Source organism: Diadema antillarum, unplaced genomic scaffold (genome assembly GCF_040938485.1).
Source record: "Diadema antillarum isolate AM-2024a unplaced genomic scaffold, OU_Dant_1.0 seq00001041_RagTag, whole genome shotgun sequence".
Lineage (NCBI taxonomy): Eukaryota > Metazoa > Echinodermata > Echinoidea > Diadematoida > Diadematidae > Diadema > Diadema antillarum.
The window spans coordinates 954447-1020000 of NW_027271872.1; the positions used below are offsets into that span (position 1 = coordinate 954447).

At 38.0% G+C, this 65554-nt stretch overlaps 2 protein-coding genes and 1 non-coding gene across 3 annotated transcripts; 2 read left to right on the top strand and 1 right to left on the bottom strand.

Annotated features, from left to right (window-relative positions):
* The first annotated feature begins 30274 nt into the window (after positions 1–30274).
* Positions 30275–34228, top strand: LOC139743007 (parkin coregulated gene protein-like). The gene is made up of 3 exons (XM_071653514.1): positions 30275–30692; positions 31429–31626; positions 32101–34228. The coding sequence occupies exons 1-3, from the start codon at positions 30477–30479 to the stop codon at positions 32383–32385; spliced, it is 699 nt and encodes a 232-aa protein (XP_071509615.1). The 5' UTR covers positions 30275–30476; the 3' UTR covers positions 32386–34228.
* On the top strand, positions 32858–32981 carry LOC139743014 (U4 spliceosomal RNA). The gene has a single exon (XR_011711735.1). It is a non-coding gene; the product is annotated as a U4 spliceosomal RNA (small nuclear RNA).
* A 12937-nt stretch (positions 34229–47165) lies between the features above and the next one.
* Positions 47166–52878, bottom strand: LOC139743008 (rhodanese domain-containing protein CG4456-like). The gene is made up of 4 exons (XM_071653515.1): positions 52476–52878; positions 51021–51197; positions 49922–50084; positions 47166–48808 (listed from the first exon to the last, which is right to left on the bottom strand). Exons 1-4 carry the CDS (start codon positions 52723–52725, stop codon positions 48754–48756), a joined length of 645 nt encoding a protein of 214 aa, XP_071509616.1. The 5' UTR covers positions 52726–52878; the 3' UTR covers positions 47166–48753.
* Between the last annotated feature and the right edge of the window lie 12676 nt (positions 52879–65554).

Genomic DNA, 65554 nt, shown 5'->3' on the forward strand with positions numbered 1-65554 from the left:
TTAATGCAAACCGCAGTTTTAAAATCATCAGAGACGGGACACCGTGGCTAATATGAAGGTTTCGTCAAAGCATAGCATAACAGATTTGTCAACGATTTATAAACTAATAATACCTAGCTCTTTCAGGTCATATTGTTCAGTTATTACATTACAAGGTATTATATTACAAAAAGAACTTTTTTTCAGAATGTTCAGAATGTATCATAAGAAAGGATAATTGTGATGTACGTATATGTAGGCATATATGTATATATATATATATATATATATATATATATATATATATATATAATAGGCCTATATGTCATGCATCTTTGTTTTTCATCTACAATATTGTGATAATATATATTTAGATATAATTTTGAATATGTAGGGCCTATATTGTTGTTTTTGTTAGCATATCATGTTTGTACATTTATATTTTTGTTGTTGAAAATATTGTTTAAATGTATGATACTTCGTGAAAATGTATTCCACTGTAGGTGATGAGAAATCATACGGTAGCAACAGACCTACATTCCTTGTTCAAGACCAATCGTATTTTTATCTAACCAATTTGGGCGACTGTGTCTTTCTGCAAAAGATGTTTGAATTCTACCCATTTTTAATTACGTCAATCTTCTTACTCTAACTTTGTCTTGAAAAGTCGACACAAATATTGGAAATAAAAATGTTAAGGTAAATTTTAGCAATAAAGTAAGTATAACACACATAAAAGTAGCAAAAAGTCAATCATAAAAAAGTTATGGCGTAATCTATAGACTATAGATTGTGCTGTCATATTTCTTTTCATAATATAGACGTTTATAAACGTGAATTTCTGGATGATTGAGAAGTTGGTAGTACAGAGGGAAACAAAATGTGTCACCATGACGTCAGACCTTTATATTTTGAAACATTCGATGTCAGACTAAACCTCCAAAGCTTGGAACGATTCCTATTTCACTGCATACTCTTAAATCTCCCCCGTCTCTATGTTCTTTCTTTTATATTTTTATATCATATATATGCTTAGTGAAACTTGCATATGGATATATGTATTATAAAAAGCGATGCGTTCATGGAAAGCTCACTAAGTAAAGATCGCAGCTGGATTTTATCGTCATTTTGTCCCCCAGATCTTTCATTGCGATGTACTCTTGTAGTCCTTTTCTTTGTTGTTCCCCTTTTGAGAACTAACATCTTCTATATACGCCATGATTTTATTTAGGGAACTTTTGGTGACATTGAGAAAAAAAAAAGACAAACGGCAATGGTAAAGGATGTTGGATAGTGCAGACACGGGCATGTACATTAACGAGGTCGTATAGAAGATGAATTTAGGGATTTAGTGTAGTTTTATCTGTGGCGTATTCTGGGCGAGGCTGCAGATTGTACCACGAGCGCCCCTGCACCATTTTCCCTGAGAGCCAGCCATCGATCCATCGAGCCACATTGGTACATTTACGGGTTTACGCAGTGCAGGGATTTCCACGTTCACATCGTTTTATCGTGGTTAGTCCCGTCCATTTGTTTCAATTTGACAGGGAGCGTGTGCGCGAGACATCATTTTGCGGATCAGCAAATGCTCAAAATGGGCGGAGTACGGGTAATATCACTCTAATACAGCCTTTTATTGATTTGGAGGTTTTATTGACACAAGTGAGGGGCTGCTCTTATTGTCGATTTTAAATTTGTTGTCGTTACGCCTGTCGAATCGTTGCATTATTGCGAGCAATATCATACACGAGAGAGAGACATGGTTGGTATGATGTTAACTGTCGTCTCAAAAACCCAGCACGCAAGACAACTCCCTGAGATTAATTTTCCCCCAAGTGCCTCGGTTTAGCTTCCGGAGACGCCAGTAAATCGCGGTGGAGGGGAGGGTGACGTGAACTATTTTTCCTGAACCGTTGTCAAGTCTAGCACAAAGAGGGAATGGGGGAGAGGTGGATCGTATGTGGTTGGCTATGAACTTGTGGAATAATATGGTGCAGTCAGCAAATACAACTTTTATTAAATCAGAAGAACTCATTTTTTTGCCATTTGCAGTGTTGTTTTTAGATTTACTTTTTCCATCTTTTATAGGTTTGCTTACAATATTTTTCCTTTTTACAGTGATGCCATTTTATGGAACTGCAAATCTATGGGACTGTTTAAATACTAAACTTGAGATGTCCTTTCTTATCTTCCAGAGTAACTCACAACATTTTCAAGCTTCACTTCTCTTGTGGATATCTCTTTTCCATATATACAGCTAAACAATATAACTTTATTTGCTTACCTAGTTCATTTATCGAATTATAAAGACAAAATTACTATGATTGTATTATGCATTATTGAAATTTATGTGAAATTCTTTATTCATGTAAGCGTTGTGTATATTACCTTGTTGTATTACTTTATATGAAAATAAAAGCATTTGAATTAAATTGAAATATCAAACGGGATGATATAATCGCAGTATCTATATTTTTCATTTATTGTGTTTTTCACTTAGTGTGGAAAATGAGCTTTTCTTAACATCACAAAACGACTCCCGCATCTCTTTAGTCACAATCTGTCCTGCTGCTCTCATGCGCAATCCTTCCAAGTTATCTTGAGTGAAAATCACGCTTTGTATCAGTGTAATGCATGTGTATTTCTAGCTCTTTAAGCGGGCTGAGTAGCGACGTATGCAATTTTGTGAATGTGATGTAGCATCACTCTTGTTATATAGGGCCTAAGGCAAAAAGATCCCATTTATCAAGCCAATGTTTTGGTTGTAACACTGCGAAGCTAAAATCTGTTGAGCGTTTGCTTCATCAACTGCTAACATGGCTTAAGTCAATACCAGGGACATTGTATAAGAAACACACACAAACAACATGAACAAACAAATACTAATACTTCTTTCAAGAATCCAGTTCGTTTTAAAGAGACTTCGATTCCCTTTTTGGCTGAATTATCACCTTTGAAAAACTCTGTGGTGACACTGCTGAAAGCGAACACATTTACAGGGCTTGTTTGTTCGTATGTGTGTGTGTGTGTGTGTGTGTGTGTGTGTGTGTGTGTGTGTGTGTGTATGTGAATGTATTATACACGATTGTATGTGTGCGATGGTAATTGCAATAATTGTGCAAAGCCACACTTCTTTAACATCTGCCGTGGAGCTCTGATTTCAACAACCCAGTTCACAGTTCGGCTTTGCACATGTAATGACCAGATGAAGAAAGGGGTCGTTTGTACGATCAGGCATGTTTTTATGCCTCCTCCACGAAGTGGTGCCGGAGGCATTATGTTTTCGGGTTGTCCGTCCGTCCGTTCGACTGTCCTTCCGTCCGTCCGTCCTTCCGTCCGTCCGTCCTTCCGTCCGTCCTTCCGTCCGTAATGAATTTTGTGGACAAGGTAACTATCAAAACCTTTTGAGGTATCCTAATGAAACTTGGCATGTATGTGTATTAGGGGGTGAAGTTGTGCCTATCAACTTTTTGGCGCACATGCTCAAAGTCAAAAGTCAAAAGGTCAAGGTCAAATACATAAAATTTCACTATTTCCATCATATCTCTATGCAATGCCTGAAGATATTTTCTTGAAACTTAGTGTATACATGTATTACCCAATTAAGAATCTCTGGTGAAAGTTTTGGTCGTGAGGTCAAAGGTCAAAGGTCAAATGGTCAAGTAAAAATATTAAAACTTCACTTTTTTCTCTGTACCTTGGAAATTGTTCAAGGTCTCTTCATGGAACATAGTATACATACATGTACTGACTGGCAGTGATTATCTAGAGAATTTAGGGTTCATGGGGTCAAAGGTCAGGGGTCAAAGGTCAAGGGAAACACTTCAAAATTTTACTAAATATTTCCCTCATGTTTATGCAATGCCAGCAGGATTATTATTATATTTTTTTACACTAGGTGTATGCATGTTTAACCTAATAGAGATTCTCTAGAAAGGTTTTTTGTTATTTTGTTTATGCCTCAAAGGTCAAAAGGTCAAAGATCAAGTGAAAGTGCTGAACTAAATTTTTCCTCCATATCTCGAAAGTGGCTCAAGTTATCTTGAAACGTACTACATATTCATGCATCTTCTGCCTGACAGTGATTATCTTATGAATTTTAGGGTCAAAGGCCAGATGAAAATGGTAACAATTTACTATTCAATACAGAAATTGCACTTTTTCTCCATACCTTGAAAATTACTCAATGCATAAATGTATGAATGCATGGGTCAAAGTCAAGTTAAAGTCCGTAAATCCCAAATGCATGCTCTCCTATTCATCCAATTAAACCTAGGTCAAGGAAGGTGAGCATTCAACACATTTGTGACAAACTTGTCATTTAACATTTAGCCAATTTTGTGAAACTGTAATCACACATTGTCCACATGTACTATTTAGACCTATTAGGAGAATCATGCATTATGGCGGAGGCATACCAGTCGCCATAGCGACATTTCTAGTTTCTTTTTGTTTTGTTTTGTTTTTTGTTTGTTTTTTTAATTCACTCTAAGCCCCGGTTTAACAGAGCCTTTCAAACCAGAGTTACCGTGACAACGTCCGGACCATCTTGTGTGTGTGTGACTGTGTGTGTGTGTGTGTGTGTGTGTGTGTGTGTGTGTGTGTGTGTGTGTGTTAAAACGATCCCCGCAAAATGTTGCTCTGACGCTGTCGCGGTATGACCTATAGCTTTGCCAAATTCGAGGTGCTCTTACCAGATATAGGGTAACTACCCCGACATTACCTCGACATTGCCCCGTTAAATCTGGCCAATAAAGTTGAATAATTTTACTCATCTTACATGTCATTTGCATGTGAATGTTCTTTGCGACCACATCACTGCCAGTGTCATTTAAGAAAGTGTTTTGAAAGTTGACTTTAACCTGTAGGGAGGTATCAAGAAATGAGTCAAATCGGATGACTGACGGAAGTTTCACCAAAATTGGACAAGTGATTAGAACGCCATGGGATTTCACTGAAGTTGCACTTGTTTACATCGAATACGTAGACACGCAAATTGGAAGAGTCAGTGTGTGATGGTGTCATCAGCACCGCGCCATTCCTTGCTGATTAGTACCCAAAACATGATTATAATCATTTTTTTTTTTGATCGATGATTTGGCAACTGCAATTTCCTTTCCCCAGACAGTCATCATCCCTTGATTATTACAAGATTGCGATGATTTGATGCGCACGATACATCTTGTTCGTTTTGATTTCATGACAAAAAGAGGAGATTTAGTGCAGCTTTGTGTACGGTTCAGTGGGAATCTTTATAAGTAATGACTATACTTAGCTCATTCTCTAGTAGAAAATTACTGGTTTAGAAGTGATGATTTTCTTTGACCTTTAGAAGGGATATATAGTCGCGAGTCGCCCTGCTTTTCTGACCTCCGAAATGACTTTTTAGGAAGTCTTCATGTGCATTCCGGTTGAAAAGTTGTGATTCAGCTGTGAGATTATATCATCATCATCTCATCTCGAGTGACTCTCTTCGCGATATCATTTTATAGCAAGCTTTAGATCTGCGACGCGAACGCTAAGACGACGCTATTAGGGAAAAAAAAAATGTGTTCTGCACATGCGCTATCCATGACAGCTGTTTCGCATTGTCCAACCCGCCGGAGGAGGCGTCGTCTTAGCGTTCGCGTCGCATGTCTAAAGCGCGTTATCGTTCCCGGGAAAGGTGGGGGGGGGGGGGGGGGGGGGGAATCAATACTAATATTTTATTACTTGTCTGAATTAAGCTCTTGAATGACTCCTATACCATTCAAGTCAAATTCACATGACGCCAAGTTTCCCTTGTTTGAAGAAGGTAGAAGTGGGGTATGACAAGAAAATAGCCTAGTCCTATAAAGTGGGTTTAGCGAACGCAGAAAGATCAGTGAAACCGTAAATAACGAGTTAATTTTTTTTTAACGTATAAACGTGGAATCGTTTAATCTATACGTATTATCTTTCAAGAAACTTAACCTAATCCCAGGATACACAAGGGTGGGGCATTCTTACCCCCCCCCCCCCCCCCCCCCCTCCCCCGGGGCAGGTGAACAGCCTGGAGTCAGAAGTCACTCGAACGTACGGAAAAGATATATTTCGATAAACAACAGCATCTACAGTCTCTCTTGACAAATAACCATATTTGTGTCTTCCCGTGATACATCATCTGCTATAGTTGTCCACTGCCAGAAATATCGGCGATTTATGCTTTTGCACTTTCCGGGGTTACATAGATAACTCAGCTCGTAAACCGGCACTCGGTGAGCGAGCAAGCCGTTAGTCTTGTTGCAGGTGTTTCGCAGTTTAGCACATGCAGTAAGACCTTAATTATCTATAGTAATACATACATACATACAATTTCTATAGCGCCGTTCTCCACTTTGATTAAATGCTAAAAGCAAACAGACTGAAGATACAAGTACATCACCGTAATAGAAGAAGATCCCTATCCCGATTATGAGGAGATAAATTACTTCAGCAGAAAATCTGTCCTTTCATCAGTAGACAAACAACAGTTTCATACTTAACAAAAACGAACGTACAATGGTTGACAATAATCAATATTTTTTTTAAAGTCTGCATAATAAATAAATCAAGTCTCAATTAAGTCTTGACATAAGCTTCTGGGAATCCTTCAAACAAATACTTCTAGGTATAGATTCCTTACATTATTTCTCATCTATTGATTTTGAAATTATTTGTTGTATTCAACAATTTGCCCATTCAATTCTTGATATTCATCAAATCACTTCAGATCACCTTGGTTGTATAGGGTTGAGAGGTCATCGTGTGCTCGCCAAACCTTAATGAACCCAAGATTTTATAGAAAATCAGTAATCATGCAGCAACAATAGTAGGCCTATAAATTGGCCATTATAATGCAGTACAGACATCTGAGATTGATATAGGAACGGTGTTATTCAATTCAATTCATTTCAGTTCAATAGTTTATTAATTTCCATCAAAGAAGAAAAATAAAACATGATTCAAAGTGGTACAAGTTGTCTATTTGACTTTCATTCATCTGATAAGGACAGTTCGTCGAATACAATATAAGGTATATGCACGAATGGTATTATAAAAAAAAAACCAAAACAATGCACACTTTGTCATGGTAACAAAAAAGTAAATAATCGTAACGACGGAAAAGAGCTTTTCACTAAAAAGCCAAGCTTGCTTTACGTTGAACACAGGAATGAAAACAACGACAGCACCAATATACCAAATAAGATATATTCATAGTAAATTCATCTATATACCATTGTACATTTGCTAAATGATGATGCTGATAATACAAGCATGCTATAAACAGTACTTACGATAAATGCATACATGTAAATGTATCATAACGTTTATATCGTATAGGTTTCATGAGAAACAGTCAGATTATAATCTATCAACGAGCACACGATCTCACCGTTCGAAATCAACGGAATCACAGCATGGCGTTGCTCGCCACACGGAAGCTATACAAGTGTGATGTCATAGCCATTGATCGCCATGGAAACTGTTGACTTTCCAACCCAATCTATTGTGACATCATCACTTTGGTACTTAAAAGTTCAAATGAAAAAAAAAAAGAAAAACCCACAAACAAAATCATTGTTGAAATTGCCACATTCTCGTTAAATTTTAATCAAGCATTATGATTATGTTGGCATGTTTGTAATCAAATGAAAAAAAGAGACAAATCCTTCTTTGTTCATAAAATTATGATTGTGTGTGCTTAAAGGGAAACTTTATCCGTAACTATCTTTGTGAATTTAGTGAGTACAGAAAATGTGGGAGAACGTGTAGATCAGTGAAGTTGGAGGTAAATCGGACAATCCAATACAATTAAGTTCCACCTATTCTAAGACGTAGTCCTATGTCATCATAGAATTTGCTAGTCTCTCACCATATGCTTTGTCGAATTTTAAAAGATCTCCTGTTACAAAAAGATGCTTTTCTTAAACTCATAAGCGTATAGCTCCAGATAATTAATACTGTATGATGAATAAAAAAATAGCAGTATTTCTTTTGTTCAGAGAAAACGCAGCATTCTGTACTATGATGGATTGGTATTATCTTTGTTTCTCTACACTGTAAAAACATCGGTGTTAGATTTAACACCATGGGTGTTAAATCTAACACCGATCAAACTTCAATAGAGGACCACACCCACAGGTGTAGAAAATGCACTGTGATGGTGTTGAAAAGTGCTCACCTGACACTTCGTGGTGTTAATTTGACACTGTACCTGGTGTTATTTTGACACTGTACTGGTGTTAATTCAAAAATGACACCACATGGTGTTGATTTGATATTTGTTGGTGTTAATATCAATGGTTTAACACCCGTCCAGCTTCAATAAGAGACCACACCAGCTGGTGTTACTGTGGTGTAAATTTATTTTCACATTTTTTCAAAAATCTAGTATTTTAATGTAAAATTCTTGATCGTCTTGTTTAAATAAAAAATCAACAAGAAGTGCAGTTACTAAGAAACTCTTCAAAAACAGTTTTATATTTGGAAATGACACCCGGAGGTGTTAATTTAATACCATAAATGAGCACCGAAAATTTAACACCAGCTCGGTGTTCACTATTTAACACCGGACTTTTTGCAGTGTATAATAACGGATACAGACACTGAAAGGTCAAGAAAATTTTTGCGAGCTTCAAGCGAGACTAGGCACAGCACTCATTTCTGGAGAAGAATGAGCCTTGTTATAACTTGTAATTTTGAATCTTGTTTGTACTATCCATCACCGAGATTGATGTAACATGCTTGCCTAACTGAAATGTTGGTTTATCCCTGATCCGTGATCACTTGGTGATGTCAAACCGAAACAAAACGTTACCCGGGTTCACTCCATCAATAAAGTCTGAGAGACATTATCGGTGCGTCATAAATCAATACTCTGCAAGGACTTGAGATGACGCGGATTAGAATATATGGGACTGAGGACAAATGCGTCCTTCTCTTCTTTTTTGTTTCCCTAATCTTAGACCTTCGCGCTCAATCAGGATCCATCTGCACTTTCCAACATATCGTAAACTCACGTCAACATTTACGTCCATACCGAGGCAAAGTCATATTCATAATGTCTTTATACGTGTTCTTGGCTTCGAGATGTTTTTATAAATTAGGAGGAAATGTACTTAACTAGGCCTATATAGTAGAGTAATGCCTCAAATTCTGTCACTTGAACTTTTTAACAGTCAGCGCAAGTGTACCTGACAAATGCGGATCCCAACTGCCAAAATGCGTTATCCTACTTCACATGAATAATATTGCTCGTTTGTTCGTGCGTTTCATTTCTATTTCTCGTACACTGCATGTGTACTTCTATCTGGAGTCATGGCTAACTTTACCTCTCTTAACCCTTTGTGCTTTTTTTTTTTTGCCCATCAATTTAGTTACGACTTCTTAAAGAGTGAAGTGTACATGATGATCGTATGTTCATCCTCACATTTCTTATAATATCTTCGTGGAGTTTTGTTCTGCGTCAAACTAACTTTCGAAAGGCAAACAAGACCTGCAAGGACACACTCGTCATTGTATTCCTTAGTTAGTAGTAGTGACGAATATAGGGGGATAATAGTGAAGAATTCCTGCGGAAGCCACATTATACATTCTTCTTCTTCTTACAGCTGTTACGGTTCGTTCATCCCCCCCCCCCCCCCTTGTCTATCCGTCTGTCTCCTTACTCCCGCTGTTGGTCTCACTCATATTTTTCAGTCTTTAAGGAACTATAAAAGAAAAAGAATATGTGCCTTTTCATATTTCCCTTGACTTTATACTCCCCACTATTATGAGACTTCCCACTCCCCACTATTATGAGACTTCCCGGTCTCTTACCCTGGCCCGATATCCAGCCGGGCTAATGGTTACACGCCACGACAGGTGGACCGGACAAAACACGCATGATGGGAAGTGAGGTGGAGGGAATTGTGTGCATGGTGGTGGTGGTGATGTTGTTGAGGTGTGTGTGTGTGTGTGGGGGGGGGGGGGGAGGGGGTGATAGGGGTATGCGGGACTCTGCATGTTTTTGACAAGCCCATACCCCACTCCTCTTATATCAGAAGCGTAGGAAATCTTTTTCATCATCTTATATCATGGTAATTTAAGATTTCAGTGTATCCATAGTATACCTGAGAAAAGAGGCAGAGCATAGACCAGAAACAGGATATCGTTCACCTTTTGAAATCCATTCAATATGATGACACGATTATACAAAAGGTATAAACTCAACTATAGTTTAGTATCATACCAAAGAAAATTGGTCATATAGGTGCAAGATCAAACAGTAAGTTATTACGAAGTTCAACGTTCTCCTTATCCCGGACTCTCATTGTATACAGGTTAACCTCCCTCCCGGGGGGGGGGGGGGGAGGGGGGAGGGGGGAGGGGGGAGGGGGGAGGGGGAGGGGGGAGGGGGGAAGGGGGAGGGGGCGGATCATTTTCGTTCAGTTCCCTTCTGTTCCCAGTTCACGTTGTTCTTTCAAATTGTTTAACAGTTGAATTTCGTATTGATAAAAGTATCACCTTGTATTATGTTATATACTGCTGACTTATCCGCACACCAGAGATACAATACTCACAACGGTTTTCACAAAACAGTAATAACTAATATCGGTTGTAATTACACGATTTATGCAAATTAAATAATTAACCCTGCAGATGATTCTCTCATCGCCTCAGAGGTTTCTCGTTGACCTACAAACAGATCTTTACTGAATTGAGTCTGCAATTAACTGTAAATGATGCGGAATTGTATTATATTCTTCACATTAGAATATTTTTAAATCATATCTACTTGCCAGGGATAATTTTGTTTCTGAAAGGGAGGGATCGTAAGTTATTAAGTTATCGAAAAAATGATTGTCATTTTATCACAAGAAGAGTTTGGTCGCAAAACGGACTAAGCGCCCTTTTTGAACATTTCAAAATGATTCCGTCATCAGATAGAGTAATATAAAACCTCTCCAATGATACCTCACTTGTTACATAACACGGAATACTCTTCAAGTTATGGTCCAGAATAGCCCATATATTAATTATTTTCTTATCATTTGCTTTGTTGCTGTTCTTTAACATTGTGCAGATTTAATCGCAAATATTATTTCAAGTTAACACGAATGGAGTTAAGTCGTTTTGCAATCCACTCTTTATGGAGAGTTCCGTCGGCACTGACAGCATCATATGCACGATATGTAATTTGCATATTGCGACATAATGTCACCGTTCAGTGAACCCACGTACAGATGTAAAGACGTTAAAATCCCATGACTTATTTCATGTCACACTTTTTAATCAAATGAAAGTGTATTATTCTCTATCTATAGGCGTCATTAGCTTCTCTTGTATGTAGTGAAGTCGAAATTGCCATTGAGGAATCGATTGAGTTTTTTTTTTATTTATTTGGCTTACTTATTTTGGCTTGTTTATCTTATTCACAGAAGATAACACACTTGCTCTCAGCCTACAGCTGTTTTTCAGCAAGTCTGGATTTCAGTGTAAACGAAATGCATGCGTGTATGTTTGGATAGTCACAGCAAGTCGCAGGTCAGCACAAGAATGGCGCGTTCATTTATTTAGTATGAATTCAATTCAGTTCAGTTGTTTAAGTTCCCTCCAACAAAAGGCATATGCAAACACAAAATATTATACATCCAATATATCGTAATCACACATCGATGACCGCTTTCACACAGAGATTCGAGAGATGAAGATGATGATGATGGTGATGATGATGGCGACAGCCATACGATGGAGACGACGATGATGATGATGTATTGATAATGGTAAGTCAGTCATCCTCGCGTAAGTCGAATCCAAAGGAAACGGGAAATTGAATGTTTATATCTATATCGTGTAAATTTTGTCTTCGACTTGTTAGCCAGACTTTCGTCTAGTGATAGGTCGACTTAAGGGCTTTTTACACTTGTAAATTTTTGCTTAGTCCCGTACCAACGTTGGCTAAGGGGGGTCTTAGCCCACTTTCTGTTTACACTCGTTTTTGCCAAAGTGGGCTAGCCCCACCGATAGTTCGGTACTATCTGGCCCTGCAAAATAGCAGGGTTAGCACCGCAATTGCGGTGCCAAGCAAGTGAGTGTAAACAGAACGAAAAAATAATCCTGGGCTAAGCGACGGAGACGAAGTCCGACCCTCACTGACCAATCAGAAACGAGTTAATCAAGTGCTGCCGGTGCGTGCGTGTACGTGTACAGTACACAGCGTAATCATGAATATTCATGTGGTTTGGAAAGTCCGGGGCTAAGAAATACGAGTGTAAAAAGGTCAGTTTTCTCCTTAGCCCCGGACAAGAGATAGTACGGGACTAATTGGCGAGAGTAAAAAGCTGAAAAAATTGGTACGGGACTAACGATAGTCCTGGGTCAGAGAAAGTCCGGGGTTAAGAAACACAAGTGTAAAAAGGGCTTTAGGTGAGGATGACCGTATTTCGAAAGGGATGTATAAACTTTATTCCAAAGAAAACAGAGTCAAAATAGGTATTTAGGCATGCAGAACGGACAACGTGAAAAGCTTTTAAGTTACATGCTTACAATAAGGGAAAGCGGGCAGCGTGCAATGCAAAAATATTGCGTCATGAACTCGTTAACCCCGTGGATGAAACTTCGTGAATTTACCCCCGAGGTTGAGTTCGCGTAGGAAATAACAACTAAAAACTGCGTGGAAACAAAACCAGTCGTGGCTTCCTGCGGACAGAGTTAAGTGACAATGTTGACAACAGGGAATTACTTTATTCTCTTTTTCCACCTCCCAGATCGACAATGGCAATTCTATGATTTATCACGAAAAATTATTGTCTTTCTTTTCCGTTCAAAGGCCGTACAGACAATAGTCTCGCCGCAAAACTATCCCGCTGCCCGAACTTGCGCTAGCACCCGCTGCGATCACGCTTTACGAATTCGCGTCTACATTCCGATGATGGTAACCACTTTCTATTAGCCTCTGTCAACCAGTGGTTTCAATCATATCCTGACAATAATGTACTAACGATGCTAGTGATGACAAGTTTATGGCACGCACATAATTTACAACAAGTCTCGAAGCCTCCATGAGACTGCGAGCCACTGATACGATCTTCTTCACTGTTTTGGCAGGCTGGAATTAGCGACAGAATTTCTCTCCTGTACATGCTTTATGTAGCCGTAACGAAATAGTAATCGACACACAACTTTTCTAGTCATTGTAATGACGGCCTTCCTGATTACCATAGTTTACTAGTGTGTGTATATAGATGTGTGGAGGTATGTGTAAGTGTGTGTATGATGTGTGTAGGTGTGTGTAAGTGTGTGTACCGGTTCCATTGTCTCTTTCTGTCAGTCTGTCTGTCTGTGTTGGTGTGTTTACCTAACATGAATAAAATTGTTGCGTGAAATGAGGGACATACAACACACAAAAAGTGACAAGTTTGATGTGTGACAGTCATCGTGACACTCTATCATGTTGTTTACACTGCATAGACGTCTTGTAAAAGTGAATTTGTAATTGGAGACGCTTCAAGGGGAGATGGGGAAGAATAAGCAAATTTGATTATAAACATTCAATGTGAGGAAAAAAAAAGAACGCCTATTTGTCAAAATGTCAGTTCGCTAAATTGAAGATGAATGATGGGAGGACGTGTTGTCTGGTGTCTTTGAATGTCATCAACAGGTGGCGCTCTGCCTTAAATTTGTTTCTTCAGATGGGTAAGCGTTGTTAGTCACCGCTTCTTTACAACGGTCGAAAGGAGAAAAAAGGGGATTTAGTCGAACTGTGATCGTTGTCAATTTAAAGAGTAAATCTTTGGAACGACATTACCGTGGTTGCGGTTTGATATAGTTCAAGCACACAAAGGTACTTAACTTGTTTGCTGTTGTTTGTGTTCCAGTCTTAGTATCTCCCTCTCCCTCTCTCACTCTCTCCCGACAAAATAATAACTGAGTGAACTTTGCGACCGGGCAGGATAGCTGCAATGCGTCAGTGTCGCCCGTCACTTTGAATCACGCCCCCTACTGTTTGATATCCTCCAGGCATTGTTGAGCCTTGGCGTTGCGAGTTGTTGAATATGTCGCTCCAATGGCTTTGACTGTGCTAATGATTTCATATTTTTCTCGTTCTCTTTCTGTTTTTCATTTCCCTCACGACGAGGGTAACCGAGCCTTAGTTTGATGAATCAGTGTTTGATTTGCAACCTTGTGTTTATCATCGTTTCCCTTCCGGATTAATTCCCAAAGACTAATCTACTGCCGAATTGCAATTTATTTTCGCATTCCATCACGAAAGTTTAACAACAAAGTGGCAAGCTAAGAGAAAGGGGAACTCGGAGCAGTTAGGAAAAAAAATATAAAGCAAATCAAATATCATAGATGCTGGCTGAAAACACAATCGGAAATTACTTGGGTTTATGCCAAGGGGGAAACAGCGTTGGAGTTGTATCGCCACCCCTGAGTAAACTGTTTTCAAACACTTTCAGTTCAGAGACGAAACGCCTGGACCAATGGTACGGATATCGATCGCCACCATAGTAGACAGTCCCGCGGGAATCAATATGCTAATGGCCAGAATAAAATTTAAAAAAAAACCTTCACTTTCATTTCTTGTCATTCATACTATAACCCTTGTTTGTCGGTACACATTAAAGCTAAAGAGGAATTAAATGGATCATATTCCGAGAAGAGGCTTATAAGAAGGGTTCTGTTGATAGAGAAATAAAGTGATTAAAAAATAAACTGTAAACACCCCCCCCCACACACACACACACATATAACAAGAATAATTATGTTTAAGGCAATCAATGTAATGAAAGAGAAATATTATACATTAAACCGATCTTTACCGGAGAACATGATTGTTTTCAGAAGAATATAGTCAAACTAAAGAGACATTTTGTTTCGTGGCTGAACTGAATCACAGTTACATTTGTTACACTGATTGCAGTTTGTAGATGAAGAGAAAGTGTATGCAAAAGAGGGCTGAGCTGTACCTTTAAATCATTTTAGTGCACGCATCACAAAATGGCGGAACACATGGGGCGTCTGTGTGCCCAAGGTAATGAGGTGACCGCCAGAAATCAATTTACAAGGAATGCCACCAATCATGCCAATGTTCCGCCTTTTTTGCCCTTTTTCCTCATTTTGTGTGTTTGCATTTTATTTATTTTCTTCTCTCTCTTTTTTTTTTTTTGCCATTGTTTCATTTCTTTTTATTTTCGTTCTTGGTGTATAGACGGAAGACATAAGAGGCGGATGAACCCCCAGCGCTTGAGATGTGTATGCACTTTCGACTCCAAACATTTTGTCCATCTCCGATGACGGAGAAAGCACGTACCCTCATTATGTGCTTATGTAGATGGTGCGAAACTGTATACTCCCGCTCCCAAATTTGATCAAGTCATCAACTAAGCCGATGTATCCTCACACTGGGGTTCAATTAGCTGTGTAGAATCTAATCTCGCCCTGGACGACTGCAAGAAATCCAGACTATTCTAATATATATTGTCATGAAAAGAAGATGAATACAGTGGTCTAGACAGTTTGAAGGAGGGTGGGGGGGGGGGTGACTGAACGAAACAGACCAAGTAGGCCTACAGGTCGTCGCCTATTGGAATAATTTGTTGTTGGATTTTGAGTCGAGTTTGACAGTGATGATTTACTAAGACGCAAACCACTGACTTCGTTTCATGGTGATCCAGTACTCGGATGGAAAACACGCGGTGTATTTTTTTTTCGCTGCTTCTTGTTAACTTCCACATTTTAACTGCGCCTGGGATTCGCGCCAAGTCAAACCCACTTGTTGGCCATTGTTCTTGACGAGCAACAGACGCATCGACGTCTGGACTGTTGTTAAAATGTCTGAGGTGACGCTTTGCAGCCAATATTATTTTATTGCATAATTATGTCCACATATATCTTTGGGATGGCTTTGGATATGTGTATCTGTTTATCCCGGTGAAAGTAATTTTGATTGACTTTTCAATGCGTGTATGCAGACGTCACCAGTTAATTTTCCTTCATTTATTTGAAATGTTTGGGGCTTTTTTCGCTTACTCGGCAAAAATTCCTTAGAATCTAATTCTCCTTCTACTGCCGAGTTCTGTGTTCAACCATGCACCTCCCTGGTTCAACTTGGTAGTATCTCTCGAATATCTCTTGAATATTTCCATTCTGAATCTTATGTGTCACGTTTCCACCAGCTAACTCCATTCCGTCCTCTCTAAGGCCATTTTGCATGTTTCTGTTTTTGCGTTCGTTTTCGTCAAGTTTTTCATAAGTTCTTCACGAGGAGCTAGGGAAAATTGAATGGGCACATGTTTCTAGATATGAAGATGTAAACACAGCTTATAAAGTTTTTCTTGATATGTTTGAGAAAATATGTGATAAGCATGCACCTATCCAATAGAATATAATGTATCCTAGAAAAAGAACAGCCTTAAGAAACCTTGGATCTCATCAGCGATTCTTAAATCCATCAAGAAGAAGCACAACTTATACAAAAACTACAGGTCATCAAATGTTAATGACAAATACGGAAACAAGTATAAATGGTATATCGAAACACTTTGGTAACAGTTATAAGAAATGCAAAGAGATTGTATTATTGCAATTCTTTTCATCGTAACAAAAGTGATATGACAAAGACCTGGGAAACCATTAATGAGTTATTTTGGTAGAAAGGGTAAGAATAAGCATTTGGATAAAGAGGAGTTAACTATCAATCAAGGTGGAATTGATAAAGTTGTATCTTCTGAAAATGAAATAGCCGAAGAACTCAATAACTACTTTGTCACTGTTGGGTCAAATTTGGCAGAACGAATACCAAATGGGCCTCCTAATAGTTGTTTTCAAGATTATTTGGGTGCCAGAAATACAAAGTCTTTGGTTTGGAAACCTATAGAGAGGAAGAAATTATGGATATTGTATGTGCTCTTGATGCTACAAAGTCTCATGGTTATGATAATTTGTCAATAAGATTGATCAAGGACGCAGCACCATATTGTTTGGCCATTGACTTATATCTTTAATTTGTCATTAGAAATGGGCCAATTCCCAGATGCACTTAAGATAGCAAAAGTGACGCCTTTGTACAAGAAAGGGTCGAAAGATGACCCAGGTAATTACAGACCTATTTCAGTTCTGCCAGTAATTGCAAAAGTTTTTGAGAAATTAGTCAATGGTCGTCTAATGGACTTTTTAGAGTCTAGTAAAATTTTGTACAGACACCAGTATGGATTTCGCAAGAAATACAGTACAAAATTATCATTAATTGATTTGGTTAATACATTATTACACTCAAATGATAAAGGTGAAATAACACTTGGTATATTCATAGATTTCAAAAAGGCGTTTGACACAATCAATCATCGCATCCCTTTCAGAGAAATTAGAGTATTATGGCATATGAGGCATTGTGTTGCAGTGGTTCCAAAATTACCTCTCATTACCGATCGCAGGTATTGTGCTACAAGGATGAAATATCCAGAAGTAGAACGATTACATGTGGAGTACCACAAGGATTAGTGTTGGGACCCACACTGTTTCTATTATACATCAATGATTTACCTAGCTCATCTAACTATTTTCAGTTCAGACTATTCGCTGACGATTCAAACATTTTTCATACGTTTCCCAAAGGTACAAAAGAAATTGATATGAATGACGTGAATGGAAAATTGAAGGAGGTACAAAAATGGTGTATTGTGAATAAATTAACTATTAACTTAAAGAAAACAAATTATATGATTATTAAAGGACCAAGACGACCAATTGCAATTAAAGGTGTGTTAACACAACAGTCTCTGAAACGGTTATAGAAAGAGTACATGTAGCATCTTTTGGAAGAATTCACATTGATTGAGATCTTGATGTGGAAGGGTCAGATTCAATGTATCAATAAATGCATTAGGCGCAAAATTGGCTTACTTTTTAAGTTAAGATATTATGTTCCAAGGCATGTTCTCATGCTTTTATATAAATTCTTTATACAATCACATATACTTTATGGAATTGAAGTCTGGGGAAGTACCTACAGAAGCCACTAAAATTGTATATTTTTAGCACAAAAAAAAAATGGCCATGAGAGCAATTACATTTACCCCCTTAAGAACAAGTTCTAGGCCATTATTCACCAGTCTAGGAGTGATAGATGTTTTTGACCTGCATAAGCTTGCAGTGTCAACCTTTGTATATGATCTACACAAGGGACATTTACCACATTCTTTAACGCAATACTATGAGCCAATGAATCATGCATACAGGACTAGAGGCAAAGATCATTCCATGCTTAGACTCCCGAAATGTAAAACGACACATGGTACATTTTCTATATCTTTTGTCGGGTCAAAGTTCTGGAATAGTTTGCCCCAAAATATTCAAGAGGAAAGAACAGGATCTTCATTTCGAAGAAATCTAAAAAATCACTTGTTAGATAAAGTTTAGGGATGAAAAGAATATTTAAATGTTTAGTTTAATGTACTTTTGTAACTTTACTTTTGTAACTTTACTTACTTTTTTGTAACTTTAAAGTTACTTTAGAAGGGTAGACCTTGCAATAAGCATCTTAAATGTAGCTATAACGGGAGAACCATTCTCGACTAGCACTTGTGCTAACTTTTGGTTCCCCCTTTAACAACATTATCTTCTGTTTTCTGTTCTGTTTTTGTTCAGAACCTTTGTCTATGCATATATGTCTATATTACTTACTTATTCATTCTTTTTCCCTTTTCAGTGATAAATATGTCACAATGAAACTAAATCTATCATACCACATGTATTCTTATGTAAGATAAATATAAGTATGTAAAATATATGCATGCATAGCTGAAAGTACCTTGTATATCATTGTATTCTCATAAAAGATTTTCATGTTATTGTACCTTATCCTATATAATTTCATGTTATCATGTTATCATATTCACATGTATATATGTACAAACATATTGTTGATAAACTCAACTCAATAATCACTAGCAATGCCATTGATATCAAATAATTGTCATGCTGAGGAAAGTAGTACTGCTTAGTAAAGAGAATAACGAGGATACAAATTAGCTAATTGTAATGATGTCGATTATAAAGATGATATTAAAGATGATGATGATGATGATGCATGGTGATAATTAGAAAATTTCATTTCAAGTTACCTCAACTATCATTACCAATGCGTCTGTTTGCATCAATGTTATGGTTATCATTCTTATCATGACATAATTTATGAATAATGACTGAACTTAAGTTTTCTTTACATCACCTCTTCATATATTTCTTCCTTTCCCTTCCTTCCATGATACCCTCCCATCATCTCCCTCCCATCATCTCCCTCCCATCACCCCCTCCCCCTCTCTCTCTGCCCCCCCCCCCCCCCCCATTTTAGATCGTACTGATGTCTCGCTGTTCCGGTCAGTGCGAGGCCTCTTCGTCGACCGACCCCGTGGTCAGCTTCAAGAGCCACCTCCGGAACCCCTTCAGGTACCGCTGCCAGAGCTGCCAGGACCACGTCTCCATCATGAAGGCCGTTCTCCTCCGTTGCCAGGGCAACGAGAGGCTGTACGCGACCTACCGCTACATCCTGTCGTGTGAATGCTCAAAGTGCAAAGGAAGGAGCAGATAAGGTTAACTATAATTATGTGCGCCTCAAGTCGAAATTTCTGTTTGTTTTTCTTTGCACTCGAAGGAACTAATAATATTACGATTTTGTTGCGTTAACGATGATTTTTGTTTGTTTGTTTGTCAGTACGGATCAGTTAAAGTACAGTCATTGGCTGAAGCTGGTTCGCGTTGAAATGACATAAAGTGAAACTGATGATTCTAAGATCGTATATTATAGAGATCACAGTCTCTCTATAAAATAATACTCTGTTTCGTTAATGCGAGCTACATTATCAAAAGAAATGTGTCGAAATACCGCTGTTGATCTTGTCTCTTGTATAATCATGATCGATATCTTGTTCTTATCTTTGAATATCTCACGAAGTCGTTTGTCATGATAATTATGATGAACGAAAAAGCTCGACTCTGTAGGTAAATTATTATTCTAAAATGTGACAGTATACATTTAACATCCGCCACCCTTCTTGTCCGTGTTCTTACAGGAACTTGAAATCTGCTTACAAGGACAATATTTGAAAGAAACATCCGCTAGCTTTTATTTTTCCGGCAAACCATGGCTGTGGGAAATACAGGGGAAACTCGGTATAACGAACACTGCTATAACGAGATATCGGTTATAACGAGGAAATTCTCTCGGTCCCAAATTTCCTTCCACACAAGTCTATGTAAAATGCTACTCTTATAGCGAGATCGGCTATAACGAAATAACTGCTATAACGAGATAAATTTTGTGACTTCCAAACAAAGAAAAATATAGTAAATCAAACCTGCTATAGCGAGGTAAAGCAAAATGCCTTCGGTAAAGCTTACTTCGCCTGTGCTATCATCTTCCGAGATTGTAAAGCTTGATGCGCCAAAAACTGTCTTGTACACACATAATCATTTTCTTCAGTGCACTCCAGCTAGCACTGCATGTTGTACGTGTGAAGTGTGTGTGTGCACGCACACTGATACATTCAGAAAATGTGGTGGGACGGCCATACATGACATCATCATGACGTTTAGCAGGTGTGAGGCAATCTGATGCTGTGATTGGCCTTCTACTTAGGGAATTCCCCGTCTTCACACACACGCAGTCATAATGTACATACAGAATGTGTCACATACACACACAGCATTGTGCAGACCATATTCAAGCTTTCCACACAACACACACCCATACGATAACCACATACCAATCCACAGACGATCTTGATACAATCGCAAGCTATATAAATTTACAAATTCAAACATCTACAGTGTACAATTAATAAGAAACACATTCTTGATATTGGATTTCCTTGGCGAAAAACATCTTCTTACCCATAAAGGTGAGTAATTCCCTCACACACAATATCAAGTTATCAGTATTGATTGAAATATGATGGGTAGTCCCACATGTGCAAATTAATGTCTTTATTTTATGCCTTCTTTTATGCCTACTGATATAACGAGATATCGGCTATAACGAGGAAAATGACTCGGTCCCGACCATCTCGTTATATCGAGTTTCCACTGTACATCAATACGTCCAGTTGCCAATGGTAGTAAGCTGTGGTGTGGAGGACAAGGCTCTGGCCTCTTAAACAGGGAATTCACAGTTCAAATCCTTCTGCTCGACGCGCGCATGTACAATAGCAATAGACAAGTGAAAGCGACAGCACATGCGGGGTCTCTTGAAGAGCGGTGATAACACGGAGGAACGATGACTGGATCTGTTATACAGCTATGATGATTTATATCATAATTCTGATTATGTCAAGTGAAGCACGGCTCATTGATAGCCGCAACCTACGACGAAAACAAGGTTTGGAGCTGAAAGGAGAAAGCAGGATCAGGGAATTAAGAGCACTTTCTAGATGTGTGTGGATGGAGAGCATCTTCTTGAGCTGACAGATTATCGTTTGATCACCATGGCGACCACGTGACATCTGGACATTGGAGCCTTGGACTCAAACATAGTGCAACGATTGAAAGTCGCTCAAAATGGACCGATCCAATGATATACGGATAGCAGTGAGCGCTTCGCTGGAACTGACATACGTGCTGTCTGCTTTGTGTGTGTTTATTTAATTATTAATGTTTTAACTGCGATGATGTACTGTGATTTGAACTATGTTTTAAAATGTCTATCAATCGCTGTACATGTTAATGGTATGATCTATCTAACTTGCAATGGTGCGATCTCTGCTGTACAAGTGTGCGAGTAAGTTGAATTTCATAATCCTACATTAAATATCTTGCTGAGGAGGAATCATTTGTTCTCTCCCTTCTTCTTCTATCTTGCCTGTAAAGAGAAGAGTTTAAACTAAATCGATGTTGCATACTATGTTAGCTCATCTATACGTGTATACCAATGGAAATGTTTGCGTCATCCTTCAGTCATAATGCACTTGTCATCCGTCTTGCATGTACTCTTTTGAGCAGCAATGATGCAAGTTCATTGGTCCGCTTGTGGAATTTCCACCAAAGAATTCCTGCACTGGTTGTTGTTAGCCCTAATTTGCATGCTCACACGCAAAGGAATGCCGAGACAATGTATTTGCGTCAGTGCTGCAGTTAGGCCAGACGTGATGACTTTCCTTCCGCATCAAAAATCTAATGTCTAGTCGTTGCGTACATGGTAGTATTTCTGTTGTTATAGTTTGCCGTTTCTTTGTTTGTTTGTTTGTTTTTTAAATGAGTGACTGACACTTATTTTGTTGATGCGACGGTCAGCCACTTTTAAGGAAGCAACTACTGATTTCTAAAGAGATTACTGTAATGTATTTGAGACGATTTGAGAGTGTCGGAAAACATCTTTGCTCGACCAACGTAGATGGGGCTCGTCCATCAATGTCGCTGGATACAGAATGGCGGTTTTCGAGTCCGAGATGGATGTCGTTTGAGTCATCATTTTCGCGCACCAACCCTGATTGAAAATGACCCTTTAAAAGGCTCTCACGCTTTAATGTTGGCATGGACTTACATTACATAACACTGTGTTACAATACAATATATGCTTCTACGGCATGGACAGACAGCGTCGTGAGAGAAGAGAGTTTGTGGATTGCCGCTTGGTCTAATATCAGATGGTCTACTTCCCAGTTCGTCTAACACCACTACGGCTACACCTACATTTGGTCTCCTATTAATTTTGTCTAATGCCCGTTTGGTCCAATCCTCACTTGGTATAATGCTCGGTTTGGCTAATTATCGTTTCGTGTAATGACCAGATAGTATAGCTGCAATTCGTCTACTTGTTTTTAATTCAATTCAATTCAATAGTTTATTTCTTTCCATCATCAAAAAAAAAAAGAAAAAAAGAAAAAGAAAACGAAAAAGGGAACATGATCCAAAGTGGTACAATTTTTCAGTTTGTCTTTCATTCGTCTGATAAAGGCATTTTTTCCAAATACAATCTAAAGTATATGCACGATATAAAGTATATGTTTCTCCCCCCCCCCCCATTTCGTCTACTATTTAGGCCTACGTACATAGGTATTAGACGGAATGGGCGTAGCCCATGTGAAAGTTGACCAACTGATGATGAGGCCAAGTGGCAAATGGACTAAGTGGTCATTAGACGAACTGGTCGTAGACAAAACAGGATTAGACCTTGTGGGTTAAAAACTGAGACTGAACGGCTATTAGAAGAATTGGGAGTAGACCAAGACAAGTAATAGATCACACATTTTTATTCATACATAATTGCCATTTTACGCTTATCCGCAGTGGGAATACAGCTGAAAAGAGAACTCCAGGGCCCTGTTGCATAAAACCCTTACCGCTGGACTTACCGCTCCTTTCTAGCGGTAAGTCTTCAAATTAGCGGTAAATTTTATAATCCTTGATGCTGATTGGCTGTGATGCCTAATTTTGACGGTAGTTACCATTGAAATTCAATGGTAAGTTTTATGCAACGGGCCCCAGTAGTGGTTTCATTGTTATCTGTATAGGGTATTCTGGCCTACCCAATCACGTGGAATAGGCAAGGAGAGAGTGTAGGAAATGGGCTGGTTAACTAATCTATTCAAACCTATGACTACTTTTCTCCGAGGACTTACAACAAGCTATTTCATCCCCTGCATATAATCGATGCATTTTAAGTACTGCGCTCTTATTGGACTCCTACTGCACTTTTATCATTTTATATTTCATGTGCATTGATAGTCGGGCAAACCTCCAGCAAGGATTCTCATGGTTGTCTGGAAAAGACTTTGTCACAGGTATGCCTACAATATTAAATAGATGGTAGGTCTATTTACTCGCACCTTGTACTATAAGCACCGTCTGCCTGCACTGCACGGGACACTCACTGGTCCCCTCGACGCTATACATTCACTGAGTGATGGATCCTGTCTAGTACCGAAGTAGAAGAAGTAGACTGATACGATTTCGCAAGTTCTTTGTAATTCTGTCCCACTGTACACCTTCCGCCTCTTAGCGTATCTACAGTGACCAGGATGTATAGTGTATGTAATAAAGGATCAGCCTTTTAATCCCTATAATGCAACAGAGAACCAAGTTGATCAATGATCCATTATAAAGGAGCAATCAACGTCACTTATTACAGGGAAATCGCTGGAAAGTGCTAATTACGTCACTCTCGGTTAAAATGGGATGGTGAGAGTAGAGCGCCCTGTCAGTCAATCACGTCCATGCTACCAACCGTTCTTGTCATGTCAAGCAATGTATAATAGAGGTTGATGCCTCAATTTCAAGGGACTGTACAGTACTGGTTGAGGTGGGGATTCATGTTTTGAACATTCCTAAGTGAGATAATGAAAAGCCTCTTATAAAATATGAAAGAGCATGTAATTTAAAGAAGGATTCAACGCTTATTTGATGAAAATTGGTTTTCAAATGGCTGAGATATCAAAAAAAGCGCTAATAATAAAAGGCGACATGCCACAACTTTATTAGGATATCTTTGTTTCACCTTGTTTTTGGATATCTCAGCCATTTCAAAACCGAATTTCTCTTTGACATCTCATAGAGTGGTTTCTGAATATCTCGCAAAACGTTAGAAGCTAAATCCTCACCTCGACCAGAACTGTACACACCCTTTAAGATCGGAAGCTTAAAAATTGAATGATCCCACTGTATCCTTTGTGTTAGCCTTACAGTTTGATCAGTATAAAATCAATGGCAAGGTTGCACGAGATTCTTATCTCACAATCTCTTGTGATACATGTACCAAGAGATAAGAGGTCTCCCGTAAAGAGGTGCAATGTTTGAGGACACCACCATTAACAACATCATCACGTCGCAGACGTAAAGTTCAAGTGAATGTTAAGTAGCAGTATATCATTGCTATCCTGGCTAACTATATTTAGTTTTTGTTTTATTTCCATATTTTATTGAAATAGTATTTATTTAGGGTTGCTTGATCAGCATGAGCTGTTCTTCCTCAAGGTCCTTATGACATACAAGTGATCAGTCTTAACAAAATCCATCATCGGCAAAAAAAAAAGGCAGCTGCAGGACAACAACAACGAAACAAAAATCAAGCAGACAGAATTTATTATCTGCAAAATAGTTATCAGAATCTTTAAATTTTGCACTTCTTTCAATACCGTGAATGGTATCCTATACTAATGCGCTGAATGACGAGCATAATAGCTGCACAGGTTCACAACAGAGATGGTACGACGAAGTTACAAAGTTGCATATAAATTTCTCCAATGATAATATCTCTGAAAAGTAGGTAGAATATACCCGTCTGACTCAAATAGATCTCCTCGGCAAGAACGAAAATCAAATCAAAGCAAACAAAAGGCGGTCAAAACGTGGTCTTATCATTAGATGTTGTATAATTGGGCACGAATGATATCATTTAAAACTGTAAAAGATGTCAATATGAAAATGTTTCAGTACTCATCCAGTTTGTGTGGCGGCATATCAAAATGTTTACATCAGCTCCAGACATTCTTCTGTCTGTTAACCGAATTCCGAAGCTGTTTTGATATGGTTTTGTTTATAGAATGTGACCATGAGAAGGTGTGATATTTTGGTAACTTTTTAAGGCCCGCGAATCACCCTAGTATATTGTGAATGATTATGTATGAATCTCTGCGCTCATTTGCCTATAAAGAAGATTGTGGCGGTATGTATGTACATGGTAATTGATGTGAAAGGTATAGGGCCTACTTCCATTTCACTGTCGTATGTTCATACCTTGGACTATTCACGAGGCGATGAAACATGTCTTTTAGCAAAACTTAGTGTTTACAGTGTACTGAGTGTAGTTAACTTTTACTGTAGTGTAAAGCAACACTTCTAATGTTATTGATAGACAACACTTAGCAGCCGGCTTCTCGTGATGTTAACGATATTCATCACACGTAATTGTTCGCATGGATTTTCTGTAAAGGCGGAAATGTAATACATGCCATTCTAACTCTTCTGTTCTAACCCAACAAGTCCTTTTGATAATCTACAATTGGACATTACCAACAAATCATCATCACTTTTTTTTTTAACTGGTAACTCTCAATTGACTGCATATACACTTGAATGAGATTTGGAACTGGTTTTATCTATAAAATCTGCATAAGGTCGAAGGAATGAAAAACATTAAAATTAGCCAATCGTCGGACGAGAAAGAAGCACGGACAGCGATCTTCTTCATTTTGTGTTGCCAATTTGATCTTTTATAAACTTAAACGGCAATGGAGCATTTGAAAACTGTGCAATCAGAACAGGTAAAACAACAACAATAAAGGAACAGCATTTTTATTGCTCCGTACCTTATGAAACTGTAAAGATCTGAATAAAAGAAACACTGATAATGATGAACGAGTTATAAAGTATATTTGTCTGCTACCTATTTTGATATACTGTATAAGGTTATGCGACGTATCTGTTTTGATAAACAGTGGGTGTAAACGTATAGTATTAGACCTATTGTCGAGGCATTCCCTCTGAAACTCGTTCTGGTAACTGCCTCTGAAACCCCCCCCCCCCCCCGCTTTCGGTATAACCCTGTTCACTAATATTGAAGTATAAAGTTTGAGTTGGAGTTCAGACTGCATTAAATGTATACTGTACATAAGCATAAGTACATGTATGTGAGATAGAGCTGTCATGGACAATAACAATAAGAAGTACAACTGATGATGTTTAATGTTCCGTTCTGATCAGTATCAACATTGTGAAGTTCAAATGCTGAATAAATCATGATTGTGACTGTCTATACTGATCGTGTGTGTGTGTGTGTGTGTGTGTATGTGTGTGTGTGTGTGTGTGTGTGTGTGTGTGTGTGTGTGTGTGTGTGTGTCTGTGTGTGTGATGGGGTAGAGTGGGTGTGTCTGTGTTTTGATGTGAAAGTTCAGGTGAGATATTTAAATCTTGGAAACACTTAGGCAACAATCAATAAAAGATCAACCCCCCAAAACAACAACAATAACGACAACGACAACAACAACAACAACAACAACAACAACAACAACAACAACAACAACAACCTCGGAATGACGAACTTTCGTAATACTGGTGGGGGCGCACCGGGCGCCTGTCGCCCCTTATTTAAAATAAAAGAAATAAAAACAAACAAAATCAAAGGGGCGCAGATAGGCTCCTCCTTCATTTTTTTTTTTTATATTGAGCCCCCTCCCCCCTCCCCCCTTTCCGGAATTCCTGGATCCGCACCTGATATTTCAATTTTGGATTAACGAACATCTGTAAAATTATCGGCATGAGGAATTTTTATGTTTCGGAATAACGATCATTCGGAATAACGAATCTCATTGACGAACTTCGGAACGAACATCATCCGAGTAAGATTACCCATGAGATGTCAGTAACAAGACGAAGCAGAGAGAAAGAAAGAAAGATAGACAAAGAGAGAGGAAGAGAGAAAGAGAGAGAGAGGGGGAGGGAGATTATGCAGGAAGAAGAGGTGATAACATCTTTTAGGTAAAGCGGACGAAGCTATAAATTAGTGCATGTATAGGACTAAATAACTTTGAACGGATTATCCCATTTCCCTCAAGCTTCGCTGATGTGTTCTGTATGTATTCTGCATCCCCTCGATTCACATACAGTGTTGTATTATGTTTTGGGGTTTCATTCTCCTTTAAAGGGGAAATTCAGTCCAAATACAAGTTAGTCTGGATGATAAAAGGAGTAAAATCTTACAAGTTCAGAAATTTGACTGAAATCGGATGAAAAATAAGGAAGTTATGGCATTTTGAAGTTTTGCTAATTTCTGCAAAACAGTTCTTGTACAGTGGATATAAATGTGCAAGTGAGTGAGCTAACCATGTCATATCCTCACAATTTTCCATTGATCGTGTCCAAAACACTGACGAAAATTCATTGTTTCTGTCACTGAAGTCTGAAACATGATGTTATTCCTGGTTGAATAACTTCAGAATAGTGCCTCAAGGATTTTAGCATCGGGCAAAATTGCGTTTGAATGAAAAACTTCCAATTCAAAATTTTATGTACATTGAAACTATATGGCATGTTGTGAGGGGATGACATGTTCACTTTGCCATTTGCATATTCATATTGACTGTTCAAGAACTGTATCCTGAAAAATCAGCGAAACTTCAAAATGTCATAACTTCCTTATTTTTCACCCGATTTCAATCAAAATTTTACTGTTGAACTCGTATTGTACTCTTTCTTATCACACTACAATTTATATTTGGACTGGATTTCCCCTTTAAGTAATATTGCCAGTATAAATACGCCTACTATTACGGTATTTCTTGAGAAGTCATTTACGTGAGGGCCACTATAAACAGTATAGACCCAGTCCAGTGTCATGGAGCACCTCTGATCCCGCGTAAACCCTGTTGCTGGACCACGTCTACCCCCCCCCCCCCCCCCCCAAAAAAAAACAACAACAAAAAAAAACACCGTGTCCTATACACGCACGCATACGGTCAGCATTTTGTCGTACAAAATACCGTGAAACAACAACAAAAACAACATTTCAGTGTCCTTTAAGAAGCCATAACATGGTGTACACTACTGAAGTATACTCTGTATCGTATCAGTTTACATTGTGATTATACGCACTCAACCAAAGAGAGAGAGAGAAAAAAAAAATCGATACTCGGTGCGAAGACTTACCAAGGAACTGCTCAGTCAAGGCTCGAAGCCAAATAGAAAGAAACGGATGAAGAAAGTTTTAATGACAACGTATATAAGTGTCATCTATTTTTTTTTTTTGTTATGAAGAGCAATCTCATGTAAACTTTTACTTTCCAATACAAAATCTGCATACAATAATAATGATAATAACAATGATAATAATGATGATAATAATCACAATAATAATAGGTCTAATAATAATAGTAATGATAATAATAATAATAATAATAATAATAATAATTATTATTATTATTATTATTATAATGATAAAATGACAATAACAATAATAATGATAATTATAATAATGATAATAAAATAACAATAATAATTATAATTACATATATGTACACACATGTATATATTAGTTCAAATGCATCTCCCTTGTCATCAGAGATGTTATGAAGATAGGCCTACATGTCTGCATGCTTTTACACAAGGTTTTATCCTTGCGGTATTATGGAGGGTAATTAAAAATCTTTGTCCTAGATTTTATGGTTTCGTTGTGCTTGGTAAAAAATGGTTTGATACAAGGCATAATCATAAATTGAGCCAATATCTCGACCTATCCGTATCTATCTATCTACCTAGTACCTATCTATCTATATATCTATCAATCTGTCTATCTCTATCTATCTATCTATCTATCTATCTATCTATCTATCATATATCCAGATCTATCTACATATCTATCTACGCTGTATATGTACCAGATTGATACTGTAATTAGCTTTCGCTGTGGATTTTGATATGTGAACTCTAGCTGATGCCACTTTACCTAAATGTTTACATTATTTTGTCTTTCTCTCTTCTCTTCTTTGTTTTCCTTAGATGTTGTTTTACAATGAAGACAAAATATTACGGCCATCAAGACAAAATAGAAGCTCTATCTTTCGCCATGTGAAGAATTTATTTATTTATTTATTTATTTATTTATTTCTAATCTTTTCTATTGTTTTTATTCCCTTGGCAAACTGAAGTTGAAATATTGCTCTACTTATAGCAAGGGCGTTTAGTGACAGGTTACCCCGCGGATATGGCAAAGACTAGTGACGTCTGGCTTCAAGGAATCCCCTCCTCCGGAGAACCGTAAAAATCAAAATAAAGACTGTATGTTATAAAATCATGCGGACAGACTGAATTTCTGTCTGTTGATAACATAGAGATGAATGCATTTTCAAAGTCCATATTTATGAATTAAAAATGGTAGGCCTTAAGGAGCTACCCAGCACGTTAATATGGCACATGGACACTCCCTGCTATACTAGTACTCATCTCCCTGCTCCGACTCCACGGACTAGTAACTCCGCACCACTGCTCCGCACAGTGATGAGCCACATACCGCCTTTCTGCTGTTGTTTATATGTTCGTAATTGTTGTTCTCATTCACAAGTTTTAATCAAAATACATATCATTTTTAATCATAATTTACATAAAATATATTGTTCAATATCAAAACATATTTTATTATTATAATATAATATAATTTACCAAATATTATGCATAAAAGCTTTTTCAAAAAATACCATGCAACGAACGAGGCGTTGTTACTAGGCAACATCCTCACTGTTTGCCTTCAACAATAACGATACAGTCGGTGCGAAACCATGATACCAGCTCGGTCTCTGCTTTGGTTACATTACACGCACAACGCCAATCCACGTAGTACAGGAGGCAAAGCATCGTAAAGCCACGTTCATTTGCACAGTGTGTACGTACGTAACATACACACAGGATCCGAAGTGAATAGACACTGAATCTAATCGAGTCACGCCAGATTGCAATCGTGTATCGTGTCAAATAGAAACAAAGAATAAACCTAAGTTTGGTCTTTTGCCTTGAAGAGGAACTCCACAATCATGCCCAAGCATCAAACTCAACAGAAAAAGCTGGAATCCGAAGGATTTTCGACAAAATCGAGGATGAAAAACTCGGTGGTTGTTGGTCCTCCCGCAGCCGGCGCATTCGTTGAACGACCACTCGCAAAGGCTACTGATTTCAGGAAATTTTACGAAAGAGGAGACTTCCCAATTGCTTTAGAACACGACACGAAAGGAAATAAGATTGCGTGGAAGGTAAGTGGATATTTAGTGTCATTTTAACTTAGGAAAAAAAAAGAGATAAAGAGTCTAGGTAGGATGTAGGAACATTTAGGGTCTATGGATGGCTGGCCGATGGATGACGGCAATTTGTTATTTGTAAATGTCAATACAACAGTTACACCAAATGTCACCAGTTTCAGACTCGAGCTCGTGCAGTCTACTAGTACTGTCTGGTGGTAGTGTCTAGTCTGGCTTGCAAGACAGGTGAAGAGTAAAGCAGGCTAGTTTAGAAATATATAACAATTCATCCCTGTACCAAAGCAAAGGTGCGTGGACCATGGGCTCATGTGTACATCCGTGTACACTACCACAACGAGTGTAAACAAACACAGCCTCACAGGTGCTATTTTTTCATCACAATTTTCACGTCACATCCCACATATAACAATGAAGCTGTGTTGATAGATCTAGAATGCTTTAAATTTCTGATGTTGATTTGATAATTAGCAATCGGTCTCGTGATCATAATGACAGTGTGTGTAGATCAATTCAGAAATATATTGTAATCTAACGTTAGTCTCTCAATTTATCATTCTATGTATTTCTATCATCAAGCTTTGCTATCATGGATGCTATTACTGTTTGGTCCAGAAAATAGTGTTCTGTACACTGTACATCTTGAATCCAGCAGTAGAATACTGGAGCTGGACGATGCCAACCCTAATAGTAATAATGGTATTTCATGTTTTTTGCTTCTTTGCATTTGCAGGTTGAAATTGAAAAGCTAGACTACCACCACTATCTGCCAATGTTTTTTGATGGTCTCTGTGAGACGACACATCCATACGAGTTCTTTGCGAGGCAGGGTGTACACGACATGCTTGAACACGGAGGCGGCAAGATCCTCCACGTCATCCCACAGCTCATCATCCCGATCAAGAAGGCTCTGGCAATGAGGAATGCTAAGGTGAGTGCCCTCGCTGTGAGCATGTACAGTATTGGTCTGTTCATGGATTTGATGTTCTGTATTTCAACTTTGATTCCTTGTTATGCCAGTCACTGACAAGACATGACTTCATGAGGTGTAAATGGACTTCAAGTACATTTTCTACGTGTGCGATGTATACACTGTACAACTGAAGAGACTGTACATACTGTACATAATGTGGCTGCCAGTTTCTAAAGATGATTTTTTCTACTTGTATGTTGTAACTCTTGATATGCATGGTGCTATTCAGTTTTCAGCCCCACATGTTTGTACTGCAAGACATTCTTGCTAAATTTTTTGTCTTCAATACATGATGGTGTGATAGGTACGTCTTTGAAATGTGCACCAGAATATCTGTATCAGTTGTGAGAAGGAATAAGTCCTGACATGTTTTATAAATATATGAGCATGCCTAAATTTAATCCTTTTGGTTCTGCTGTTTGCGCAATGCAGGTCCTGTGCACAACGCTGAAGGTCATGCAGCATCTGGTAGTGTCTGGGGACCGGGTAGGGGAGGCGCTGGTGCCGTACTACCGACAGATTCTCCCCATCCTCAACATTTTCAAGTCCAAGAACCTGAACTCCGGAGACTGCATCGATTACGGGCAGCAGAGGCGAGAGAACATCGGCGACCTGATCCAGGAGACGTTGGAAGCCTTTGAGAGGAGGGGCGGGGATGATGCTTTCATCAACATCAAGTACATGGTGCCCACATATGAATCAGTGGTTCTCAATTGATAGTCTTCATGGACAGCTGTTATAACTGAATCAAAGAACTGTTGGAAAATGAGCAGCAACTTACAAACTCTCATGTAAAATTGTGAATATATATATATTTATATAATTTCATCTTCCCCATTCCCTCTTTTCCCGTGTCCCCACATGTAAAATGTAATTTGACATCATTTACAGTACTTGGTACTTGTCACAATTATTTACGGCATGTATGGAAAATGGCACTTAATGGCTTTTGCGTTAGCATTCACAAAATAGAATGAAATGCTGGTGTATTGCTGCTTATTATAGTTGGTAGCTTTGTATATAAATGAAGAAGGAGTTATAATGCTAGAGTGCCACAAATTATCAAATTTCAATGACAAATAAAGGTTTGTGATTGAATAATTTGTATTTTCTCATTGAGTATGTCTGGTGATACGTACATCAAATGCTTTGTTGAAAAAAACATTCTCTACTTGTATTTCTGTCCCCTCTCTCAGCGAAGAGACAGTATCGTAGCCACTTAGGTTTATCCGAGGTGCGATTATTGCTAGTTGCCCCGCTCTAATGTGCATCCTGTACTTCTGTGGCAAATTCTCAGATGGTTGGTGTAAACTGCACTCGGTATAAACGCTTAGTAAGGGTCAGTTTGTGCTAGTAGTGAGCAGCTTACAGTGTACATGTACATCGCACCAGTTACTAACCAGAGTTCTGCCGCTATAGGCTTTCAGCACAAATGTGTTGTTCAACTGGGCAGCGCCATGGAGTGGATGTCATCATTACAGAACAAAGCACAAAAAATATCTGAAGCACAAACATCTGTCTAGCAGAGCACAGAAAACATCCCCCTTGCCATTGCAAGTAAGTAAATTGGCTGAGTTCCTACTTTTATTATGAGGCAATCTTGTTCCAAGTATGTAGCTTACCGGTACGTCCTCATTTATTTCCAACCATTGAAAATGAAGAAAAACTTATGTGGGTCTCTTGTATTTTCCCCTAAGCAGGGGTCTGTGACAACAACAAACATATAAAAACTGCTGTCTATTTTGTATTCACCAGCATTGACAGAAATTGTATTCTCTTTGCTGTCTTTAAGCATGCACAAAGTTTGAATGCTTCAATAGTGCGCTATCATCTTGGGTGCTTTCTTATAAAACTATATTTTGACCATGCTTTTTAAGTTTATTCCCATGGCTGAATCGGGTCAATGCATTGGTATGTAATGTGTGCAAAGCAGCCTTATACCGTAGTCTGGAGACATTCATTTCGAGACTGTCTGCCATTTATGTGGTCTATAGCTTTTGTCGCAAGGCTACCAGTTCTTGAAAGGGAAATCTAGCATTCTTGGCCAAATGGAAATTTGGGTATAAAATTGCTTTTTGCTTCTTTTTTTTCCCTTTTTTTTTTGGGGGGGGGGGGGAGATGACTGCTGTATGTTGTTACTGCAATCTCCTCTCTCTACTGCTATTCTAATTTGGTTTCAAACTTGAATGTTTAGTATACTTCTCTCTTCTTTTTTTTTTTTCTTTTTTTGAGGGGGGAGGGATGGAAGGAGAGGTCATGTAGTGCTAGTTGATCATCCTTGAACTGAGACATGCTACTAATGTCTACCTAAGATGTTAATCAGTAAATAATCTGATGAAACAAGATTTTAGACTTGGAAATATGTTGTGTACATAGTTCATACTGGTAGCCATTGACATTTACTTAGTTACTTTTGTGCCTCTACGCGGTCATTTTCCCCCAAGCTTAGATGGAGGGCTCCAAACAGGTTATCATTTTAAAGCTACTAGCCAACTCATTTCAGTTATGATGAAAGTGAGAAAGTTATTACGTGGAGGTCACTTCCATGGATTCTGTGTTGGATGGGCAATATTTTATTTTATTTTTTTTTCTGCTGTGGACGCAAGCAAGTAATGGTATCACCTTATACTGTATGTTCGTCTGTATCACATCAGATATTTTGAGCAATTTCATAGAATTTCACATAGAGATATGTATTCACAGAGTTATTGAACTGCACATTATCATCTCACACTTATGTACCCCACCACTTTCTGTGGTATGTGGTATGATCTTGTGTGATAACAGCATTCTTTCCATTCTGAACTGTGAATGATGTTGCTATGAGCCATGTACTTTGTGGGGTATGAGTGTGAAGAGCTGAGCACTTTTGATATGGTAATTGAGATAATGATTTTCATATGTCTCAGGATACATGTATATTCTTGTTTTGCCCTTATGTGCTGTTAAGTTGTTACAGTAGTGATGTAATATTAATCAGGAACATTCATTTCGTTTTAGATATATGTCAATAAGTGTATTGTTAACACATGAAAACTTGTAGTGTCTGTGAAATCTGTTGTGAGTACAGTTTAATCTTTGTTGATAGCAGAACAGCTGTGTTTTTCCATTCACAAAGTGCTAAGGACAAAGAACAATCTATCTTATGCATATCGTCGCCTATGCAATGTTAACTGCTCAAACCAAATTACAGTCCGTCCACCATATTTTTGAAAGAGACAAAGCGATTGATTACAGAACAAAATGTGTGATACAAATGTATTTTGAATAAACTATGTTATTTTTTCTTTGTCAATATGAAGAGATTGTAAAATATGGAATAGTGTAACATTTTCATGACACTATACAGTATCAAAACATTTGCTTCCTATGTGCCTAAGATGAAATTGCATACTCATTTTGGATGATCATTAGCTGGTATAGGTTGTCAGGAATTAAAAAAAAAAAGGTGTTAATGCTATACAGACTGGATGGCGTTAATTCTTTTATTTTTGTTCTAACTGACAAAATATGAAACTGAGCTTGTGAGTTGTTGAGGAACAAAAATTCTGATTGATGAACTAGCAAAAAAAAAAAATACTTCGTACATAATTGGATTTAATGATTTGTGTTCTGTGTCAAAAAAGTATGCATATCTATGCAAGCCACTGTACAATCTACATGTATTTAGGACTACAGTATTGCATCTTACATTGAACTTCATGCTACATAGGTGTGAGTGGAATGCTGTCTTTGGGTTAGGGAAGTAGTGTAAATGGCTCATACTTGAGATACAAACTGTATTTGGAAGAAAATGCTTATTTCTCATGTCCTGGCAATTTATGTGGTGGTACTACAATTGTATATGGATTGGCTTATGTACATAAAATTGAATCAAAGTCATGTATTTGTGTAACATGGTTTTGTTTTGTTTATGAATACAATAAAGAAGTTAAAAAGTTAGCAGGTGACGATTTCTTTTGTGTCGATGTATTGTGTATGTTGCATGTTTGTTGAATGAATATGTTGGGAATATGTATATATTTCCTGTGCTAGTATATAATGTGTGTGTATGTGTGCGTGTGTGTGTGTATGTGTGTGTGTGTGTTTGTGTGTGTGTGTGTGTTATTTATTTTGGGATTGTGTGTATGTTAAGAATTTGTGGCAGGAAGTGATAGGTTTGAGATGGCATATCTTCGAAATATAGAGTGGAGAGACGTTCATTTTGGTGTTACGGGAAGGGATCCAAAAGTAAAATTTTATAATACAATAATTTTTATTTTGAAATATATCATTTTTAGATCAAGGTCGGAGGGAAAAATTCCTACTTTGGAGGAAATTTGTAGAAGAATAATAAGTTTTCGGGATGAAGAAAAAGAAATTGCTATAAAAAGAAATAAGTTTGGATTACATTTGCTGAAATGGGAAAATGTTTCTGAAACGAGAGCTTAAGTATTGTTTTGTTTTCTTTTTCTTTTAATTAGTACAGTGTAGTTATTAGTGGTGAAGGCAATATAATGTGTCATTGGCCGCGCGCGGGGAGGGATAAGTTTTTGGTGGTGTAAAAGTTATAGGATTTTGTCTGCAGCTAGGAGTTTGATGAGTTTTGTTTGGTGAATTTGAATGGGTATTTGGAGCGGTATTTGGGTGCGGGGCGGACGATGCTTTTCTGCATACGGCCATTACACGGTTGTATGTTGTATGTATCAATCAACATTTGGAAGTCGTTTTCATTAGGAAGGAAGGTGGTATCGCTTCGGGTGTGTTTTGTGTGTGGGGTGTATGTGTGTATGTGCGTTTTTGGTGTTGGTGTGTATGTGTGTTGGTGTTTGGGGTGTATGTGTGTGGTAGTTGTGGATGTATGTGTTTGGGGTTGTGGTGGGGGTGTGGGATAGGTTTGAGTGCATCGGGGTTGGTGGGGATGGGGATTTGATTTTCAATGAAATGATTTCATTCTAGTTTTATATAACGTAGTTTTGTTGCTTTTTTATGTATATACCCTTGTATATAAATTATATACCCTTACATACTCGATTTATAATCGAGTTGTTATGTTGAAGAGAGATGATTGGCAGTATAAGTATACCATAGTCAAAGATACATAATGATATATATACATTTTTTTTTTGGTACATGTCAATACTTTCTCGTGAAGAAATGGTCAGTAGGATTGATTTATAATCGAGTTGTTATGTTTGAAGGGAGATGATGGGCAGTATAAGTTGGTAATGGATTTGTCTTTTGAATGGCATTTGTACCGTTCTTATGTTCATGTTGCACCCAGAATGGGTTGATTTATGATTGATTTGAATGAAATCAATAAAATATCATTGAAAAACAAAAAAAGTGTGTGTGTGTGTGTGTGTGTGTGTGTGTGTGTGTGTGTTTGTGTGTGTATATAAAATAGGCCTACATGTAACTGTATGTAGGGGAGGGTACATTGTAGATGGCTGGAGGTCTCGAAGAAAAGTTTGTGTACACGTGACAACCATAACAGGAAGTAGAACAAATAGAACAAGTAGTTAATATGAAGCATTGGCCTACAGCACATGGCATACGACAGGAAGGCAATACATATTGTGAAACGTAAGGAAGAAATCACTCTCTCCACGGGTCTATATTCGTTCTGCCCATGCATGAAACATTTCTGGACCATCCTAAAATCTTATCGATATTTTATGTAAACATACCATAGGGCCTATCTGATAACAGTATGCTCCTTCTATAGAAGCCTTCGTTCTTCGAACAGCAAATTAAATGTTCCACAAGCAGGGCCTACAACTTGGATGGGTGAGTGGGTGGGGTGACATCTTGCGTTATACAACAATATTACAGTGCTGGACTTTAATTTGCTGGACCATAATATCTCTACATGAGATGTACTGCACAATACAAAAAAACAACAACAACGACAACAACAACAAAGCCAATCTTTTCAGACAAAAACAGAGCTACAGTCTGTAAATTCACATTTCTTCAAAATTGTTTTCCGGTTCATTAGATTGTTATATACGTCACCAACCCTCCAACAAAGTATTACACTCTTCACATTTTTGTTACACCTTACCGCAGGCATACATAAAACAAGCAAGAATTACGAAAATCTATGCTGGTAAACTGGTTTTATTATTGTGTACTCCAATGTATTATTCATGAATTTAAAGCAATGGCGATCAAACAGACGAAATATCATTTTATAAATTATATATTGCGTCATTACCATAGTTACCACTGTTATCATTATCATTTTCATTTAGGGCCTATATTTACAAAAAATTACATTCAGAATTATAACATAGGACCTATAAAGGTATAAATAAGCTTCTCAAATAACTCGAGTGCATCTATTACGGTTTGAAATGTAAATTAAGATTTGTTATAAAACGAGCAAATGCTGGAAAACACATAAGATGTAGCTTTTCTTTCTTCATGCTGCTCCTTCTATACAGGCTTTTCAGTATGCTTTTTGGTACGAGATTTATGTTCTCGAGGTGTACTGTAGATGTATAAAAAGATACTCAAATTCGAAATGTTGAAATGACAAATATCTTGGAATTTATATCGACGCCGAGTTGAAATGGAATATTCATGTAGATAAAAATATGCCAGAGATCAGTAGATTATAATTGGTTTTCTTGGAAGATTAAGACATGATGTAAATTAATCAAACTTGTATTTGATTATAGAAATCTGTTATTCTTGGGAACCACATTTTGGTTACAGAAACGTTTTCTGGTATTCCGCTACACAAGGTTCCCTGACAGCCCTGCCAAAGCTACAGAATAGAGCAGGTCGTATATTATGATTGCAAGAGTAAATCCACCTAGTAAATCCAGTTTCTATACTCAACATAATCACATGATATTTTGGACTGGGAATCTATTGAATACCGCTATATAAAATATATGAGTATGATGATTTATAAGATATTGCATATTTTTCCCAAAACTATATGTCCGATAACATTTCTAGAAGATTTCTGATTTTAATACATTGTATACACTTCGTTCAAATCAGAATTTGAATCTCACTATAAAGCCGAATTCTATATAACTGTAAAAGGATTTTTTTTTTCTCTACACGGGAATATCAATGCATATAATGATTATCCAATGAACTTCGTTAAGCTTTAACTTTAAGATCTTTTCAAATGGTATTATCTGATTATTTAGATAGAGTATTGTATTATTCAGTCTTCTTTAAAAACAGGGTAGTCTTTTCAGAGCCAAAAGGCCTGCTTTTAAAAAGAGCCCTGTTAACATAGATATACAATTACATATCGGAACCTATATTTCCACAGTGTAAAAAAAGTCATTACGACAAAAACCAAAATATACCAAGTCAAAACACAATAACAACTAAACAGGAAAAACAAACAAACAAACAAACAAACAAACAAACAAACAAACAAACAAAAACAATTAAACTAAGCTCATAACAGAACAAGATACTACATAACAAGACAGGGTAACCAACGTACCACATAACAGTCGTGCCTTCAGTTGGTGCGCGAAAATATAGAAGTATAAGCCAGAATTTGCGTTAAATCTACACTGAGAAGTTAATTGATTGTATTTGAGCGTAACAAACAAGCAAACAGATATGAATCATATTTCTTTCTTTTTTTTTTAAGGTTTGTTTTCTTCCCCTTCTTTTCTTTTTCTCGCTCTGCTTTTTAAAAAAAATTTCTCTGCTCATTATTGTTGAGTCTCACTGTACCAGCTCTGTAAATTATTTTCATTAAGGATTTTTTCTTTTCAGGTTTTGTGTATTGTATTATTCATGTATTGTAAATACGGGACCCTGTATGTGGAAGCAGTCATATTTAGCATTACAGATATTGGCTGAACGGGCAATCCCCCGTTTCTTCATACTACTGTACGTACTGATATGCAATACATACAAATTGTGTATACCTTTATCTGAAGACGGAAATAACAAAACAACAACAACAACAACAACAACAACAACAACAACAACAACAACAACAACAACAACAGGAGGAGGAAAGTCTACATTCGCCTACTTCCTGAGCATAAATAAGACCATACTGATATACAATCTTGTTTTATATTTCTTCCGTGCCCCAAGCACCGATAGGTTTCGGGACCCATTGCCGTCGCCTTTAGAAAAGACAGAATTAGCAACCATCTTATTCTCTTTGATCTAAGATATTGATAAATGTTCTTTTCTTCTTGTGCACAGAAAGCAAAATGCAATGTGCGCGTGACATGCGTATTATCTGATTCTATAGACACTAGTATATTTATGGGATCGAGTCCGTAGCTTCTTTTATAGATTTTACTCCGTTACACGAGGAAAAAAAAGATAAGAGTAATGAAATAAGGGTAAACATATGATTCATATTTTATCATGCTCAAAGTGCATCACTGTTTATACACTCAGCAAAAAAGAAAAGAAAAGAAAAGAAAACACTTTTTTTTTAGTTCATAATTTTCATAGAAGATATTGATGAAAATCAATGTATATATACCATATTAAAGGCAATTTAATCAACCTAGTAGGTCAATATAAAGGGAAATTTTACGCAAGAGTGAACACATTTGCTTTTGTCCTCCAAGGCACAAAAGTAAAAATGGCAAAAATTGACATATTGTCTTTCATTTCTAAATGCCCTTGAAGACAACAATGATAACAAAAGACCAGTTTAACACAATGAGAGAAATGAATGAAATAGTAAGAAATAAGTTTTTGTTCTCTTTATCTCGTTTTAACCTCAAACGAAATCAAAGTGGGAAACTTAAGGGGGGGGGGGAATAAGAATTTCTGTCAACTCAAACTTCAAATGACATAGGAAGTGAGGACACAAAGATGATTAAATGAGCAGAATATCTTGATGGCATTGATTCACTTAATTGATTGATTAATTTAAGAATTCATGAGACAATATTGCTTGTTCTCTCATTTCATTTGAATTTGGATTTTACAGAAAAGTCTTCATTTTCCTCCATAATTTTAGGCTTTATTGATCTTTTGAGCTTCAAAGATATTATAGAGATCATAGGTATATTTTTGCCACTGAATTCATGTTTTTTATTGTGTTAGATTTGTCTTTCGTTTTTATTGTTACATGGAAGAGCATTTACGTATGAATGACAACTTGTTCATATTTGAAATTTTTACTTTTGTGCCTTAGAAAATCAAATGTTCACTCATGCGTAAAAGTTTCCCTTTTCATTGACTTACCAAGTTGATAGCCAATTAGATCACCTATCATATAGTATATAATACACTAATATTTTACCAAAATTTCCATGAGAAATATAAACTTGAAAGTGTTTACTTTCTTTTTTTTTGCTGAGTGTATAATGTCAGGGTTAATGACCAAGCATGGAGCTATTATTATTTATCATACACCTGTATGTAATAATCATTAAAAAATTGTCTGGAGTGGTGGCCATTTACCTATAAATACAAACAGTTATCATCCAACCCCAAGGTCTACATAAATCTATTTCTCACGAGGCTCACATGAACTTTATCCGCTACACTGGACCAGCAAACACGACAGAGGTGTTATGACAGATGTTTTATTACTCTCTAAAAAAAAATCGAGTGAAAATATTCACTCTTAAAAGAGTGAATACAAAAAAGAGTGAATTTTTAGTGAAATTGGAGTGAATTTTGAGTGAAAATGTTCATTTTCACTCATTTTGGAGTGACGTCAGGGATCACTCAAAAATCTTCGAGTGATCCCTGACGTCACTCCAAAATGAGTGAAAATGAGCATTTTCACTCAAAATTCACTCCAATTTCACTCGAAATTCACTCTTTTTTGTATTCACTCTTTTTAGAGTGAAAGTTTTCACTCGATTTTTTTTTAGAGAGTACTAGCAGGAGAGTACATCAGTATCAGTGCAGAACATTCGTACAAGGCACTTCCATGTTATGTGCAAGTGTGTGTGTGTGTGTGTGTGTGTGTGTGTGTGTGTGTGCAGGGGCGGATCCAGGCATTTCGTAAAGAGGGGGCGCCTTTACAAAATTAAAGGGGAGGGACGCACTCCCTATTTTCTCTTTTAATTTCTTCTGTTTTAACCAAAAAAAAAAAAAATAAATAAATAAAGGGGGCGCACACCCGGTGGGCTCCCGCCTGGATCCGCCACGTGTGTGTGTGTGTGTGTGTGTGTGTGTGTGTGCGTGTGTGTGTGTGTGTGTGCGTATGCGGATGGGGTGCTATACATAAACCACAGGTATTTTTGTGGAAACGCCAGCTCCCTCCCCCCCCCCCCAAAAAAAAAAAAAAAACAGGAAAAAGGAAAAAAGAAAAAAACGAAGAAGGGAAAAAAAGGAGCCCAGAACCAGAATCTAGCGTGTTCCGCTTTGTACGCCTCTCCAAAAATAACAGAATGAACAATAACAATGAGAGGGGGAAAAAGAAAATGTATGGGAAAACCTTCAGAATTCTCCTGGCCTGAAAAGGCATGTCAAAGCTGACTTATTTCTCTCCCCCCCCCCCCCCCCCGAGAATAAGGCTGAATTGTATACAAACGGAACACGCAAACGGAAAAGAGAAGAAGCTTGGAATTCCCAATAGTTAACTGCACGTAACATATTTAGACGTATGTGCTCAATAATGTACGAACATGAGTTTGAGTTGTTAGACAAGATACTGGTGGGAAAAAAAATCAATTGAAACCAGTGCTGTCCCCGATAATCAACACATAAAATTGCACGCATGCATGCATGTAGTTGTGTATCTGAGATTCGAGAAAATCATTTGGCGGTACATAGTCAATGTATGAGAGTAGAGAAAATAAGAAATGATTGTTATTCTGGACTTAAAAAAAGAAATACGACGAATCTTTATGCACGAAGTAGACTTTTATATATCATTGTGTTCCGTTTATGATGTTCTGAGGAAGATTTGTTTGATCCTTTTTTTTTTTCTTTCTTCAGAAATATCAGTCATTATCATGGGTAATTAGTGGGGGCACTGTGGCATAGTGGATAAGACTCCCGACTCCCGATCGGAGGACCCGAGTTCGAATCCCGCCCAGTGCTTACGTCCTTGGACAAGATGTTTTTACCCACTGTGTCCCTCTCGACCCAGGTGTATAAATGGGTACCTGGCAACGCTAGGGTAATGATAATAGCAGGGCCCTCTGGTAGAGCAGTGGCAACACTGAAGAGGCTATCCTGTGTAACTAAGACCTTATTACCCACGCCGATGAAAATCGGCAGGGGGTTATGTAAAGGGTTCCGTATGTTTGTTTGTTTGTTACCCACGCCGATGAAAATCGGCAGGGGGTTATGTAAAGGGTTCCGTATGTTTGTTTGTTTGTTTGTTTGTTTGTTTGTTTGTTTTTTTTTTGTTTGTTTGTTTGTTTGTTTGTTTGTTTGTATGTTTGTTTGTTTGTTTGTTTGTTTGTTTGTTTGTGTACAAGATAACAAGAGAACGGGAAAACGGATTTGCACGAAATGTTCAGGGAATGTTTGGATAATGACAGGAAAGAATCGATTAGATTTTGGTGATAATCGGTTGACCCTTGCAAATTCTGTGTGACCTTGAAGTTTTGACCCCATGGTATAGTGACCATTCCGAAAATTTCCCGTTTCTCACTTTGCGATTTTCCGCTACCATACGAAGACATAAACTCCCCAACGATCCGACTTCGCTGCTCAAATGTTCGTAAGAATTCCGAAATTTACGTTTAGGCCTATTTGAGGGACTATGTCCTTCTAGATTTATGAAAGTTCGTTCTCCGTCATCACAAACTGGCCCGTATTTTGATGATTTTTCAAATCAACATTGATTGTTTTTTTCGTTGGAGGAGCATTTTGCTCGGTCGCAGTCACACTGCACGATATGCGCGCTCAATGTCAATGCGTGTGCAAGGCCGCTGAAAATGCATCGCGCTCTACACTGTTGGTGCAAAATTGCACCGGGGACGTTGCGGCGCTCGTTGGTGGGCTAATACTGGTGCAGTAGACATTTGCATTCAACCCTTGCATTGAATAATTCCCGTAGACACTAATCATAGGGGTAATTGCCTAGGGGGTACGTAAATTTTGTTTTTCTTTTTTGCTTTTGTGGATACCATCAAAGATCGTACACTCATACGACCTTTGATATTTGATGATTTTTCAAATTAACATTGATTGTTTTTTTCGTTGGAGGAGCATTTTGCTCGGTCGCAGTCACACTGCACGATATGCGTGCTCAATGTCAATGCGTGTGCAAGGCCGCTGAAAATGCATCGCGCTCTACACTGTTGGTGCAAAATTGCACCGGGGACGTTGCGGCGCTCGTTGGTGGCCGAATACTGGTGCAGTAGACATTTGCATTCAACCCTTGCATTGAATAATTCCCGTAGACACTAATCATAGGGGTAATTGCCTAGGGGGTACGTAAATTTTGTTTTTCTTTTTTGCTTTTGTGGATACCATCAAAGATCGTACACTCATACGACCTTTGATATCATCACACTCTCGGCTTGCTATAATCAAAATATCCCGCAAGAAAACGGCGTATTTCTCGATTTTTAGCGCTTTTTCCGCGACCCGTCGCGTAGACAATACTCTTAAAACTGGACTTAATTCGCGCGCGCTTGGAAAAGTTCCGATTCTGCACTTTTGACGGTGGAATTTGGGATTTTCGATGGATTTTTGGAGGAGACTTAAGGACTTTCCTGTACGTGAATGAGTGTTAATACCGTATGTGTAATTATGTGATTTGCGTGTGATGTGACTGTAGAACCAAAGATCGTACACTTCAGTGTACGATCTTTGGTAGAACTCACTGGCTGGTGATAAAGCACACTGGCAATTAAGTGGCCGAATTCTGGTAGATGACCGAATGCACATTATGTTTACCCCGACTTTGTACTTAGGCGTGGGTCTGCCGCCTTTGACGGCCCCTCTCTAGTTATAATCTGTGTTTGTACACACAAGCATCGTGATTGTTTGAAAGTTACGATCCTCATGATGTTCAGTGGAAACTCAGTATAACGAGATCCTTGGGACCAAAACAATTGTTCGTTATATCAGATATTTTGTTATATCAGTATAGTCAATAAACAATACAAAACAAAGGAAATAAATCAATTGGGACTGGAGAAATTAGTTTGTTATAGCAGGTATTTTTGTTATATAAGATCTCTTTTTATCGAGTTTTCCCCTATAGTGACTTTTACAGGTTTCATTATTTAGCAAATTTCGGCTGTATTCCAGTCGTGGTTTAGTTTGCCAGAAATCCCGCTTTGGTGGTGTGAGCAAATATCACATATTAATCAGTCAGTTTGATTTTTCTTCCTTCACTCAAAAACTCCATTAAAACTGAATGAAGGTTAAACAGAAAAAGAAAAGGGGCAAAGTTTACTAATACATTGTACATGTATGTGTGTGTGTGTGTGTGTGTGTGTGTGTGCGTGCGTGTGCATGTGACAATAAAGTGAATTTGGTTGTGTGGGAGAGAGGCTTGATGGTTTCACAGGATGTAATTCTCATTTTGTTTAATGTATATATGTGATATTCGAAAATAATGGATTCTCTTTTGTACTGTATACATGTACTGGTATTGATTTGAAAGAAAGCTTCCCTTTCCTTTAAACAGAAGAAAAAGAAAAGAAAAGAAAAATGTATGGGAGAAATTGCAGTTATACATCTCATAACTGCAACACTCAAATGCGTACATGTGTAATTGATATTGGCTAGTTGCCAGGACTGTATGTACAAACAGTTTGCAGGTGTAATGCAAATACATAATTATGTACTGCTGGGAAAAATAGGGGTGGGGTGGGGGTTGGATTTGTAAATTTAGTTTAGCATGTATTATTCCCCAGTTAGTATATTTTCCCCCCGTCGTCATGATGCCCTACTCCCATTTATTACTTTCAGGTTGAGATAATAACCTTTGCACCCACCTCCCATGATGCACTTGTATCATTGCAGTCATTAATAATGATAGCATTGTGCACACATGTCATTTCCCAGTGAATCAGCTCTTTCTTTGAGAAAATGCTGGTACAGTCGTGTACAGCAGCTAGCGTATCATCATTTTTTTCTTTGTTATCTCTTTTTCATGATATGATTTTGTGACAATGTGGGACCTGCAACATATGGACAGATACTGCAAGTATAGATAGCTAGTGCTTAAAAAAAGAAAGAAAAGAAAAGATGTTTTTCACGATGGCTGAATATTCGAGGCAGGGTGGGTAATATTAGATTAGGTGCAATACAGTACATGTATATCTACATGGATCCAGTGACCTTTTTGAGTGATACAGTGCATTCCTGTTATAATGAACACGATTATAACAAAATTTCAGTTACAACGAAGTGAAAGTTCAGGCCGCGATATTACTCGCTCTATGTTTTTTGCTGTTTATTTGTTGGGTTGTAACGAAATTTCGATAATACCGAAAGAAAACTGCCGGTCCTGTGATGAGGACTTCGTTATAACAGGAGTCCACTGTATCATTTCATTGGATTATCACACAACATACTGCAAGAGGCATAATAAACATACATTGGAACTGCATTTGAAGAAGTGACATTAGAATGCAATTTAATGTTCTGATATATATAATTTGATGGTAAATGTAATCTGTTACACAACTCAATATAATTCACATACTGAAGTCATCGCTCTTTATTCAGTAGACATGACTACTTCATGTATGCATATATCTTGATATACAGGGTACATTTTTTTTTTTGGGGGGGGGGGACGAGGGATATTCTCAAAGTTAAAAGTAACTTTTGGGTAAACCACCAAATATGCCATTCTCTTTACTTCTCTTAGATATTTTGTTTTGTAAACATTACAGAATGTAAAATGAGAAGGCAGGACTTAGACAAAACTGGCAAATAAAAATCAAGTTCTGGAAGAAATTAGTAGATGACATGTACACATTTTAAAAAATATTTATAAAATCTCTTACTGAAAATTTACGCTGTCCCACAAACTCATATTGGTGTTAGCAGCTCGGAGATCACAATACAGGGTCTCTATCAAGGTTTTGTACATTAATCAATTACTGCTTGTTGAGAAAATTCAAAATTACACTAGCATTGTTTCCATAGCTTACAATCACCGATCCAAGGCAATTTTTTACACCATTTCAAGTAAAACATATAAACTAAATTATCATTAAAACAGAAAAAGTGTCATTCAGTGGGAGCATCCCTTGTTTGTCTCTGAATTAGGAAACTATAATATCTGAAATACCCAAAATAGAAGACATTAGCATTCATTCTTTATACGGAAACACTTTGAGCACAAAGAAAACAAATATAGGATAGGAATTAGTAAGAGTACTTTTATTTGACAGCCTGACTGAGCATGTGTTTAAACTGAAACATTTGGGAGTTCTTACTGTTTGGCAAAGACAAGATGTTGAGGTCCTATATCAATGCACATCATTTGTTGCTTCAGTTGGAGGTTCTTCATAATCCCTCTATATACTTCCAAAATTCCTTTCAATTGGGATGTGTCACACCAAAGAGGGACGGCTGTTAAAATCTATCATGAATAAACTAAATTCTTCAGCTGACAAAGGCACTTCTTATTTAGAGTCCAACATTCAGACATTACTCAAATTACATACAATATATGAAGATTTATATTCCACATGAAAACACACACACAAACACAATATGATCAGTTTTCACAGTACTTGATTTGGTTAATTATGTCCCCACTTTAGCACCTGCGCCATACTTGTTACACTATGACCATACAACCAGTGGAGTGATTTGTGCAGAGAAATAGTACTTCTTTGGCATGTAACTCATAAAATTCATCAGCTGACGTCATAATAACACACATAAATGATACAGAGTGGCTAGGAAAAAAAGAGAAGCATGGCTTACATTTCATGATCATGTTTACAAGGTCATTGACCCTCACTGTGCCATGTTTATGTTTACCCACCTCCTATGAAGTCCCATGATCTAGTCTAGAGTTAATGGCACATAGACCCGGTGGTATAGTTGAATGTGTGCGTGGGCGCACGGCGCAAGTTTCCTACAGAGACCTACGCTATTGACTCCCTGTAGTGCTTACGCTGTGACCCATTTCCACGAGTCCGAAGAAGTCCGATCCACTGTAGTCAGTGGTCTGATCACAGTTTGGTTCATGATTCGGCTGATGATGACAGTTTTAGCAAACTTCTTCTGTGACATCATACTAAGAAGCGCACACCCTGGCATCACTACAGACTGTGTGACGTGCAGAAGACAACGAAGGCAACGCTACCTAGCAACACCTACGCGCTTTACTCCTGATGACAGCTCAAATTCGGCAATCTTCGTATCATGCCAATGGTGATTGGCAGTATCATCCAACAGCGCCCCCGCAGCCACCGGGTCTATGTGCCTTCAACTCCAGAGTGCTACAGTATGCATGCATTTTCTCGCAATCTAAACATAGTCACTGTCTACGGATACAGATCTTGGTGGAATGTGTTGTAAGCGGAATTAATTCCACACTATATGAAAGTTAAGTACACTGCATTCCTCTTATAAGAACATGGTTATAACAAAATTCTGGATACAATAAAGTAGAATTCATGGCCCAAAAATGATCAGTTAGATATCTGTATAGCGTACCTGTTATTTGTTCAGATATAAGAAAATTTCAATATAATGAAAGAAAACTGCTGGTCCCGAAGACTTCGTTACAACAGGATTTGCCTGTATTCACCAGCAAAAAATCCTTTGTTGGAATCGACTACTGTACTCTGATACAACTCAAGTCTTCGAGTATATATATCTAACATTGCATGGGATTTACATCTTGGCAGTGGCTGAAGAATTGCTGGGCACACTTAGGGCTAACTGCCAATACCTCCACCAACTTGATGATTTGAAGGGTTGTAGGTAAGATCATAGTCACGAAAAGCGTATGCAGAGGAAGAAATTATTGTTACAAAATCAAAAATACTTTTTTTTTTCTGATTTCGCACATGCTGCTCTGCTATGAATTCTAATTTTCAGACATACGTACATTGCAATGCAGAGACAAAAACAAAAAAGCGATGACCTTTATGACCTGTTTATATCTGAAGATTCCTTTTTGACGTCTTGATCCATGGAGTAAAATGATATTGATGCCAGGAATGGTTTGGTGGTTAAAAGGCTCAATTACAACTTGCTCTTCGCATGCCAGCCGATCCAACCTCCAGGATAATGCCTGGCCCTGTATCCATGGAAACGGCAAAACAGACACAGAAAAAGATATATGAAATTCATCAACAGAGGGCAGCATAAACAGCAAGACAAGAAAGAAGGAAAAGAGGAGTGGGGGGGGGGGGGGTATACAGATAGACATACAGACACATAGACAGAAAGGGAAATGCTGTGTGGAATGTTAGTCTCTATATCAGGGTTATTTGGGAATGGCCAAAGAGAGATGGGGCAGAGAAGACAAGATGAAAGATGTGCGTCGGTTTATATCACAGATGAGGCCAGAGAAATGTTGAGAGAAGTGCTCAAGGCTTCTGCCACATTCTATGATTGAACCTTTCTGCCTGGCAGTGAAATATTGAGAGGTGTATCTGACGCTTTTGCTGTGCAATTGACCGGTTGCTTGGAATTGAAACAAAGTGTGGCATAGGGGAATGGAGAGATGAGGAGTCACCTCATATCGTATATGTCACAGCATACAAATCTATCATAAGTCAACATCTATATCTCTCTTGATGATCTGATTTTGCCGATAATCTTTGCAGATCAATCTATTGTTTTCATTTCATTAGTCTGTAATACAAAACAAAAGAACAGCATGGCAACAAGAATTATATTCCAGCATGCAGGCACTAGAATGCTGTGATATTGTTAAATGCTAGTCTTGAAATTGAGACTCAATCCTCTCATACCAATCACAAAGTCTGATAACATTAGAGATGGAAGACGGGAGTTCTAGATATCAGACTTTGTATGACAATTAAATAGCCAAAGAAATAATTTTGAAACTGGTTAAAGAGATGATATAATTTTGGTTGAGTTAGAAACCACATACACATTTTTCAATAGCATACAATTCTATGAGGAATTCATGTTTGATGAAAATTGGTTTTAAGATGTCTAAGATATCCAAAAACAAAGTAAAACAAAGTAGTTCTGAAAAAAAGGTGGGTCCCACCTAATATAAGGACCTCTTTGTTTTTGGATATCTCGTCTATTCTTAAACCCATTTTCATCAAATGAACTTTGAATTACTCTTAAAATTGTATGCCTGTTCATATTTCCTAAGATGTGTCTCATTATCTCACAAAAAAAATGTTGCTATCGAAGAGCTGACAAGACTTACTTGGAAAAGCCTTTCTCCCTGGCAATCTCTATGGCTGTCAGGCTTCGTCTCCCACTACGGCAGCTGAAGACGATGCTGGCACCATCATCCTTGGGTCTCGGTTTCCCGTAGCGCTGCTCAAATTTGTCTTCCGGCAGCTCAAATGCCTGTTTTAGCTCATCCACTGTGAGTATAAGTCAGAGAACACTGTAAAGTGGAAACTCATTATAATGGGATCCATAGCACCAAGACAATTTTTTTCTTTATATATCTCATATTTTGTTATATCAGTAGTCAATAAACAATACAAAACAAAGGAAATAAATTCATTAGGACCTGAGAAATTAGGTTGTTTTATCAGGAATTTTGATATATCACATCTCTTCATATTGAGTTCCACTGAAACACCTGTGTTTCTCATGAATTCTAAGTACATGTAGCAACCAGTGTTCTCTTTCTCTTGGTTCATATGGGGAGGAGCTAGTTTGAAAGACAAATCATATTTGATATCACATAATTCATCTCAATGTTAATATGTTGAAAGATGGCAAGACAGAATATCATGCCATCAGCTTGCTGAGATCCTTCAAATTCCAGGCATACTTGTGCACACACAGGAATGTAATCTACTCAATGGAAGAAATTTTTAAAACCATTTTTGCTATATAACTCACTAAAACAGAGTTACTGCAGTTGAAATTTGGTATGCTATTACATTGTATTATTATTTTTTGTGAGTAGGCCTTGTGTTTCTCACTATGTTTTCAATTTAATAAAGACACCTACTGTGTAGATCATCCTCCATTTATTTGTCTATAGTTTTATATTCAGTTGATTACTATTTTCTATCATTAGTTTTACTTCTTCATGTAATTCTTGCAAAGTATGCATCGCTTCTCTCATACATGTACTATACATTGATTCATAATACATAATATATTATATTTTGTATTATAAATTTATAACTTGTGCTTCTTTACTTTAAATTCAAGTTCAAATGTATATTTCGTGATATGTATAGCCTTTTGTTTGATGAAAATAAAGTAATTGAACTAAAGTGACATGATATATCACTTCCAACGTATACCAGGATGTCTGGTTGCCATGGCAATTTACTCACAGGGGATGTTCAAGGCACCATACATCATTCCCGTCTCTTGCAGCTCCGCCTCTCGCCTGACATCGATGAGGGTGATATTCTTGCTTTTGATGAGGCTGAGGAGCTCCTCGTAGTGACAGTTGTGGGCATCGCCCGAAAACGAGCACAGACATCGGATCAGCGTGGTCTTAGGCATGTCTGCCCCGCCCCCCACAAAAAAAGAGAAACGAAATTGCAGCATACCCTAGCCATTTAATATGTTACATATGAAAACATCACAACAAAACACCACATGGACAAGAATTACATTCAATCTTGTGTAGGTCGACCTCCCATAAGTCAAATAATGCCTACATGTAATAATCTTCAAGTCTGAAGGATGCAGGACTACCAGAAGAAAAAATAACCACCTAAGAAAAAGGTCTTTTTAAGTCCTCTTCTCTTTATGCTATTGATTTTAATCCCTCATAAGCAAAATTTTCCCAAAGTTGAAGCTATTTCTTCAGTCTAAATAGATTCAACTTAGGCAAGATTAACTGTATGTGTTTTACTACCTCCCCAAAATCTAACCCTAACCCAATTTATTCAACAAAAGAAAGTATATCTCATCAAACATCATCAGATCAGGTAAATGGCATGTCTCGTAATGCACTTACTCTATGATATGGTGTAGGTAAAGGTCTGGTCAGCAGCACAAAGGCCTATTCTTCCACCCACAATGAACTGCATGGACAGCACATAATGTACACTACAGCTCTTCAGATACATTTCATTACACAATGGGAGCCTACCTTGGCCAATAATGTGCTATCAACAACAAACACATCCATCCCAGAAGAGATAAGCCAAGCGCATCTGCAAATAATTGTCTAGGTTTCCTGTGTTCTGCCGGCCAGATTCAATGAAGATGATAGTCTGAGGCTCATAAATAACAGATAGAGCCTACAGCTGTACATGATTCTAATCTATAAACCTTAGGTAGACTTGAATATTTTCATCCAAAACAAACACAACCAAAAAGTATCTACAAAAATGCTCCTCTCTTGGGTGAATAAGCAATATGCCTATGGTTACAAGATGCAGTAGAAAAAAAATGGAAAAAGAAAAACTTTATATGTTCCTCCTCATTTTTCAAAAGTTGTCTTAACTTTACCTGGAATCCTTCAAAAATAATTGTCTATTTTCTTTTAAGAATATATATCAACAAAGATAAATTATATATTCTACCACAATCCACATATCCTCTCTGAATGACTGCCAAAATTCTTCTAAGCTAAACCTCCGTCTTGTTGTTGTTGTCTGGAAAAATAGAGTGTAATTCAGTCTACATTAAATTCTAGAGTAAAGTTTAAAAAAAACGAGTAAACTAACAGCTGTTTACTCAACAACATAAACAAACAGAAAAACAAACCCCAACAAAGCAAACTCGATATTAGCACTATCTCGTGGATGTGTCGTAAAGAAGGTAAGTCTTACCGAGATGAAAATTTTTCAGGTTCTGTCGTAAAAAGCCCGTTTCATCCAAACTCGAGTTGAGAAGAGCAGTTGTAAGGTTCCGGCTGGTATTGGCAGTAGAAACCCACTGGTGACTGTTGTTGTTTGCAGCAGTAGCGTAGCAGAACGACGAACGTGCGAGGCGGAGATGCGGCAGTGCACCCTGTTTGGCTGCACCCGTCACGTTCGACACCAACCCCTGGATCGAGAACATATTTCTAAGCAAAGACATAATTACAATGAAAGTGCCGTAGAAAACATGCGCAACATAAAACAGGTGGTATAATGCGCACTGAGGAGCGACCAAAGTCCAAGTGATGTTTGCTATTATTGGGCTCGATGAAGCGAATTTATTGACCGAATCCCTTGCGGCTCGTCATCCGGCATGAAAGCATAACCTGGGAATGGTGCACAATCAGTTTTTCGTGCCAGATCGACGTGTACGTTTCAGGCAATAGCTGGGGGCGAAATAGACACGGAGTGAAAATACGTAAATACTACACCACTCTTTGTGAGAGACCAAGTCCGATTACGTAAGAAGACGCTTCGACGGCTCTGCAACATTGACCTCTTACAATGCCATGGTGCTTGAGCTGTTCATATCTTTTCTTTTTTTTTTCTTTTGCTGAAAATTACTGTACTCAGTAAATTGTTCATGTCGTTCGACATTAGTATACATTTTACAACTCTAAAAAGGCACACGTGTATGTCAATGATAATATTCCTATTTGATTTATTTGATAGAGATCCGCTCAGGACAGAGAAAGCGCATTCCTTCGAACTTTACTTTACCTTTACTTCTCTAGAACGATGTTGTAGGTCAGCGCCAATAACTATAGCCTGGGCTAATCTCATTCAAATATATGTATCCTGAATTTTAAATATGGGACCATAAAATGGCAGGGATGTGTGAGAAAAATGTTTGAGTCCAAGGATCGACCTATACGTGTATAGTTCATAATAAAGAAATATATGTATAAGTATAATCCAATACAAACGAAAAACAAAACGTCGTATTTTTTTTTAACATGGGTGACGTGACATTAACGCCACTAATGGAGGTTATTTCAAGAAATGTCAAGAACTAGTGGATGGATCTTATAACTTTCGTGCCACATGCACAAATTTCCGTTGGCTAGCTACACACTGATTTTCTCATAGCATTACTTTTATATCGGTCATTATTTTCCCTTAATACTTTCTAAAGAATCTCTCACTCTCTATCTCTTCGCAAAGGAACATAAAACTTGTTCATGTTGAGGGACTACCTTGGTCAAGAGGAAGTAAAGTAATGTGAGTATGATAAATTATAACAGGACAAACTAGACAGGTTGACAATCAAACTAGCTCCTGACAAGTTATAGATAACACTTAAACTGTTTTCTCCTTTCATGTACATAGAATTTTATCGAACTAATGAATTTCCCCTCTCTCATTTTGATGAACATAATAATGAGACATGGCCGGGGGAACGGGGGGGGGGGGGGGGGCAGAGGGGGCTCGCCTCCCCCCCCCCCACTTTTTGTGCACCATACAAAGGAATACATAAGGTGCATCACTTTGGCCCTCACTTTTTTTTTAACCCGGAAGTACGTACGTGGCACTGAAAAGAAATAGATAGAGATCTTGAAGTGTGAGTGCGGTAAGGTTATGTTTTTCCTCTGAAGACTTTTTTTTTTTTTTTGCTAAAGACATTGTTTTATATATATATATATATATTTTTTTTTTTTTAAATTTTTCTTTTTTGCTGGTCAGCTGAATAATAAACCCGGAAGTGGAAACGAGAAATTTCAGAGAAAAAAAAATACAGAGTTTTGCATGCACACAGCTTTTCAGAAATTACTGCCCTCTAGCAACTACCACATTTCCAAAAGCTGTCACGTATATACTTTGCTATTCTTGGCCCCACTTTGTTCAGGTTTGTACTAATCGATTCACATTTTGGAACATGTTATCAAAGTTGATTAGGGTCTTCTTTTCTTGACACATGTCTTCAGATCTTTTCCCACCATATTCATTTAAAAAAATCAGGCAATTCAGAATTCATCAGCGCTATAGGTGTTTTTTTTTTTTTTTTAAGCAGTAAAGAGGACAGTTAAGCCAACAAAAAGAAAGAAACAACAAAACAAAACAAATTGCGGATGATATGGGGCATTTTTTCTGTCTTCTAGGGGCCAGAAGAGACAAAACTCATCAAAACTTTTTTTTTTTTCGAAACAGTAATGTCAATATCAATATGTTTATTAGTTGTATAAAATATAATGCGACCATAGTGCAGGGGCGGATCTAGCTTTCTGCTACGGGGGGGGGGGGGGGGGGGGGAGGTTGGCCCAATAACGATGGATCATGACCCCCCACCCCCCGAAAAGAAAAACAAAACAAAAAGGTCTTCACATTTGTTGCTGCCACTTCTCTCCAAAAAGGCAATACTACTACAAATACTACTACTATAATAATATTTCTTTGTGTGTGTGTGTGTGTGTGTGTAATAAACCACCCAAGGAGGAGGGGGCGGTAAACCACCTCAGCCTGAAACAAAACAAAGAATCCCCCCCAAAAAAAAGCCCAAGGGCTGCAATGAGGTGGTTAAAAGTAAAAAACAAAAACAAAAACACCCTAACCCACCCAACCCTTTCCCGTAGACCCGTCACTGCGGTGTATCTCGATATCGTACCTATAAGAACAAGTACAGTGTATAACTAAAGTGGTGTTTATCTGTGGTTGTACATGTATACATATTGTACTGTGTGGCTTGGTAATGCTCTACTGTATTTCAAAATGCACACTTCATACTGCCACTGCGCAATGCTCATTACTTGGTGCTTGAAGTTTCTTATGCCTTTCTACCCTTCCGCAAGTAGTGTACATGTATTTTCATTTTTTTAAATCATTCTCACTCTTCCTTCCTTTCCATTTGCCTCACATCCATTCATTAAATCTTGCATCCATCTCCTCTCTAATAATCTCTCACACATCAGGGGCGGATCCAGGAATTCCGTAAAGAGGGGGCGCGTTTACAAAATTAAAGGGAGGGGGCGCACGCACCCCTCCCCCATTTTTTTTAAAATTTCTTTTGTTTCAACAAAATAATAAAGGGGGGGGGGGGGCGTGCGCCCATTGTGGTCCTCCCTGGATCCGCCACTGCACATGCTTATCTAAGTCTAATACACCACCCGAGGCTCTTTACTTTGCAACACTTTTTTTTTTAAATTCCAGTACACGTTGTATCACAATTGAATATTCATGTGGTTGTACATAAATATGATCATTGTACCCATTATATCACAAATAAAGACGTACAGTATTATACGATGTGTCTGATATACATTTGTACTTCATGATATGCACAGGTATGCACATACACTGCACAATGTCAATGTACACAAGTACCTTTAGAAAGCTGCCAAAATCTTTTACAGGGTTCAAGGAGATCTTTGCATGAAAGCAGAACACTGTCTGAAGTCTGCTGCATCCTGTAATCCTTGGTAAGAGCCCCATACAAGATCCTCTGCAAAGGTTAAAGAAGAAATGTCCCCCACCCGCCCCTAGTACTACCACTCCTAGGAGTTCAAAAATTCATGAGCCTTTTTTAAAATCATTTTTTTACATTTACAAATACACTGTATGGCTCTCCTCCGTAGAGAGGAATCCATAAAGCCAGACGTACAGATGTAAATATCCCCGACGACAAGATACAGACAGATCTATCGGTCAAGCATTGCTCTAGTCACATAAACATCACTTATCATAACCAGTACAATGTAACAATAAGCCAGTTTGGCGTTAGCTCATGGGCACATTGGTACAAATGACCTTTCTTTTTTTCTCAGTCAATTAGGAGCACTTCACTCGTTTTCAGAGCGACATATACTGCACAGGCTTTACATAACAATCCTAGTGTTTAAACAAGGAATGAACTTGCGTACATCAGATTACCAGAATGATCTGTCAATTAACACTTAGGAAAGCGTGCATTTCATTATTTTATTCGACATAGGCAAATGCAAGGTCGACTTGAACAAGATTGACTGTAAATCATAAGTGTATGGTGAGTTTTCAGCCCTGCAGTCATGCACACACACATGCAAGAATAACTTTCTGCTTTTCCATTACAGACTGTATTACAAAATTCAGTATGCTACAATCTAGAATTTGGTGCAGATAGAGACCAACTCCTGAGACTGTTTTCTGATACACTGTATAAGTGCAAAATACATGTACATCGGTACTTACCAACATACTCTGTACTAAGACTTCATCAAGGCAAAGGTACTTTATGCTCCTACTGATACAGTGTACATCTGTACTGGTGGGAATCCACATCTCTAAAAAAAAAATGATTGAAACCAGGTATCTTGCAAGTTGTATCTGAACAGAATTTTACTTTTCATATAACTCGGGATATCTTTGTAAACAATGCACATACCGCTGTCTCCCGATGTGAAATGCATTGTACGTGTACAACCATACTTTGTACATGTATCTCTCACTGCTGAATAAACATACAGTTGATGTGTAGCCTTATCTTATCAAACAGTGTTCATGATTGGAAAAAATATAAAACAAACAACTCCAAGCAAACTTTGCAGGTGAAAGAGAGCATGAGTAAGGGAGGCAAAATGAGTGTCAATTAGGGTCAACTGGGAAAAACTGCTGATATCTTCATACGCTATTACTATGTCAAAAACAGCCTAGTCATTAAACCATATCGGGCCATCTACGGGATATTCTGTAGTTCGTACGAACACCACAGGGGCCACATACGGAATATTCCGTAGTGAATAAAATGACGTATGAACATTATTCCCTTCCGCTCTGTACTACGACCGTACTATGCATTGAATGGTAGCATGTTACATATATATCATATTAAAAAGATTTTTTTCCTCTTTCAAATGATATGTAGCTTGTCTATGTTTTTAACATTGCTTGCTAATGAAGAGCGATTGTTTGGAGAGTTGTCTGTTTGTCGGCGTGTGCGCGAACGGTGCTGGGCCACTTGGGTGTTTGTTTACACAGGCGCGTTAGCCCGATATGGGTTAAGGTACACTGTATGACATGTACACATATGTACATCTGATGAAAACTATCATTCAACAAATCTCGGGTGATCATAGCTCTGTATTTGCTTCTGCCTGTCATGGATTCCTCTTTGATCTTTCTTGGATGCAGACATTGCAAAGACACATTCCTATGAATGAAAGTGAGCAAATTTATCTTCAGGGCAGTTGCAACACATGAGATACCCAGTAAGTGATATTAAAGGCATGCTTTTCCTGTTCAAGTATACGTAGATTCTGGACTGCTTTTGTTAGGATTTGTGTATGTGTGTGTTTGTGGGTGTGTGTGTACTGGTAATAGTGCTACACACACTAATTGCAAGGTACACTGTACACACAATACACGCGTAAAGAGGTGCGATGGTGCTATCCCAAGATATGTCCAATGCTGATGGTCAGAAAATAGACCAGTCCAAAATCTAGACCAAGTACTGGTTGACTACTGCAGGGTAGTGCCTTCAATACATGTAATAACGCACACTGATTGCTTCACAGGGAATTTTCATTTCCATAGAGTTATTTAAAAAAGAAAAGGGGGAAAAAACCTGTATTTCCAAATGTGTTCTCTCTGCTGCTAGCTGTCAATGTGTGGTTCACTAATTAAATGAATAAAAAAGAAAGAAAAAATGAAGTAAAAACAAGACAGGATGTGTAGACAAACTTAAAATAAGTACAAGTGTGTATCTTCATGATGTGAAATAATCTTGATGATGTGCATAATATCCCTCATGTATAATCTACTCTGAACATGAAAATATTATCACCCGTTTTCCAATTAAAGGTGCTGTGCTCTGACAATTTTGACATAAATGTCACATGACCATGGCAAGCATTTGAGGAGCCAATCAGTGGGTTGCCATATTAGATCGCTTACCAACATTCAAATGGTCACAACTTTCCCAATCATTTAGTTACCGAGGTATGGGTTTTTCACTTAATACTCTCTTGCCTGTTTACTGCCGTTTTAAACATAATCATCCCTGCCTGGAATAAGTCATTCTTGATCACATCAGCATTTTGAGACAAGGAATCGGTGCAATGCATTTGACAACACTGTACATCTTTAAACAACAACAAGACAAAAAAAAAAATATCCAAGAAATGACACATAATTCAGTGTTCATTCTCCGTACAAATGTCCAAGAGTTCAACGCAAGGCCAACTTTCTGCGTATGCAGTTGAATCATGTCTACCAAACAAGTCTAGATTTCCCAAACAATGGTTCACATGATATCATGATGGTGTCACAGTGCGCTCAACATTGGTGTTGATGATGGTCTCTGCACAGCCGATTCAAGTTCCTTCTGTCCATTTGAGTTGGCCTCACAGGACATGGGTATCTGTGCCCTTTAAAAAAAAAAAAAAAAAGAGAGAGAAAAAAAAAGAGAAAAGAGAACGAAGTCAACATGGTGAAGTTGTTCTATTACGCATTCTGTATTACTACAGTTGGAACATGCATTGTAAATATAATGGCCAGAAAAGACCAGATTAGCATATAGACCCTTGTCTAGGAAAAGAAAATTGCAGTAAAAGTAAGTTGCAATAATCTGCTCATTAGTCCCATATAATATTGTGCATGCATTAGAGTCTACGGCCATATCATGTTTTCTGTCACTGGTGACATCTTTTAACACGTACCCGAATATCAGACCGCTTGCACGCTTCCGTGATTTGGAATGGATTGAGACCGAAAGCTACTGTTCTGTGCGTGCGAAGCTCTCCTCACACAAGAGACTAGCGGTGACAGATTTCCAACACGCATTTCCCTATTGATACACTATATCCTGACGGGACGATGAATGCTCAGACACTTTAACGTAATTTAAGTAAAAATTCTCATAGGAAACTCTCTATATACTGATCGTGGAATTTGTCACCAGCCCGTGTTAACTGCATCCAAAATGCCATAGGTGGTGACAAATTCCACGATCAGTATATAGGAAACTCTCGGCAAACTCTCTATATACTGATCGTGGAATTTGTCACCACCTATGGGATTTTGGCTGCAGTTAACACGAGCTGGTGACAAATTCCACGATCAGTATATGGAGAGTTTACCAAGTCTCCTTGCACTAAATAAGTCGTGGATTGTGACCATGTTGAATAAGATAATATTCTAAGAGTGGTAGAGTGGTCTTGCTGAAGAGAAGGGAAAAGTGGGGTTGATGGAATAAACAGGTTAATTAAGATTTATTTAGTTCGGAAGTGGTATGGTGACAAATTCCACGAGCAGCGGGTTTATTGAGAGTTGCGGTATCTGTCACCGCCTATAGGAACGCCACGCAGTGAAAACAGGCTGATGACAAATTCCATGATTAGTTAAAATACTAATCGTGGAGTTTGTCACCACCTATGGGATTTGGACGCCAGTTAACACAGGCTGGTGACAAATTCCACGATCAGTATATAGAGAGTTTCCTACTGTGATTCGTTTATGTTGGATAGGAGACATTCGGAAAGTGGCAGAGTGGTCTTGAAGAGAAGGGAAAAGTGGGGTTGATGGAATAAACAGGTTAATTACGATAGGTCAATAGGTGTAGTAGGAAAGTGGTGGTGACAAATTCCATGATATCCATGGATAAATCACAACACAATCCACGACTTATTTCGTGTTTGAAGGTCAAGGAATTTCTCTATAATACTGATAGTGGAATTTGTCATCGTGTATGGAATATTTTGATTCAAGGAGCATGGGCTGGTGATCTATAAGTCGTGTTGTATATTGTGATTCGCCTATGTGCACATGGGATAGCAACATTCTAAAAGTGGCAGAGTGATCTTGAAGAGAAGGAAAAAGTGGGGTCGATGGAATAACTGGTTAATTACGATTTATTCAGTACGAAAAGTGGTGGTGACAGAAATCACGCAACCAACAGTCGACTTGAAATGAGATCGCGCAACAGTCGACGACTTGCATACACGCATAATCATGCTTGAGATTGCGCAACGAACAAGTGATTTGAAAGGTTGCCAATCGTGGATCGCGCGCGACGCGACCCCCACCGTACCGATCAACTGTGATTGTGTGAGTCACTTTCTCGCAGCGCAATACACGAGCTGTCAAAGGTGAAGTTGTCCGGCCGTGGAAATTTGTCACTGGTGACAAATTTCACGATAATGCCGAGGGTGAGTCTAGTATTACTCTTTAAAATCTGGCCTGGCGAGTGGTTATTTAGATCTAACTTACTGGAATACTGGGTACTCGACAACCGACCTTTCCCATGCATTCCTGCCCTTAGCGACACAGGTGATATTATATACCTCATAAGTGAGATTCGTATCACTGATTGGTCAAAAGTATATCACGTGACAAGGTGTAGTCCCGTCTATCTTGCCTTAGGGTTTTCATGTAAGTGATAGAAAGGCAAAACCCTCGTGATAGAAAGGCAAAACCCTCGTGATAGAATTCGTAAACCCTCCACGACTTTTGTACACACAATTAAGTACACTAGTGCACTAGACTTCGCGCGCGGTGGTCCGCAACCCCTCCACCCAAAGACGTTCACTACGCGCATCGTATAAACACATGCAAAATCATCGCACAGCAGCAGGCATGTTTCAACTTTGCATGGTGATCGAGCGCTCCTCCGTGATTTGAAGTGAGCTGGATCAAAGATCGTACACTTTGCAATTAGGATTTCTTAGGATCCCGAAGCAGAGACAAATCTCAGCATGTTGGAAATATCGAATTAAAACACGAGCGACGGGAAACTGGATGTATACTGTAATCTACTGCCACGATTTTATGCAGGAGCTCGCCGAAGGCCGTGTGAGTGAGTACAATGTACCGTGCGTACTGGGTAGTCTACGAAATGCACGAAAACCATGCAAGCAAGCGCAGGCTGTGGCCTGATTTTAGGGCTGTAAACGTTTAGGCCTAACAATTAGAATTTACAACTACTTCGTATTTGTCTAGCCCTAGATCTTGGTTAACTCTTAAACGATGAGGTATATAAAACAAATATTAACTGCTCTGTATACGGATGGTGGAGGAAATTATCACTCCCTCGGTGCTTTTCATACCGACCCTTCCATCACCCCTCGGCTAACGCCTCGGGGTGATAGAAGGGTCGGTATGAAAAGCACCTCGGGAATGATAATTTCCACCATCATCCTCATGAGCAGTCAATATTTGTATACTATCTGCCCTTCAGGCTTCGGCCTTGACATGCATACGATTACAGTACACTAAATTACCTTGCATGCTTCCACACCATCACATGCAAATTTAGGTAGATAGAAGGTCTAACGTTACATGTATGTATGTCTCTATTGTCAGTGATGATGATGCAGACCTACTATTTATAGAGCCAACTTATGATCATTATATACGCCCCTGGCCCCACCTATATACTTTTGCGTCAGTGATCATACATTATGAGCATATCCATCAGAGAGGAAATGTCTCCGAAAAACCCAAATACTACGTACCTGCACATGCTGTAAATACTCTCAACTTGTAGGGCTCATATCTGGTCATCGGGCTTGTCCGGTGGTGGTCCACAAGGCTGCACCATCTTCTGTAACAAGTTGAATTTCACTCGCGCTTTCGTCTCATTTTCAGTGAGCGAAAAATAGTTGACCAAATCCTGGTGCCCGAGATAGCTGCTGATAGAATCCCGGTGCTGGTTGGTCAGCCATTCCCACTTCGTTGTGTCCGAGTGACCAGTTCCGATATATTTAGACTGCAAATGTTCCAGCTGACTGTGGATATTATATCTATCGCCCATTTTCTTCGATTAAAACTCAGAAATCTATACCGCAATATGATGGTTGATTGTGCTAACTTCACCACATATTTCGCAAATTGTATAGCAGTCGTATCGCACGCCGACGCTAGCGCTGTTTACTCAGTTCGCCGCACAGCTCGACCTCAACGCGCTCTGCTCGTAGCGGCCGCTTGAGAAAAAGGACCCGGACCTTCGACAGTTCGACCGGGTCGAGTTGAGGGTCGTCGTCTTCTTCTTCTTCTCCGGATCTTCTTGTTCCTCCTCCTCCTCCTCCTTTCTTCTTCTTCTTCTTCTTCTTCTTCTTCTCCTCCTCCTCCTCCTCCTCCTCCTCCTCCTCCTCCTCCTCCTCCTCCTCCTCCTTCTTCTTCTTCTCCTTCTTCTTCTTCTTCTTGTATATGTTTCGTTTACCAAACGTATTACAATGGTTATTATGAACAAGTATGATTTTTTTTTTTGAAATTTGAAATGAATATAGGTCTCATTTGATCAATATGGCACAGTGAGTAGAAAAGTTATCTTCAAAAATTTCATTTTATTTCAACACGTCTTAAAGACTGTTTTTCTTTTTTCCCCGACGGTAATTGGATATAAACTTGAAAGCTATTATAGCCATTGCTAATGATCCTCCACAAAATACTCAATTGATAATGTGGGACCCAATGATACAAACGTTTCAAATGGCGACCATCAGGATTCTCACAATATCTTGAGTCAATTTTTTATTGCATTATTATTTCACAGAGATTTTCTCTTAAAACGCGTTGCTTTCGTGTGCTTTACATGATTATGATCACGCATTATACCTACGCGGGGTTTGCATAGCCGAGGATTGGTGGGATGCACCCCTATTATAATTCATTGGCTCTTAGAACTGAAAAAAAAAGAGAAAGAAGAGAAGAGAAGAGAAAAGAAAAGAAAATCGGGCAAGAACACTCAAGAAAACCCATGACTGCTGGACATTCCTCCCGTCGATCGAAGGGGGTGGGGGTCGGAATTGACCAGAGACCCTCCCCCCCCCATTACTCACACATTAACATTATATCATTCTTGATTTTTTTTCAGAACGTGACAAAATTTAGTTTGTTTTGTTTTGCTTTGTTTCATTTTCCATCTTAGGAGATGGCTGGATAGCTCAAATTCAACTGCACTATAGTTAGATGATCTTTCATGGGGTCCAGTGAATGTATCATGGACATGTCGGGCCTATATCCCTCGAATTTCATCAAAATCCATTCATAATATTTCGAGTAATTGCAAACAGACCGGCATAAAAAGAAATAACCCTCTTGGCTGAGCTAATTAAACCAACGTGTGTGTTTTTTAGTACATTCAGAAGATGTAAAGATGAACATGACTTGCCGATCTGAAACATCCAACGAGATTTTACAGTTACAATGTACAAACTAACTATGGTTGGGAGGAGAAAAATATCTTTGGGTCTGTGGTATAACCACGGTCATAACGGCAGCCGCTATGCGTTGTTCACCTAATTCAGTTTTTGATATGCCGCCCTCTGGTGCCTTGTGTCCATACAGTACAAACAGTCCAGCAATGCGACGGGACTTTCTCAAAATGCGTAGTACAGTAAAAACTCTCCTCCTCCCCTGCCCCACACACAAGCGAACAAACAAACAAACTAAAAAAATATAATCACAATACATGTAATATAAAAAGCACTATAATGAATAGACAAAAATAACGGGCTACGGTGTTACCAAGCCATACCTCAGATCAATGATAAACAACTAGTGTAACTTCAGAGCAAATAAAGTTCAACATTTTGTTAGATTTTTGTTTCATATCCGTTGTTTGTTTGTTTGTGTTTAAGGTTTGTTTGGTTTGATTTGATCATAATGTCCTCATAGGTTCATCCATTGGTTTTGATCAGTGTAAATGTTGAAAGAACTGTCTTAAAGGGGATGGCTAGTAACTGATCAGTGGGAATCAGTGGGAATGCTGGACAATTGCTGGAGGATGATTGTTCCAATCCTTGTGGGATTCATTTAAGAGTACATATATTGTTGTGTGAAAATTATTTGCTTCGGAATGGTCTCATATTCAAGTAATGTGCAGTTTAATGTTTCCAGGTTAGCGTGCCTGGTCAGTGACGGGGCATTAATCTGCACATTACTTGAATATGAGACCGTTCTGAAGCAAATAATTTTCACACAACAGTAGTATATAAATATACTCTTAAATGAATCCCATAAGCATCCCTCAGCATTCCCACTGATTTCCACTGATCGATTACTAGCCATCCCCTTTAAGTGGAGTGTTTCTTTTTGTCTATAAATAGAAAGCACACACGCACACACACACACACACACACACACACACATATATATATATATATATATAATATGAAGAGTTTGTTCGCAAAAACCGATAAGTGCATTTTTGAAGATTTTGAAGTACGGTATCTGTCATAAAGTACAAAATAATACCTTTTAAGTGATATATTGGTCACTACATATAAAGGTACATTTTTGAAGTTATGGTCAAAAGAAGCAAAAATTTTCTTATTATTCTCTATATTTTTCTTGACCTTTAATCGCAAATATCTCCATTTGGCAAATATGGACTTATCGGTTTTTGTGAACAAACTCTTCATATGTGATTTATATATAATATAAATGGTAAGATATTTCGTCTATGAAGAGTTTCACCGCAAAAACGAGCTAACTCCATTCTTGTTAATCTGAGATATTTGTGATTAAAGCTTTTATAAGCAAAGAAAATGATCTTAAAAAATACAGCATATTTCTAATCATAATTAGGGTGTATATTTTCTAGAATATTCCTTTTTATTTCACAAATGATGTATTACTGGAAAGGTTTGATTATGTTCTATCTGATGATAGACTTACTTTGAATTAAAAAGAAAAAGGCGCTAGCTCATTTTGCAATAAAACTCTTCATATTACATGCGTATGTATATACTATGCACTTATACACTCCTTACGCATGTAACTTTATCATGTGAATCGATATCAATACATTTACCTAATACATCAGTATCATGAGTTTTTGCAGTAAATCATAGTAATAGATATTTCATTTATTTAGAACAAGAAAGAATAACTACAGAAGTCGAAATTCGCAAATTGATTTTATTCTCAAACTTATGATTATGACAAATCCAGAACAACCTTACTGAATCATAAAATGACGCAATGTATATTAATATAGAAATTACTTACTTCTAAACTGACCATTATGTGCCAAACACATTTTTTTTGTGTGTCACTCATTGCTTTTCTATGTAGAAAAA

Coding starts and splice junctions, on each gene's coding strand:
- LOC139743007 (XM_071653514.1), top strand. CDS start 30,477: ATGCCCAAGCATCAAACTCAACAGAAAAAGCTGGAATCCGAAGGATTT. Junction 30,693..31,428: donor GAAATAAGATTGCGTGGAAG/GTAAGTGGATAT, acceptor TTGCATTTGCAG/GTTGAAATTGAAAAGCTAGA. Junction 31,627..32,100: donor TGGCAATGAGGAATGCTAAG/GTGAGTGCCCTC, acceptor TGCGCAATGCAG/GTCCTGTGCACAACGCTGAA.
- LOC139743008 (XM_071653515.1), bottom strand. CDS start 52,725: ATGTCTTTGCTTAGAAATATGTTCTCGATCCAGGGGTTGGTGTCGAAC. Junction 51,198..52,475: donor CCTGAAAAATTTTCATCTCG/GTAAGACTTACC, acceptor GGGGCGGGGCAG/ACATGCCTAAGACCACGCTG. Junction 48,809..49,921: donor AGGGAGAAAGGCTTTTCCAA/GTAAGTCTTGTC, acceptor CCATGGATACAG/GGCCAGGCATTATCCTGGAG.